We start from the raw sequence: 72,089 nt of genomic DNA, 5'->3' as shown, positions 1-72,089 counted from the left end.
TCTTGAACATCGAGAGTCACTACTCACTTTCACACGTATCATGTGAAATGTAATATTTTTGGTCTCATAGGTCGTATTTGACCTCCAAAGACGATAATATAATCTATCTATCTATCTATCTATCTATCCCTCCTTGTTTGTGTAGTCTCTCTCTCTCTCTCTCAAGTTTCTAACTAATTTTTAACTTTGAAGTTTTTCTTCAACCTAACTAGTAAACCACATAAACAACTTAAACGACGTAACCGGTTTGGCAAGGCTCAAGCCAAGCCAAACCGAGCTCAAACCGTTTAGTGAAGCTCAAGCTTGAGCCGAGACGAGCCGCTAAGATGGTTTAAACTGGTTTAGGCTTGAGTCGAGCCATTGTTGATCCCTAGGTTCAACCCCATAATGACAACTATCTTAGTGAGAGAAAACCCTACTTCATTCTTCGACCTCCAATCAATGTTATTGGTCGAAGAGAACCATGTCCGAACCAAGACCAAGATGTCAGAAGGACAAATGTTCTTCTCGAATTCGGACTGTGGCCGAGGACGAGGTCGAGGCGGTAGAAGAGGTCGAGTCGACCCATCTCACAAAGGGAACTTAAACCTTCGACAACAAGATGGAAGCCATCAAGGAACCTTCAGAAGAAGGGGGAGCTTCCATGCCAAACAAGGTCGGCAAACGAGGCCCGCTACTTGCAACTATTGCGGCAAAATCGGCCACCACGAAGAGGAGTGCCGAAAGAAGAGATGTGAGTCGGCTTCGACAAGCTGACACCTCACAAATTATGCCACCAACTCCGAATATGAAGACTATGGTGGGCTATTCGTAATGAGACATAGAGCGAACTCTATGACGGCCTTCGACTCCACAAGCACCTCCAACTCGGAAGACGTGTGGTTTGTCGACTCTGACACCTCACATCATATGACGTCACACCAAAAGTGGTTTCGTGACCTAAGGACCCGGTTACATAGAGACATCACACATCCCATTTGGCACATCAACAACGACGGACAAAACAATTGCATCAAGAATATCTTGCATGTACGGACAATAACAAAGACTTTGGTCTAGGTCGGCCAAATCATGGAGCAAGGCATGCAAGTTCGTTTCAACAACGAAGGATGCTTCATTGAGAAAGATGGCCAACTCAAAACTAGGGGACGGAGAGGTGATCGAATGTTCATTCTCGATTCAAACGAGGTGAAATCGGCTATGTATGCCAAAGGTCTCAAAACTTAGACGAACATCGAGATGTGGCACAAGAGAATCGGCCACATAAACTCCAACGGCTTCTAGTGATGCAACCAAAGGGAGTCTTCATCGGACTTCCGGCATTTGAGTTGAAACAAGTCCACCGAGTATGTGAAGCATGCCAACTCTACAAACAACATCGACTCCCATTCCCGAAGGAGAGCTACGTAAGCAAAGGCCTCCTCGACATCATCTATTCGGATGTATGGGGACCGGCTCAAATGCCGACGATCGGCGGATGACAATACTACGTCACCTTCATTGATGACTACTCCCGCTACACATGGATCTTCCTAATGAAGAAGAAGAGTGAAGTGCTCTCCCACTTTCAAAGCTCAAGAGACAAGTTGAAAATGAAATCGGTTGGCACATTCGATGTCTACGGTCGGATGGAGGCAAGGAGTAATTCTCCGACGAATTCATCTCCTAGCTCCAAGGTGAAGGCGTCTAGAGAGAATTCTCATGCCAACGCACACCGAAAGAAGGAATCGGCACATACTCGAGGTAGCACTACACAATGATACATGAGAAGCACATGTCGAACTTCTATTGGGCCAAAGCGGCATCCACGGCCGTTTATCTCATGAGTCGGTGCACCACTAATGGAGTGCATGAGCTAACTCCATACGAGCTCCTTGTCGGAAGGAAACCAATCCTGTCACACATCAAAGTGTTTGGACATTGCGAATGTACACATCCGGAACGAACATTGACAGAAGTTCGAAGCAAAGTTGGAGAAATGTATCCTCATAGGATACTCATCCAAGCAAAAGGCATACAAGTGCTATAACCCTTCGACCCGAGCAGTTCGGGTGAGTTGAGATGTAGTTTTCGACGAATCGGCATCATGGTATAAGCTTGATTCGGCTCCATCCGACCCGACCAAGGAAGAGTTGAACGTCAATTGGGAGGATGATATTCAACCAAGTCTATTACCAAAGGACAATCCAAGCTCTACTGGGCTAAGTGGCCCACATGAGCATTCACACAACCAAAGCACATCACGGCCAAGTCCGAAATTGGACAAAGGCAAAGGTAAGATGCCCGAATACTAAATCAACCAACCCGAGGACAGTGATTTGGATGTGTTGGCTCCCTCACTAAATAGTGAGTTTGGTGTACATATCATGCGTACACCCGGAGTAAAGAAGGCACTCACATTGGCAAGTGAAAAACTTCGACGCTCATCCAGAGACAAGAATCCTGTCACTCGGCTCAGCCACAACGAGTATATGGCCCATCATTATGCCTTCGTGATGAAGGTAGCGGCCGAACAAGAGCCCGAGATCTCTACAGAAGTGTCTTGTGACCCACGATGGGTGGAAGCAATCGGCCTTCACCCATTTCACACTACAAGCCTTCGTCACCGACTTGAGGGGGAGGAACTGAAACTGTCGTGGAAAGGTTGAAGAAAGCCAAGAGGCGGACGGAAACCGACGAAGCCGAAAGCCCAACAAGGATGTTGGACGCCTCACACTTGAGCTTAAGGGGGCATGTTGAGATATCAAGCTCAACTTAGTTTAGCCATTTAGTTAACCACGTAACTTAGTAGTTACCTAGATAGAATCTAGTTAGTGTGTTGACCTTAGAGCCTTAAATAGGATTTTGTACTTGAGTGGGATACATTCTAGATACTCCACTCACATGTTCATAGGACTTACATATTTGTACCTATATTATCCTCACACATGTGCACCCCCTTGCACATGAGATGTATATACACCTCATTGAGGATATCGTTGTATTTTGATGCGTATTAATACAGAGAAAGGTTATCTAGCTACACTCTTGTTAATCAACCCCCATTTATTGTTCATAAGTGTAACTTCCACACACATATCACATAATCTTCCATTACGTTATCAACTACTCACATAATTAGATACTAAATAACCCTAGTTAATTACCTAATTTTTAACAAGTGTCTTGGTGGTGCTTGTACTTTGTCAGCTTCATCGACGATTCGACTCGCAAGGTGTGGGCATACCTAGCCAGAACCAAAGATTGAGCCTTATCGATCTTCCAGGAATGGCTTGCCATGGTAGAGAATCAGATCGGTCAAAAGCTGAAATGTCGTCGAACCGACAATGGGGAGAGTTTAAGTCTGAAGAATTCGTCAAATTTTGTTGGCAGCGCAAAATCAAACATGAATACGCAGCACCACATAATTTGGAGCGAAATGGAATTGCCAAACGTATGAATCAGACAATTTAGGAACGAATAGTGTTTATGCTCCAGCACTCCGGATTATTGGATGCCTTTTGGGGAGAGGCCCTACTTATGACAATACACATAATCAATATGTCATCGGGTAGGCCTCTAGGACTTCGAATACCTTAGGAATTATGGACCGGTAGTAAGACGAATTACGATAACCTCAGGATTTTCAGATGTAAGGCATACGCCCTCATACCGAAGAAAATCGCCGAAAACTCGAACCGAGGTCCAGGAAATGCATTTTCCTTGGCTATGGACCAAACGGCGAGATCAGATACTGACGCAGGGACCCCGAGCAAGACAAACCGTCCGAAGTTCCAACGTAGTGTTCAACGAGTCGGCTATGCATAAGATGGCCGAAAGGCCTATCGAAGTCCGAAGGGTAACCTTTTCCGAAGTGCTTGCTCTTCATGACGGCTCATCCCGTAATACGAGGTCGGCTTCGCGGGTAGCTGAATCCTCTAGCACCGAGTGGACTCCAGTTGATTTGGAACAACCGAATATTTCGGCTCCAAACTATCCAACCTAGACACCTGATCAGGCCAGCTCAGTCATACCTAGAAGATCTGAAAGACTATCGCATCCTCCATAGAGGCACTCTCCTGGAATCTTCTTCACAGACGTCGGCGAACCGACGTCATTCGAAGAAGCATCTGCATCAACTAATTTGGTCACATGGCATCTGGCGATGGAGTCAGAGATGAATTCCATTCAGCAAAACAAGACTTGGGACCTGGTTGAACTATCGAAAAATCGGTGTGCCCTTCCATGCAAGTGGGTCTATAAACTAAACTGCGTCTCTTGAAGCTGGGGGAAGTTGAAAATGCCGAATCTCTTGTGCCATAGGTTGATATCTAACTCGAGCTTTTGCCTTTTGGCGAACATATCGGCACCTACGTCATTTGTCTCGAGCATAAACATCCTCCCTTCTCATCGACATGTGTTCACATATGTATCTACTCACACTCACACTCACAGTTATAATCGTATATACAACAACATTAAGTCTCTTCACCCTCGCTCATCACACTAAACTCTCTGTACATCTCGTATGGTAATAGAATGAGGGTTAGATACATAGGGGTGCATGTCCCTCAAGCCATCCACTGTGACACGCATAATTCACTCATACCCTTTTCTATCTGTACACATGCACAGACATGTCAATGTGTTCACATACACATATACTCACACCCACACTTTCACTCGTTCTCGTGCACATTACACATTCACACAACAACACTCTAGTCTTTCACCGTTGATCTAATACCGATCACAGGCAGTGTCAGTCGCAAAGACAACCGTTACTTTCATTTTTTAGTTGTCGAATTCTCCTTACCTCACTCATAACACTTATATATTTCCACGCATCTCATACGGTAACAAGAACCTTGTTTTCCATGCTCGCACAAAGCACATTGAGGTACATTACCATTTCTATGTCAGCGGGTCCTTACCGATGAAGTCGAATAACGATTCATTCAGATTGACTTGCAAGCGGCCGACATCTTTACCAAAACGCTAGGACTGGACAAGTTGCGGTAATTTTCGAAGATGCTTGTTTTGTCGCATCTCGACTTGCCTTGCTTGAGGGGGAGAACAGGAGAGGAGAAAAACAATGGAGAGGAGCCGAATGAGTGAAGGGGAGAGCTGAATGTACGAGTTCGATGAGACAAAATGGGTTGTGTTGTCGACAGCTAAAAAGCTAAGGGCCGAAAGGCCGAAGTCCTTAGTTCTGTTCGACTAAGCCGATTGTGTGTGTCAACTTCCGCATAGTTTACTGTTGAGCGGACAAGCTCAGCCGAATACTGATCGGCTGAATGAGCCAAAGCCGGATCAGAGTCCGGAACGAGGAACATGATCAATGTCTGGATCAGTTTCCAGAACCAAGAGCCCGATCATAATCCGGATCCGATTGAAACTTGTAGGCCGTTAGAAGCCTATGACTCTAGCCTAGTATGTAGGCATATTTTTTAGTAGTCAGTGTCTAATGCTCTGTATGAGCATTAAAGTACTTGTCAATACTTTAGTTAGTCCTGTAAGAACTTGTATAAATAGTGTTGTAAAGCATAGTTGTATGTATAGAGTCTTGTCATAATTTTGAAATTGAGTTTACCGTTCTGCTCTCTTTGTCTCTCCCGCATATTATATTGAAGCTTTCCATTAAACCTTGATATCTATGTTCTGTTGTTATCCGGTTCAACCGATTTTGTCTACGCTTCTGCACATTTCAATTTTATATGGTATCAGAGCGTTGTCATCAAGTGGGAAAGTTTCACATTAAAAGTCTACAATAAGATAAATACATAACTAAAATAAAATAAATCTTGATAATGTTTTATACATAAAATATTATACTTATATGTACAAGCAAATACAAATATATATATATATATATATATTACATTGCATGGACAAGAGAGGACTTGAACCAATAACCCCTACCTTATGACTCTCAAACCTTACCATTTACCCTATACTTATAATATATATATGTATGTATATCTATAACTATGTGTGTTGTTTTATTTGAAGTAGTATTGTATGGTTTAAACTATAAACCATATAATGTACTATGTGTGCACCATATAGCATATTACATTGGCAAGAGAGGACTTGAACCAACAACATCTACCTTACAAGTCTCGAACCTTACCATTTACCAACATCCATGATTTATATCCATTTATATTATTTGAATTGATAATACATAGTCTAAAAAACCATAGTATGAACCATATGTACCATACGCACATTCACATTCGTGAAATTAAAACACCCTCAAAGAATGATAAATACCGTACTTTTGGATTAACTATTTATTATGAGGTAAATAAGCCTAAAACATAGAATAGAAAACATTAAAAACATTAAAAAATGGGGTAAAAACAAAAAAAAAACACAAGAATGTTTGAATACCATTCACATTTGTTTTCCAATGTAGGAAAACGAATGTTATGCTAGACGAACACGAATTTTACGTACTATGGTCTAAACCTTGTGATATACTACATGTGCACCATATAACATACATGTAAGAGACCTCTCTACATGTGTAACATATGGCCCACATGCAAAACCATCCCCTTCCTATAAAAGGAGAAGGGAGTATAGTCACAAGGATAGCGAAGGAATTGAAATCAAAGAACTATATTGTGTGATATATCAAGATAATCAAATAGAATTATATTACATAACAGATATCATAAGATAGAAAGAGCAAGAGAAAAAAAAAGATAAGAGAAGAGCTTGCTTGGCGAATGTTATGCTAGACGAACACGAATTTTACGTACTATGGTCTAAACCTTGTGATATACTACATGTGCACCATATAACACACATGTAAGAGACCTCTCTACATGTGTAACATATGGCCCACATGCAAAACCATCCCCTTCCTATAAAAGGAGAAGGGAGTATAGTCACAAGGATAACGAAGGAATTGAAATCAAAGAACTATATTGTGTGATATATCAAGATAATCAAATAGAATTATATTACATAACAGATATCATAAGATAGAAAGAGCAAGAGAAAAAAAAAGATAAGAGAAGAGCTTGCTTGGCGGTTGCTTGGCGGTTGTGGTGCTCAACTCAAAACGAAAGGGCAGCGGTTCGATTCTTATCTTCATCGAAATATTGAAGTGAAGATTGGTGTGGCTTATTACCAAGAAATAGAAGAGCGATTACCTTGTGAGACATAGTTCGAATTGAATGATACTCACGCCCATTTTGTAACTCTTTCATCAAATAATTATGAATCTCTTTCATTGCTTCAAATACCATTCTATATCCTATCTTGTCATATCTTCTTGATCACTATTTATCTATTTCATCTCTTTCGTCCAAAATCCCAACGATTCCTTCCTCACTTTCACGTTATCTTCTGTCTACGCAATGCTACGCTTCTAGGCAAGTCACGCCACGACAACGTGAGAGTTCAGAACCTCTGCTCCGGATACGTGATTTCCATAGACGAACCCTAACACTCGGTAAAAAACAAGAAGGGAAGAATGGACAGAGGAATTCCATCGACCAAGTCATAGAACGGGTCAGGGAGATGGAGAAAACAAGCTCGTGTCTAACAATGGGGACACTCCAGCGTACATTACCAACAGAAGACGACCTACGTTTTTGGCAAGCTATACAATGTACGACTTGTCTCAATGCCGGGCACTCGACAATAGAATGTACCATGCCGACACAGTGCATGTTATGTCATTCCAGGACGCACACAATGGACCGATGCGAATATAACTTGCTGAACTGGCAAGCCGCACCGATAAGGCAAATCGAACCCCGCAGCAACCGAGAGGAGGAATAAGAACGTTGGCGGCGAGATGAGCGTTACCGGCCAACGCAAGATATCTGGAACAACGACAGAAAGGATTATCACGACCAAGACCGGCAGGATAGCTACCGGGATTACAACGGTGAACGATATGAGCGATACAATCGGGATCACTCCCCCGGTTACAACCAACGGAGGGAGGATCAAGGCAATTATGAAAACCGGACCAAGGCCAAGCACCCAACTGTCCACCAATAGGACCTCAATCGGGTACCGGAGCAAACGTCGAATCCAGCAACACCCGGAAAGTGTACTGCTACTATTGCCGGCAAGAAGGACATTACAGTAATCAATGTCCGGTTAAAAGCTACGAGAAAAGACTAGTCGTAAATATGGTGGTAGCAGAAGTCGCCGACATACAACAAGTCACCATCAGGGCAAAAGGCAAAACAACGGAGTGGGAAACACAGGAGGCAATCCGAAAGCAAGCCACCGAGTGGGTGAAGAAGGCAAATGAGCACAATGTGGCTAAGCTTGAACAACAAAAGGAAAAACCGGAAGAGGCCACCAACACGATTCAGCCAGAAGACCCAACATGGCAAGTGTTACAAGAATGTCAAATTACGCTGCCATTGGGTCGGTTATTACAGCTAGTTCCCCGGTTTATGGAAGGGCTGAAATTAGGAATGACCACATCAATTCCGTTGCCGGCTCCTACATTCTTCTCAAATCCAGAAGAAGGGCTAGCAGAGGTGGACACGAACAATCCGGCAATCACCGCCATCGTCAAAGGATGAGAACTACCAGGGACAATTGTGGATGGAGGATCGGGCGTGAACATGATCAGTCTACAGACTTGTAATACCCTAGGAATCCAGGAATGGGAGCCTTGCCCGTTTTGGGTCCGGATGGCGGATACAAGTTCGATAAGACCTAACGGTTTGATACGGGATCTAGACGTAACTATCAGAGGACACACATTCTGCATTTCGGCGGTGGTTCTCCAGCTCAATGCGCAAGGGGCTTACCCATTGTTGTTGGGCCGCCCATGGCTAAAAACAGCGCATATAAAACAAAACTAGTGGAAAAACATGATTACCTTCCGGCGAGGAAAGACTAAAGTAAGGGTACCTACCCACCCTCAAGCAAGCACCGCCAAGGAGCTGACACCGCTATATGCGGAAGGTGTAAACATGCTCGAGGGGCTTGTAGACGAAGAGGTCGACCAATACTTAGAAGAAAACCCAAAAATTGTACCCCTATTTGAAATCGATGTGGCAGAAGCGGTGTCACCATATATAACGCAATCGGATGATGTCGACGAGGAACCGAACCGGGAAGCTATCAGAGAATTACGGCAAGAATAGGAAGCCCTAGAGAGGGAGATGGCGGTATCCCAACGCGTGAAAGCATCCCAGTTAGAGGAAGTGAACTTAGGAACCGGCGACGACACAAGACCGGTACATATTGCTAAGGAAATGTCACCGGACAACAAGACGGCGATGATCACTTTATTAAAGGAATTCCGGGACGTATTCGCCTGGTCATATGAAGACATGCGGGAGCTGGATCCTCGGTTGTACCAACACTAGATACATCTCAGTAAGGATGCCAAACCGGTAGCACAATGGCGTTACCGAATGAACCCCAACTATGCGGCCAAGGTCAAAGAGGAAATTGACAAGTTGCTACGAGTCGGTTTTATCCGACCTGTGAAAAAAGCTACATGGTTAAGTCCCATAGTCGTCGTGCCAAAAAAGAACGATAAGATCCGGGTGTGCGTCGATTACTGGAAACTTAATGCGGCAACAGTGACCAACGCCTTTCCACTTCCATTTACGGATGGAGTCGTGGACGCAGTAGTTGGTCATGAAGTGTAAGGCTTTCTAGATGGTTTCAGCGACTACAATCAAATAAGGATGCACCCCAACAACCAAGACAAGACGACGTTCATCACCGAATGGGGAGTTTTCATCGCAGTGGTAATGATGTTCGGGCTCAAGACCGCGTCGGCGACCTTCCAACGAATAATCATGGAAATATTTGGCGAGTAAATTCCGGCATTCATGTAGGTATTCCTGGATGACTTCGCCATGTATAGTCGAGAAGGAGAGCATCTCCAACACCTCCAGTTGTGTCTTGAGAAATGCAGGAGTTATCGGTTACACCTGAATCCAGCAAAGTGTGTGTTCGGAGTAACAAGCGGTGCATTGCTGGGCCATCTTGTCAACAAGGACGGGATCGCAGTAGACCCCGATAAGGTCAAAGAAATCTTAGAGGCATCGACACCATCCATGGCCAAGGCTTTGAGTCGGTTTCTAAGACAAATCCAGTGGCATAGTCGGATGCTCCGGTATTTGGCCGATCTTGCTACACCGTTGCATGTCGCGGTTCACCGAACACCGTTTCAATGGACAAATACGGAGGATGAGGCTTACCGGGCATTGAAAGTACTGCTATCACAAGCACCGGTGGTGCAACCACCAGACTGGTCAATAGAATTCCACGTGTTCGTTGATGCGTCCGACATAGCAATCGGCAGCGCACTAATGCAACTGACCGAACCGAAATGGTACCGACCGATTTATTATGCTAGCAAGAAGCTATCCCAAGCAGAACGAAATTATTCAGCAATGGAAAGAGAAGCCTTAGGGATGATTTACAGTGTTACCAAGTTCTAACACTATTTATTGGGAAGGAAATTTTCATTTCATGTCGACCACTCAGCGCTGTTATATTTGGTCTCAAAGGCATCACTCACCGGCAAGCTGGCCCGATGGACATTGTTGCTACAAGAGTTTGAGTTCGAAATATATCACCGGCCGGGAATACAGCATGTTGTTGCCGATTATCTAAGCCGGTTAGACTCCGGTGAGACCGGCGATGGAGTCCCGGATGAGTTTCCGGATGCTGAGTTGTTTAAAGTAATAGCCGATAGCACAGTAGTCGACAAAGACAAGTGGCTAAACAACATGCATCAATTCCTAAGCACGGGACTTCCACCAAAGGAGATGAACCGGGATGAGTAGAAGCGGTTAGTGGTACAAAGCCAACATTTTTGTCTACTACAAGACACCCTGTACCAGAAAGGCACGGATGACATATGGCGGCGAGCAATGCGAAGCAACAAAAAGGACACAATATTACAAGAAGCGCATTGTGCCTTTGCCGGAGGGCACTATGCCGGGGACGCTACGGCAAGATAGATATGGCACAACGGGCTATGGTGGCCGACGACAGTGAAGGACTCGGTTCGATACGCAAAAGTCTGTGATTTATGTCAACAGATGGGCTAACCAACAGAACAGGCAAGGATGCCTCACCAGCCGGTGCTACCCTTCGAACCATTTCAAAAATGGGGGTTGGATTTCGTTGGGCCATTTAAACCTCCGGCAATGAGAACCGGCAACAGATATGTCATAGTCGCCACTGATTATTGCACCAAGTGGGTAGAAGCTAAGGCGTTGCGGGACAATATTGCGGCTTCAATGGCAAAGTTCTTATATGAGAACATCTGGTGCCGGTATGGATGCCCGATCGAGTTAATTAGCGACCAAGGCGGACATTTTCTCGGTCAAGTAGTGGAGAGCTTAACAACATTTTATGCAATGGTACACAAGCGCAATACCCCGTATTATCCACAGGCCAATGGACTAGCCGAATCCACAAACAAAACGCTCCAAAACATCTTGCGGAAGATCGTCAATGAAAACCGGACCGATTGGGACACCAAGCTGCATAGTGCACTATGGGCATACCGGACGACATACAAAACGAGTATCCGGTCAACACCATTCCGGTTAGCATTTGGGCTAGAAGCAGTAATGCTGATCGAATTTCAGGTTCCGAGTTTGCAGATACAGGTTAGAGAGCGACTAAGTGAAAAGGAATCGGAAAAAATCTAGTTAGCTGCATTATGTGAACTCGAGGAGCATTGTATAGCAAGTCTCATGCAGTTGGAACTGGAGCAGCGACGAAGGAAGGCATTTGTTGATCGGCACCGGAAGGGCAATGAGAAGATGTTCAGGATCGGCAAGCCGGTATTGGTGTTCCAGACCCAGATGGGTCAGATGCTGGGAAAGCTACGGTTCTGATGGACCGGATCGTATTGGATAACGCAGGAATTCAACAATTCATACCAGCTCGGAACGCTCGCCGGTGAGATAATGGGCAAATGGGTCAATGGGTTCCGACTCAAACCATATTGTGGACCTATGCCACAGAATCCGTTCGAGCAGACGGAGGCTGATACAACAAAAAGTACCTGATAGTCAGACGGAGCCGGCGTTACCGGATAACAACAAACGGGTGGCTGGCAAACGTGAATATGGGGGAAAACCGGGATACGGACCTGGTTCTTCCGGTTAACTAAAACTCAATTTGAAAAGAGAAAAAGAAAAAAAAGAAAAAGAAAAAGAAAAGTCACTTTGAAAAGGTGTGGTGGGTGGCTAATTAAAGCCCTTTAAAAAAGGTGCACCACGTGTCAACCGACTGCTATATTAGTACAGGACGTGCATGCGCAGGAATCAAGAAAAGGCGCCATGCATGGAGAAAGAAAACCTTCGTCGCGCAAAGTCCCTTTCATTTCATGAACACAGAGATCTCAACGCACACAGGCGATTACGAGTGATCAGGCGAGAGCACGCAGAACACACAAGCGCACTAATCTTACCACAACCTACCGACTCCGACGACGACATGGAATGCATGGTACTCTCAGAAGCAGCTAAGAAATGGCTGAAGCAACACGGTCTAGAGGGATTCTTGAGGATAGTCGAAGCACCGCCGCACGGAGATGCGGAAAATGTCGTTAAGGACATCGACACGGAGGTCATCACCGAGGAAGCCATTCAAGCCCTGACCAGCTTACCGGAAGGGGGAATATACTCGATCGACAACCCTTCACAAGAGCTGTTGACGAGGTATTTCGGTGAATACTCCATAGGCAGCAAGGCGTACCGCACGCAAGGCGATGAAGACCTATTGTTTCGAGAAATTGCTCGGGTACTCCACGAGTATGGTCATGTATACTCCCGACCACCAGCGATGCCCAGGAATAGTGTCAGTTTTATCATAGCTACCTACGAGGGAGTACAGGTGGATTGTGTTGTATGATTTTAGGGTTAGGGTTAATGATAATCATGATTGATTATTGGTGATAATTATGATGATTGGTAATGAAGATAGACATGGTGATGGAGAGTATGATGGTGAGAGAGATCATATAGAGAAGCATAGAGAAGCATTGTGGGGTGGGGGGTGGTGCCTAGAATGGCTCCACCCCCCTCCCAAGGGGGTTCAACGTAAGGGGAGATAAAAGAGAGAGATGACAAGAGAGAGATTGAGAGAGAGATAAATGGTTATTCATGTTTCATTCATTCCCCATAAGGGGTTAAATAGTACAAGAGGGGGTAGATACATAGGGGTGTAAGCCCCCTCGAGCATTCATACTGGACACTCACTCACACTTCCTCGTATCCATCCACATGCACACACGTGTGCATGTGTTCACATACGTATAGACTCACAATTACATTTATGCCCCCTACACATACACAACAACATCATGATAACATTCGACCCTCGCTCATCACACTTGACTCTCTGTACATCTCGTACGGGGTAACAAAATATGGCACGCCCGTGGGATAGTACCTTGTACATCAAATCCCACATGCCTTGATGATGATATTTCTTCGACGGGAACTTCCATCGGTCCTTTCATTGATCGACTCCCTCGATCGGAGTGCTTGACTCAAACATCTTTGTCGGTCAGCAAATCTTCCGCGACACGAACATTCTCGTTCTGTCGACTTACGAACTTCGTCATGGGTCCAAAATCATGTCATGTATATGTATGTTCTTCCTTTGTTTTGAGTGTGTGTGAGTAGTCTTGGGGATTTTCAAAATTTTGGTGGTGCCCTCTTGTTTTTAAAATTTGTTGGTCTACACTCATGTTTCCGAAATTCTTCACATGCCCCTATGTTTTTCTTTTCTTTTTCCCTCTATTTTCAATTTTATTTTAGGTTTTTTTTTTTCCCTTCTTCTGCGCTTTCTTGCATCTTCGTCTCCTCTTTTGGTTCCTTTTCCTCTTTTGTGTTGTTTCCTATTTTCTTCTTCTTCTTCTCGCGTGCTTTCTTCTTCCTTTTGCCGCTTCTTCTTTTTCTTCTCTGTTATGGTACCACTGCTTCTCTTTCTCTTTGTTTCATCGTTTCTCTTCTTTCTTTTCTTTGTGATTTCTTCTTGTTTCTAATTCATCTTTATGTTCCGTTCCTTTCTGTCTTCTTCTTCTTCTACCACCGCCATTGTTGTTGCTTCCTATCCTTCTGCTTGCTACCGCATCATCCGGCTGCTCCGGTCGATGATGTTCGGCCCGTCCGTTGTTTCTGGCTGTCTATCTGTGTCTCCGACTCCATCCGGTCAGTCAGTCAGATCTGGTTGTTATTGTTTGTCCAGCCCTCCAGCCATTGTTCGGTTGTCCGACCTGTCGTTTCAACATCATCGCCGTTCCAGCCATCGGCTATCCGACCATTCTTGTCGCTTTTCGGTGTGGTGTCGCCATTCTGGTTGTTGTCCAACCGCTTCTCGGGCTGCTCCGACTGTTTGTCCAGTTAGTTTGGCCGCTCTGACTGTTATCCGACCAGTTTGACCGCTCTTCGTTTTCCGATCCGGTAGTCCTATTTGGCCCATTTCAATGTGTCTATAGCCGTTGCTCATCCGTCTTTGTTCGGGCCTGTCTGGACACTCCGGCCGCTTCTCCATCTCTGTCCCGTGTCGCCATTCTGGTTGTTATCAACCGTTCTTCCGCTCCTATCCGGCCACACCGGCTTCTCTTTTACAGCTGTGCGGCCACATTGGCCACTTTTGTGCATTCTGGCCACTCATCCGGATGTCTGTCCATTGTCTTTTGGTTGTGCGTCTGGTCCGTCTTCTCGGTCATCTGTCCGGTTCTTTCCTACTCGTTTTCGCTTGAGTCGCTTGAGTCTGTATGCTTCCTTTTCGCCCGTCCATTCGTCTCTATCTGTGCTTGTGCAGTCTAGCTTGTCTGGTTGCCTCGTTTTGTTTTGATATTGTGTAGTCAGTCGTCCATGTCTTTTGGGCGTTGTCAGTTTTTCTGGCCGTCAATGTCTCGTCAACGACAGCGTCTCCTTCTCTGTCTACATTGGCCCTTCTATGTTAACCAACTTTGGGTCTGGTTCCGATTCCGGTTCCGACTCTTTGTTGCTTCGTTTGGAACCATCTCTCGTGCATTCTCAGCACATTTTGCCGGCCTCCGCTCCACACACCACGTCTTCCACTGCAGTCTCCGGGTGGGCTTCTCTTTCCGGTCGTGATGGCGTCGGTTCCCTCTGCGTCGCTGTTTGTCCAACTGTGCATCTTGCACCACGCATTCGAAACACACACATTGTCGCTAACCGCTTTCGGAACCACGCACATTGACACATTGACTTGCACAAAACATACTTTCGCCGAACATTGTCATCGTCATTTGCACGTTTCCGCCATTTCTTGCACTTAGTCGCTATGGCTTGCCCATCCATGTATCATTCTTCGACTCCGTCTTCAAAGGGGGGTCACCTTAGTGGTCGCCAAAAGGTGTTGTATGATTTTAGGGTTAGGGTTAATGATAATCATGATTGATTATTGGTCATAATTATGATGATTGGTAATGAAGATAGACATAGTGATGGAGAGTATGATTGTGAGAGAGATCATATAGAGAAGCATAGAGAAGCATTGTGGAGTGGGGGATGGTGCCTAGAATGGCTCCACCCCCCTCCCAAGGGGGCTCAACGTAAGGGGAGATAAAAGAGAGAGATGACAAGAGAGAGATTGAGAGAGAGAGAAATGGTTATTCATGTTTCATTCATTCCCCATAAGGGGTTAAATAGTACAAGAGGGGGTAGATACATAGGGGTGTAAGCCCCCTCGAGCATTCATACTGGACACTCACTCACACCTCCTCGTATCCATCCACATGCACACACGTGTGCATGTGTTCACATACGTATAGACTCACAATTACATTTATGCCCCCTACACATACACAACAACATCATGATAACATTCGACCCTCGCTCATCACACTTGACTCTCCGTACATCTTGTACGGGGTAACAGATTGGCCAATAATGATCGCCGACGGCCTGAGCGTTGTCATCATCTCAATAAAAGATGGCAAAAAGATGTGGACAACAGTGGCACAATGGCTCGCTTTATTAGCACCGCCGGTGGAGCCCATGAAACAAAGAAAGAGGGGAAGACCGACAAAATCGACCCCCAAAACAGCTTCAAAACGGCAGCAACTCGTGGCTACTCGGGCGAAGGAACGGCCTAATCGGAAGCGGCTGGCAGAGAAGGACGCATCGGTGGACACCTCAAGGAGACCGTTGAAAATCAAGTTGCACCTTTCAGAACAACAAGCAGAATAGCAACTGGAGAAAACGCAGGGCGGGACCCCTTGGCAGCGTTAATCAACAACAAGACCCTAGAGGAAGAACAATAGGAAGACGAGCCGACGGAGGCGTTGTTACGTCGTCGCCAGACAAGTGAAAAGGGCCACGAAGGGGGAACATCAAGGCCAATGGAGGATATTATACTGGAAGCCCTCCCTGAGGAGCCGCAGTCTAGGAAGGCGGCAGAATTGGCTCAACAAGAATCGGGGACGAAGCAAGTGCTACGGTAGGACATCGCGTAACCCGCAGTCCAGGACACGGCAGTACCGGTGGATCAAGAATCGGTCATTGAATTGCCGGCATGGCCGCCGCAGCAACAACAGCCAGAACTGGAGTGGCCGCTTGACGTAACCGTCAATAGTAGGCTCGTGACCAATGAAAACGCCATCCCATGACCAGAACCAACACGACAACAAGGCACCGACAGTCAATGGCTCTGATGGGTAGCAGAACAAGTGATTGGGGTCGTCTGCCAGTTAGAAGTGGAAGAGAAAGCGCATGAAGACTGGTTGCTAGCCACAACCGAGGAATTAGAGAAGGCCCGGTCAAGAATCCGGAGCATGGAGGAAGACATAGAGAGGGCCAGAACAGAAATGGCCAAGTTGGTCATTGAAGGACCACAACAATCGGAACCGGTGGCCCCGGTAACTCTACAGAACGATCAAACCCCGATGAAAGCGGCAGGCCCAGATACTCATAAATCGTTAGCACAGGAGCTCGCCACATTAAGGAAAGACTTACGAGCCAGGGAATGAGAATTGAAAAAAGCGGCGGAGGAGGAACAAAGGAGAACGGCCGACAGCCTCCGCCGAACAAAGGAAAGCTTGAGAAGAGGTCATCAAGCGTATGACCGGCTGAAAGAAGAGAAAGACAAACTCTTGCAAGAAAAAGAGAAACTCCGGAGGATGGTAGAAGTGGAGATTGAGTGCCTCAAAGAAGAGCTCCGGCAACAAAAAGACTGTGAAGACCGCGCTCGTTGGCTTATCAATCAAAAGCTGAAACAGAAAACTGACGACTTCGACCGACTGCACCGAGATTATAAGCATTTGGATGCCGACCATAAGAAATTGACTACCGAAAGTGATCGGCAGCAGGAAAAGTGCAAGGAACTCCGAACAGAGGAAAGCTTGAGAAGAGGTCATCAAGCCTATGACCGGCTGAAAGAAGAGAAAGACAAACTCTTGCAAGAAAAAGAGAAACTCCGGAGGATGGCAGAAGTGGAGATTGAGCACCTCAAAGAAGAGCTTTGGCAACAAAAAGACCATGAGGACCACACTCATTGGTTTATCAATCAAAAGCTCAAACAGAAAACCGACTACACCGAGATTATAAGCATTTGGATGCCGATCATAAGAAATTGACTACCGAAAGTGACCGGCAGTAGGAAAAGTGCTAGGAACTCCGGGAGGAAATTAACCGGTTGATGGCGGCATTGATGGAAGAGCAGTCGAAGGGAGCCGAAGTAGCGAAACAACTGGCGGCAGCAGCGAAAGAGCGACTGGAGTTGCAAGTGTAGCACCATTCGGAAACAGAGCGCCCTACAATGACTCTGAACAGAGTTCAGACGACATATCAGACCCAACTCATGCACTACAGAAGCCAAGAAGTGGCAACCGCAAGCTTGATCAAACAATTGAAGGATGAAAAATAGGCCGCGGAAAACAACTCGAAGATGGGGCTGGGATGGATCCAGGACATCGTACTGGCATGGAGGAATCGAACAAAGAAATTGGGGGAAGAAAGCTCAGTACAGTGGTGGTCGAAGTGGGCTAAGCAAGCAGCAGAGCTACAGTTGCTGCGAGCAGATGCGGAAAACCGGCATAAAGAGGGCGACGAAGTTTACATCCTGGATAAAGAAAGCATTGAAACAATAAAAGATGAACTGTCGGATGATTTCATATCCTTGGCTGATGAGCAGAGGGTGGCGGTACGCTAGTTGGTGGCACAACTAGATGATGACCAGCTGGACAACCAACTCCGTTTCAAAAAGTACGAACGGGAACAACGACGACAAGAAGTGGCCAAGAAAACTATGACGATTAGCATTAGTTACGAAGAGCCATCTTCAGAACAAACGCCGGTTAAAGCCGGGGGAAGCCAACCAGATAGTACTCAGGAGGAGCCGCTAAAGGAAGGTCGTCCGTAGGAACCGGTGCACGCCGGACAGCAGAACCAGGAGATGCCAAAACCGGTAGCGCCGGAAATGGAGACAGAGCCAGTCAGACTGATAGAGCCGCAAGCAACGGACGTCAACCAGTAGCAGCCACAGCTAGAGCCGGAGCGGCAAGAAGAGCAGCCACAGCCGCAGGAACAGGAGGAGGAGGAACAACAACAACAGACGACAGAACAACCCATTCTTCCCTTCTTGTTTTTTACCGAGTGTTATGGTTCGTCTATGGAAATCACGTATCCGGAGCAGAGGTGCCGGGAGTGTGCAATAATCGGTGGTGACTATAACATATCTGTTGCCAGGATGGTGATGGTGCCGAGAGTCTGCGTTGTCGTAGTGTAATTCGCACACTACGTGAAAAATTACATTTTTGCTTTCTCCGGATAGGATATGGAGTACCCAGTGAGAATCGGAAGGAAGAACCGGTGAGGACCGAAACCGGTAAGGAGACCGGCAAGAGCCGGATGAAGAAGGCCGGTGAGAGTCGGTAAGAAACGGACGAAGAGGACCGGTAAGAAGGATCCGGTAAGAACCGGATAAAGAAAACCAGCGAGAACCGGATGAAGCAGAACTGGCAAGAGCCGGATGAAGAAGGCCGGTGAGAGTCTCTCACCAGATGAAGAGACATATTTATAAATAGAAGAAAGTATAAAATTATATATTACATGCATAGGGCAAGAATCAAACCTTGCACCTCCATGTTAATAATGTTAAGCCTTATCATTATACTAGCGTATTATGAATTTTAAAGTTATACTAAACTTTATCCCATGTAAAATTTCTAGACATGCATGGTACAAAAAGTTATTCATGCATAGACACTCGAGTTAAAAGAAAAGATGAGATAGAAAGCTAATCATGCACATGCAGTGTGCATGAAAACTAAAGATAGGAAAAGCATGATGCTTGCATGGGATAAACTTAGACTCTTCCAACACTATATAAGGAAGAGAGAAAGATGTATAGAGGTTGTTGATTATTTTACAAGGGTTGATTAATATAATATAATCGTGGGATCCACGAGTTTCCTAACTATTTTTCTCTCTTAATTTGAGTACTCACTAATACACTATACTCGTGGGATTCACGAGTTTTTCATATCTTTCTTTCTTACAATTTATTTCATATTCTTAATTGCCTTAGAATTTTCTTTCCTCCTAGTCCAAAACCCCAGCGGTTCCCACCCGACTCACGCAACGATCCGGAGCCGTAAGGCACGACAGCGTCAAGCGCCATCGTGCGGCTGGTCCTTCCAAGGTCATGCCGAACTCTGCAATCTTCGAGTCTTCTGCTTTGACGGCGGTCAAGCGTTGCAACACATGGTTTGCTTCCCATGTTTGCAAAAATGCATAGACATGAGCTTCTACGTCCGGATCATCCCGGTACTTGGGATATTGGAACGGCATGTCGTCGTCTAGTGTCGAAGGTCTCCCCTCCTCTTCTTTCGTTGTCGGAGGTCTTTCCTCCTATTCTTTCGATGTCTCACGTGGCGATGTCGGAAGTTGATCCGCCACTTGTCGATCTGGGGCTTCCAGTTCCGTTAACTCTGGTTCTAGTGTCGGCAAGGTATCCGACTGCTCGTCCTCCGGTCTGCTGGGGTATCGTGGCTGCTATGGTAATTCGAATGGGCGCTGCATTCGCCGTCTGAATCCGATTCGAAGGCTGAGAACGGTTCCTAATCGCCTCCCCCTGTCGCTAGTGCCTGCAGAATGGATTCCGTGTCCCGAAGACTGCTCAAGCTGCTTCCTTCATCCGGTTGGGAATTCTGCTGCCCGCGTAGTGACTCCGCGGCCACTCGCCGGATTACTTTGGAAAATGACCGATCCGCATGGAGCTCTTCTGCCACCTGTTCGAAATCCTCTCGCTTTCGCAATCGTTCGACAAGTCTTCTTGCTCGTTCCGTAACCGGGTCGTTTGTTGGTCTAGTCATCCATGCCCGTCGTTGTTCGTTGCGTTTGTGCAGGAATCATGGTCGCCAAAAACTGTGTTATCGCTAGGGTTGGACAATGGCCTAACACAGGGTGTCCCTTTGAGACACTTCACCAAAGGGGTGTTGCGGTGAGATAAAGTTAGGCCGACTATTAATGGAACCCTAATTGGTTACTAAGCAGCAAGATCATTAGTCACAATACACGCGTAGGATAAATTATAATTAGCACAAAATGGTAATTAACAATGATTAAGATACAGAACAACAACACTCTATTAATTATCCGCTCCTGATTACAATCTAACCGGGCCCTTTTATAGGTCTCCGGCTTTAGGTACAAACCAATGCCAACCGGCAATCGGCTACAAACCGGTCCGAATCCGGATCGACATACCGATTCCGGGTTCGTCCGTTCACTTCTCAAAACAATAATTCTATATTATAACTAATTAGCTCCCGATTATTAATTATCCCCCTTTTCCCATTCTGGACTTCCCTTGCTGGCCGGCTAACAACCGGATAGTCAGACTTCCCTCTGAATCAGTGGACCGAATCCGAACTGGTCGAGCCGTAGAGGTCAACCGGATGACGAATTGTCGAGCAGCGAAGACTCGACCGTGCTCTCCCTGCACAAGGAACTGAGGATACGGTTCACACGCAAAGAGAAAGGGAAGAAGAAGATGTTGGAGTATGGCATGGACAAGGCCGAGTCATAGCGGAGCAAATCCGACTCGGGAAAGCAAGAAGATGGACCTTCGTAGAAGAGGTCAGAGTCAGTCAAGAGGGCCAGCAAATCAGTAGAGCAGAAATTGCGATGATCCACCCGCCAAAGACACCCAATAGTTCGGTATGGGTATAACGAGTATATGACGCATCATTATGCATATATGGCAAAGGTGGCAACAATGCATGAGCTTGAGAATTACCTAGATGCGGCCAAGGATCTGAACATGCAGAAGGCCATGGAGATGAAATGGAAATGTCTGGTGTGAATGATGTCAATATGATAGCAAATGTTTGTAAATTAGTGGACATGGAATTAAGAGATAGAATTCGTGAAGTACAAACATTGCATAGTTTGGATTGGAATGCATTCAAAGAAGCACTTGTGTCTGAATATTCACGTGGAGATTTCTCTCGAGTTACTATGCAGTCATTCTGTGAGTGGATCTTAAAAGAAGATAAAGGATTATTTGTGGCTGACACAAAAAAAGAGTTTGATTGATTGTATGGACACTTAAAGCCAGAAGAAAGAAATTCTTTGTCTTGGCAAAAGGTTGCTTTATTTTAGCAGGCAGTTAATAAGAGATATAGAAAAGAGTTGGAACTTATGCTTGAGGTACCAAATACCAAGGATGGTATAACTGCGGATTGCAATGAGGTAACAAATGCTTGTAATAAGTTTATGAAGAGAATGCAAAGGAATGGCACAATGCTACAAATACTTAAGCTGAGGGGGAGTGTTGAGATGACAAGCTCAACTAGGACAGTAATGAGTGATTGTCAATCATTAAATCGGGCTCGAATTGAGTGCTCATGAATGATGACCCGAATTGACAGTCCTACTTTATGAGATGAGCCGTATTGTCAGCCCTTTCCTTTATGAAAGGAAACTGACCCTTATATAAAAGTGATTGATTGTTTTGCTTATGAGAATATAGTCTTCTGGTTTGGTGTTATATATATCTCTGTATTACTGTCTTCATCTCCATCTCTGTTTCTGATTCTATCTCTATGTTTCCAATACTGTGGTTTGTTTGTTCGGCTAAGCCGACTGTGTGTCAACTTCCACATAGTTTACTGTTGAGCGGACAAGCTCAACCAAATACGGATCGGCAGAATAAGCCAGAACCGGATCGGAGTCCGGAACGAAGAACATGATCAATGTCTGGATCAGTATCCGGAACCAGGATCCAAATCATAATATGGATTCGATTGAAACCTATAGGCTGTTAGAAGCCTACGACTCTTGCCTAGTACGTAGGCATATTTTTTGGTAGTCAGTGTCTGATGCTCTATACGAGCATTAAAGTACTTGTCAATACTTTAGTCAGTCCTTTAAGAACTTGTATAAATAGTGTTGTAAAGCATAGTTGTATGTATAGAGTCTTTTCGTAATTTTGAAATTGAGTTTACTGTTCTTCTACCCTCTCTGTCTCTATCGCATACTGTATTCAAGCTTTCCATTAAACGTTGATATCTATGTTCTGCTTGATGATTTAGTTCAAAGTATGAAAGATCTAACAATTAAAGTGGCAAAGCTTGAGAATGGTCAGACTTCGAGGTCAAGGGAACCATTTCGACCTCGATGCATGTGGTGCGATATTCTTAAACATCGATTACGTGATTGTGAAGAATGTTGTTGGTCTTATATGCGTCTTGGCCCTCTTAAAATACGTTTCAATACATAAATTATGCATAGCTTTGTTTTCTTCTTCTTTGTGTGTGTGTGTGTGTGTGTGTGTGTGTATGTGAATAGAGTAGAGAGGAGGAGGTAGCCACCGGTAGGGGCAGGCAAATACAGAAATACAAATTTTACCCTAATATATATATATATATATATATATAAGAAGGAGGACTCACTCACTCAGTCGGTCGACACTGTCGCAGGTGAATCGATCGATCGATCATGGCATCTCCTCGCTCTCTCCTCTTTTGCCTCCTCCCCTCCAACACACGTGGCCTCCTCTCTCGCTCGCTTAATTCTGCTGCTGCTGGACAATCCTGCAGAGTTTTTGTTGGAGGTCATTCTCATTACCCTAACTAGTTGTATGCTATATACACAATCAATCGATTCCTTTGTCAATGGATGCATATACTTATAGCCTAGATGTAAAGATATCTGCTTTCTCGCTTTCTCTCTTCTTCATATTGGTTGTCTGTGTAAATCCCCGAGAGTTTAAGAAGTTTACTATCGTCTTCAATTAGCACCCGATTGCCTTAATACTGCTCTGTTTCTGCCCGTCTATCCATGGCTTGATTGCAGGTCTGTCAGGCCAAGTAGACGAGGAGCTATTGAAAGATGCATTTGCCTCGTTTGGACAAGTCATTGATGGTATGTGTCTTATTCTCCCCACGGATGACAATGTTTGGCGTTTGGTAATGGCACGTTGGTAGTATGTTTCTTTTAGAAATGAGTTTTTTAGATGGAGACATGGAATGTGCATGGTTTGCTGATGTTGTTGCCGTAATCATGCGGAACTAAGCAGCTAGGATCATTATGGATCGTGAGACAGGGAGATCCAAAGGCTTTGGTTTTGTGAGTTTCGCGTCCAACAAGGATGCTGACGCCGCCATCAAAGTCATGGATGGCAGGGTAATATTTCCTCGTGTACAGACTGATGCAATGAATATCCTCCAACCTTATGTAATACCTCTCCCCTGTTTGTTGAGCAGGATTTAAATGGGAAAATTCTACGGGTCAATTTTGCAGTTGACAATAGACCAAGTGGATATGGAAGCTATGGTGGATGAAGCTATGGTGGAGCAGTTGTTGACAGTTGCGATACTCTAATCCAATGAGGTTTATTGAAGACCCTTCCAATTTAAACAAGGATTATGCAAGAATAGATCCTGAAATTTTGGTCAGACCATATTGTTACTTTGGGAGTTTTGTTGGCGTTTTGAGGATTTAAGTTGCCGTTTCAAATAGTTTCAGATAATCTGTCTTATCGTTGTTGTAACTGCATATCTTTGTGTGAATATAAATGTAGCATATGGCGTCTCTTGTTTTGTTGGTGGTTGGGGGTGGTTGATTTATAGCAATTTAGAGTGGAGGATAACAATCTCTAGAGACAGTTGCTTAATGATGTATTCTCAAGCGATTGAAGTTACAAGAGTGCAGAACATAACATGTATTGTTTGCCTTCTTGTTTACACAAAATTTGGTTCTTTATACAATTTTAGCTGACCTTGCAGATGATCTTTTTTCGTTGTATCTTTTGGTATTTCTTCAAAATCTCATATCAGAACCTCTAATCTAAGGGGATGACTTTGGAAGAACGTTTTTGTGATGAGTTGGTTGAATCATGATCTATTTTGATACAATATATTTGTCAACATGTTAGATCTACTCATCATGCTGTTGGTAAACGATTATGCATCTCACTACCAAAAATAAATGTAAAGAGATAATTCAAATCTCAGTAGATGTGTCTGAACGAGGCATAAATGAAAGCAGCATTAAAAACTTTTTGATCCTGAGTATGTTCTCCAGCATTGTTATTGCTTACCTTGTACACAGTTTATGCTGTTCAAGTCCAGTAATTCATCACTCTGCACTCAGTTGATATAATACTATTGTTGCAAAAGTCCAGTAGTTCTCTCTATCATATTACATTTTAGTCATCATGAGATAAGCCTTGGCAATGCCACGCTAATGTTCTTTGGTACTTAAAGCAGCAATTGTTTTTTTTTTATGTATATCTTCTTCTCCATCATCACATGATATAGGTATTAGACTTGATCTACCTCAACTGAGTTTTCTAGACATAAATGGTTCATGCAGGAATCTTAATACTGTAATTGGGACAGCTTGTTATTCATATTGATATGAACTCAATAATCTATGAACTTGTGTCCTTGTATATAATGTATGAACTTGTATCCTTGTATATGTAATTGTCCTATCATTCTCATAATAACGATTCACCCTGTGTCAGTGGGTGACATCATCTTGATATTCACCCTGTGACAATGGGTGACAGCTTGATATTCATATTGAAACGAAGTCAATGAGTTGTGTAATCTTGCTAGCATTCTTATTATTACAATTCACCATGTGTTAGTGGGTGCCATCAGCTTGTTTTGTATACTTGACTCAACCAAGGTCATAAAAAGAAAAATCTTAAGCTATCAGAAATTGATCCAAACAACGTCCAAATTGATGAAAAAACATGTGCTACACAAATCAAAGCATTTGCAATTCTCTTTTTGTTATGATCATTACAATTACATAAAATAAAAGAATACATTATTAAAATAAATCTTGGAAGCACAAACGTTTCATCTCACAAATGTTTGGAGACCAGGAGGTCATGGGTTCAACCCCTACATTCCACAATGGCATCTCGTGAACTAAGAGATATGTATGAAGTATATAATAATAGAGAGGTGAGTGAAATTGGGTTTCAAACCCAAGACATAGTGGCTTGTAGGGTAACAACTTACCAATGGGGTAAGCTAAGAGAGAGAGATGTTGGAGAAGGACAAACACTATTTTTGATGTATCGTCTTGCCACGATGTTCGTTTCCTTTAAAATCGTATTTTATTTGTTGTATTTTTGAGATTGTGAGGGACAAGGATATAAAGACTCTAGAGGATGAAGGGCAATGGTCAATAGTTTTTGGAAAGATGAAGAAGTTTAATAAGAATGTTGGGCATAATGTATCTATGGAGAAGGTCACATTGATTCAACAAACAAATCGCATGCGGAATAAACCATGGGCTTGTCAAGAGGACTATCCAAAGAAATTATCTTTTGATAATAAAGGTAAATTATATGTTCCTTGGAATAAACGGAAATCAGTGCCTCATTCACATGAGGAGCCACTAGGGTCTGGAGTTTTGTATTCCCATAGTAATTTTGTATGCAATCGTAGGGGATTTATTTCAAGATATGGCAGAAACATTAGCAGTGAAGGAGAAGGAGAATTCTCGAATAAAAGGAAAAAATAAAGTATGAAGATCACCACATGGAATGTGAGGGGATTGTGTCCTAGATTTAGAATGCATGAGGCTTGGAGGATTGTGTTAAGTGAGCAATGAGATGTTTTATGTGCAATAGAGAATAAAGATCATCGTAATGTTGGATTAATTAGTTATGCTAAGGGTTATAATTATGTTATGCTGGCAATGTTCATGGGGATTATTCTAGGATTGTCATGTTCATAAGAAATAAATTTCACCCAAAAGTAATTGTTTCAGATTAATTTGGAAGATTTATCACAGTAGAGATATGTTCTGAAGGGCAAGTTCTTTGGTTACTATAGTTGGTGTGTACGCATCGATGTTTCACAAGAACGAAAGTTGTTATGGAGATTTGTAAACTCAGTGCTTGATAATGGTAGACCGGGTTTATTGATGGGAGATTTTAATATTTGTTGTGAGACAGATCAATCAACATCTATCCACTCTATTGTGGATGGACTAGAGGCTCAAGAATGGGGAGATTTTGAGACTGAAGTCATGTTAAGGGATGTATGGAAATGGATGGGAGATGGAACCTGGTTATACCTTTCAATCGGCTCAATATAAGGATACTTGGAGTAGCTTGGATCAAATGTATGTAATGCATACCGAAGGATTTTTACCAGACATTTTGGATATTTCAGTATCTTATGGGTCAATTATATCAGATCATTTCCTATTAAATTTTGAATTCACTCACCACTCAATTAGAGCTTTTCATGAGTTTTTAGGAAAACCGTCGTCGATTTTTAATTCATCAGTTTTGGATCATGGGGTCTTCCATGCCTATATGTGTGAATTGATTGATGCATTTGCCTATCATGTTCAATTTAATGGGTATGAAGCATGGGAAGTATTTGTTGCAAATGGTCAGAGATTAACTAGGTATTATGGAATTCACCATGCTTTTAAAAGGAGAAAGAAATTAAGTCTCCTAGTTAATTTGCTTGATAAATGCAACTCATTGTTAACTTATTGGCCAACGGATGTAGAGTTAACGGGATATCAAGAGGTATTAATTTTTGTGATGCATGATCTTACGACAACAAATTATCAACATGTTAGACTACATCGTCTAAGACAAGAAGTGGAGGATGTTAATTGTCAATCACATAAAAATTTTCAAGACCTTCATGAATCACATGCAAAACATAATGTGGTAAGGTTAGAGGAAAATGGTATCATGTGTTCCGATCCTCAAGAAATTGTGAAGAAACGCATAGAATATTACACACAATTGTTGGATGTACATGTGTGTATTGATGATAATGTTAAAAGTGATAGAGGTGTATTTTTTAATAGAGAGAAAAATCATGTATCGCATGATGTGGCACAATCATTAGATGCGAATATTTCAGAGGATGAGGCGGAACATGTCATGTCACATCTTGCTAATGATAAGGGTCTTGGGTGGGATGGATTGACATGTCATGAACTCTTTAAGAAATATGTAATTAGGTTAAAGGGGCCTTTTATAGTTTTATTTTAGAAGGTGTGGACATTAGGAGAAATGCCTCATTCTTTGAAGATTGGTTTGATAAAGCTTTTGCCGAAGGTGCCATCTCCATCTTCCTTTGCTCAATGGAGGCCTATTTCATTGATGGGGGGGAATGTACAAGATTTCTGCAAAAGTGATGGCCAATAGGTTGCATAAGGTTTTACCTTCTATTATTCATAATGCTCAATATGGGTTCTTAGCAAAAAGAGACATTTTACATAATATTTTTAACGTTCAAATGACAATTGACTATGCAAAGGAATTTAAACAAGAATTAGTGTTGCTACAATTGGATATCGAGAAAGCCTATGATAATGTGGATTGGTCATTTATAAATCAGTTGATGTCTCATATGGGTTTTAGTGACCGTATGTCTCAATTGATATACATGTTAGGGGAGGGTTCGGTTTCACATGTGATGTTTAATGGAGGATTAACACAACCAATTTCTATTTGGAGGTTAGTTAGACACGGATGCCCAGTAAGTCCTTTACTATTCACTATTGTGACACATCCTATTCTTGTTAAGTTACACAATATGGCTATGGAGGATGAATTGCTTAGACTAAGGTTGTCATCAGGGAATCCATGTATTGTTGAAGCTCTCGCAGATGACCATATTATGTTTTTGGCACCTAATGAAGAAAATATTAATAAGACGAGATGTGTTTTCAAATGCTTTAGGATTGAGAATTAATATGCATAAATCTGTCCTCATTTCATGTACATAACAAGATGTGTTAGGGTTGGGGTGGTCAAGAAGGATAGTACATCGTGGTATGATTTGTTGTCACCTTGGATATCGAATTGGGGTGGAAGTTTCTCATGTGAAACTTATTGAGTGGGTATCCAAAAGGTTGGAGGATAAATTTATGTATTGGAGGTCTCAATTTTGGCTTTTTCATGTATGACTTAAGGTGGTCCAATCGATTATGGTCTCTGTGGTATCTTATTATCTTCCTTTGCTCCCATGGTCAAAGAAAGCTTTTGAAATGTTGTCACATTCAATGCGAATGTTGTTATGGAAAAGAAAAGGGAAAAGTGCCTTGTCGTGTTGGCATGGGATCATGTTTGTACTCCGAAGCGTCTTGGTGGGGCATCAATATTGAATTTATATGAGCATATGGTGGCTCGTCGATTTACTTTCATTCGATTTATGTTTGAAGGTGTACAACCTTGGACAGAAATGGTGGCATACTTTATAGAGAAGAATAGATTTAAGCTTGGAAACATGAAGGTTGAAGTGAATTGGTGGAATGTAATAATTCTGACAGGGATGTCAAATGTGCAAGGTCTTATGATAGTTAATCATTTGTTGACATCTTGGGAAAGTATGTTGGATTTTGTGGAATGCCATCCTCCACAAGAAAGGGGATGTGCCAATTCATTACAAATGGAGGTTTTGGCGACATCAAGGTTGTTGAGGTGGGAAGGCAAACAAATTCTTAACCTTCAATTTAATCGGATTGCTAGATTGGGTTTTATAACAACTAAGGATGCTATGTTGGTGTGGCTTTTCGAACAATAAGATCAAAATTTCGTATTCCAAAAGGTTATACCTTTATATTGGGATGAGTTGCAACAAAAACTATCTTCCTATGAGCCAATTCCTAATTTAGATGGGCGATATGAAGAGATTGATTGGAGGTTTGTTGGAAATAAGAGATTGACTATGGCAAGTTGATTGACAAACATATGTGGTTACACAAAAGGGTTATAAAGATATGGGGTTTTCATAAGCCCATTACAGGTTGGTGTTCTCGATTGATGCTACGAGCCAAGGTATTTATTTGGAGAGTTATGGTTGGAGCTTTACCATTGGGTGATGCATTAAAAAAAAGAAACATTATTAAAGGATCACGCTTCTTTTGTTCGGTGGAATTGGAACATAGTAGGCATCGATTTATTTAATGCCCGATGGCAAGGGTGGTTTGGAGTTGTATCAGTTTAGTGTGGATGTCTCTAACTAAAGTAATTCTATCTTCCTTCAGTTGGGTTTTTGCACATATGGAGAACAATGAGCCAATGCCTCATTTTTAAATTATTTTTGAGTTCTTGATGTATCGGGCTATGGTTTAATTGGAATATGTGGAATGCCTTCATTTTTATTCGCAAGTTGGGATGAGAAAGTATGTTCTAAAGTTAAAAGGACTTCTTTTGTGGTAGTTCACTCGTTGGTCGTTATCTCAGGGCCTCACGCCCAAGTTTAATCATAGGTTCTACAGACTGTACAAGGTGGTCAAACAACTCAACAACGTATCCTACAAATTACAACTCCCGGAGGCATCCAAGTTGCATGATGTTTTTCATGTTAGCTTGCTAAAATGTTTCCACCCAAATGAAACATGGGGTCATGAGCCAACTAGTAGATGTCAACCTAAAGCACTTTTGAAGACACGGGTCCATAGAGGGAGAAGACATTATTTCATCAAGTGGAGAGGGAAACTGCCTATTTGAAGTGTCATAGGTAATTGAAGAAGTGTTGCTACAAGCAGGGTTTGAATGGCTACTTGAGCCACTACGACAACCAGGGCCCCAAACTTAGAAACCTCTATGCAATAGTTTCGAGGTCGAAACTCTCTCGACTAGCGGGAGAGTGTTACGACCGTTACAATTACATAAAATAAAAGAATAGATTATTAAAATAAATCTTGGAAGCACAAATGTTTCATCTCACGAACGTTTGGGCTTCCAATAAAACTCTATTTAAGGAAGTTATGATCCTCAAGGGGGGTTTCCCGGTAGGGAAATTTAGTGTCATTAGTTGTTAGTAATTACTATTTATGTTTTCCACTTCCATTGAATGTAGTGTTTCCTCTCATTTTGTGCTATTGGTGTAAAACTTTGTCATTTTATTTATATTAATAAGTTTCAAATGTTTTCATTTGTTTAGTCAACAAATCAAAGTAATTGCAATTCCTTTTTTTATTTTGGATCATCAATTAATTTCAATGACTTAAGTACACAAGTTTCATTTAGAAAATGAATAAAATTTACCGCTGTGCAGGGAAAGATCTTGGAATGCAGGTTTATCATCTTTCGTGCCCTAAAAAATGTGTGGAATAAATATATAAATCATCACCTTGATAAATAGGTACTTCAACAACCCAGGTCACCCAGGACCCTAGACCTTACGCTGTACCTCAATTTCCCATTCTCACCGACCGTATACAAAGAGGAAGGAGGGATCATTCTAAAAGTAGTATAATTGGAAGAGTTGTGGTGAAGAATCCCTCATCTATGGTCCATCTTACTTTTTTTATTCCGACATAACCTTGCAAATTTTATTGGAAGTTCTTTGTCCATAACCATAGTGTGATGCCCTTCTCCATACTGTAAATATATCTTCTAGCTTCATGCCATCTTTTCAATCTTCATCGGCCTCTTAAGTTTTAGTTGCATACCTTCTTACAGACAAGTATATCATTTTGGCACTTATTAATGCTAAATCTAATGAAAAGATTTTCCATAAGGGCGTGACCTAGGGCATTTCGAAAAATGTTTGTTTGGTTGAAAAATCTGCAAACGTTGTTGTAGTTGTGAAATGTCTATAGGACCATTGCCCATTCTACTTTGTGCAGCATGAATTTTGTGCTCCATGTGACATTTGCAGACTTTCCACAAACGCATGGTAAAGTCTCAGGGGAGGAAAACGACGTACAGATCAGAAAAAGAGTGTGACATACAAATTCACTCGTCACAACCGTTATACACATAGTATCTTTTTGCCATTTTACTTCATCAACTTAAATGATCATTAGTCATAATCAGCATATATATTGGCCATCAATACCAGGTATGCCATGGTTCTGTTCATCCAACTTCACTGCACTCTCAAATGCGTGCCCCACCTCTGACATGAACCCATGTAATGACATTTGATCTGAATCTTGATCATGGAGCCATCAGACATTCTCTAATCATGATACCATGCGACTACATCTTTCCACCTAGACCATGTAGCAGAACGAACCAAAAAAGTTGTATCATTTGGTTCAATGCCTTCCTTCCACATGTGCTCGAAATCAGGGGAAGAGAGTGCTGTACAAATAAGGTTGGTACAACTACTATACACATAGGATGTATGGATGATTGATATCTTTTGACTATTTACTTCCTCAACTTTAATGATCATAGTCATCATTAGCATATATATTGGACATCAATACCAGCACACCATGGTGCTGTTCATCCAATCTCACTGCACTCTCAAAGGCATGCCTAGCAAGTGCAACATTGCCCCACTTCCGACATGAACCCAGAATTGTTTCCCATGTTACGACATTCGGTTGAATCGGCATCTGTTGAAGCATTCCTGAAGCCTCATCCAGCTGCCCTGCTCGACCCACAAGGTCAACCATACAGTTCAGATGCTTGATCGTGGGAGCCATTGCATGCTCTCTAATCATGCTTTCATATAACTCTACACCTTTCCACACCAGGCCTGCATGATTGCATGTAGTGAAAAGAACCAAAAAAGTCGTTTCATTTGGTTCAATGCCCTCCTTGCACATCTGCTCAAAGTGGTAAAAGACAAGTTCACTCTTTCCTTGAGATGCATAGCCTGCTATCAGAGCTGTCCATGTTACTACATCTCGCAGTGCCAGCTCTTCAAAAATTTCTCTCATTTCCAAAAGCAGACCACACTTGCCATACATATCAACTACTGTGCTTCCAATCAAAGGGTTCCTCTCATGCTCCTCTTTGATCATCTCAGCATGCAGTTCTTGTCCCTTGTCCACTAATCCTAGGGTTCCACACGCTTTCAAGCTACAAATAAATGTCACCTCATCTGGCGTCACACCAGAGAGCTGCATTTGCTCTAGGCATGCCAGTGCATCCTCACCCAACCCCTGCTCGGCATACCCTGCAATCAATGTTGTCCACAGCACAGCATTCTGAACTGGCAGTTCCAGCAACACTTCATGAGCCTCTTCCGTCAAACCACATTTTGCATACAAGTCCATGAGCGTGCTCCCTGATAATTCGTCACATTCAAACCCGTCTTTGACCAATTCAGCATGTATCTCGCGTCCTCTGTCTATGGCCCTCAAAGCTGCACAAGCTTTCAAGGAGTACAAGTATGTGATGGCATTTGGTTCCACACCCCCGGCTTTCATCCATTCCAAACATCGCAATGCGTCCTTGGGAAGCCCATGCTCGGCATACCCAGCAATCAATGCAGTCCACGAAATCACATCTCTCACAGGCAGACGATCAAGCACTTTGTGAGCTTCTCCCAAGGACCCGTATTTTGCATACATGTCCACCAGGCTATTTCCGATGAAATCATCATCTTCTAATCCATGGTAAACAACCTCAGAATGGACTTGGCGGCCCCTTACGAGGCACTTCAACTTAGTGCAGGCCTTGAGCACAGCCAGGATGGTAAAGCGATTAGGATGTAAGAAGTGTATGTGCTGCTGCATCATCTGCCAGAACAAGTGGAGAGCATGGTGGAAGTGGCCGGCATGAACATAACCCTGGATGAGGTAGGTCCAGGAGCAGACGTTGGGATACACAAGCTTGTCAAAGGCATTCTGGGCCTCCAGCAGGCTCCCACATTCAATGAATGCAGGGACGAGGTGATTCCCGATGGCCCGATCGCTTTCCAGCCCATTCTCACGAATCAGCTTCTGGACAGCCCGTGCAGTTCCTAGATTCCGCTCTCTCTTGCAGGCCTGCAAACTGGACACCACATCCTCCACAAAAAGCTTCTTTGCCATCTACACAGTCCCCCTCACCCATCTTCTGCTTCTTCTTCTTCTGCCTCACATCATCACACAAACAAAGAGGACACAACTACTGCAGCACACTGCACATGGTGAATGTATGTATTGGAGAGGCAAGTGTTGGGAATATGAGACTGAATCACGATGATGATCCATCTTGTTGGCTGGCAAGGCAAGAAGGGCCGGTTAGAGTCCAGAATGTAAAAGGGATATTTAATTAATCGGGTTGTTCGACTTGTTTCGGATGTACAAGGAGTTGTCCGAGTTCGTCATTCGAAATCTGCATGATCTTCGAATGCCAAGCACGCGGTGCTTGCTTAAGACCGTAGATCGGCTTCTTGAGCCGGCACACGACTTTTGGATGAGTACGCGATTCAAAGCCGGGTGGCTGAACCATGTACACCGCCTCTTCCAATTCGCCTTGAAGAAAGGCATTCTTGACGTTCATCTGGTGGAGGTGCCACCCTTTCGCTGTTGCGAGTGCGATCACAATCCGCACAGTTATCATCTTTGACACTAGGGCAAAGCTCTCTTCGTAGTCGACTCCATGTGTTTGTGTGTATCCTTTCGCTACGAGTCGTGCTTTGAAACGATTTATGGAGTTGTCGGCATTGTGTTTCACTTTGTAAATCCATCTCTAGCCAATCTCTGTCTTGTGCGGAGATTGAGAAACGAGATCCCATGTCTCGTTTTTGCATAAGGCTTGCATTTCTTCATTCATCGTGTTGACCCATCGCAGGTCCTTGGCGGCTTCGGAAAAGGTTTCCGGCTCCTGTACAGTAGCAACCTTCATCATAAAGGCGTAATGGTACGCCATGTACTCATCGTCACCATATCAGCTTACAGGGTTCTTTACACGGGTGGACCGACAGAGTTTTTCGTTTGTAGCCGCAATTGCTTTCTTCACTCCATTTATCTGAATGTCGAGGCCTTCGAACTCACTGTGAGTTGACTCATTGTCCATCAGGTCTTCATATTCAGGCATTTTCACCTTCCCTTTGTCCAGCTTCAGACTCAGCCGAGATGTGCTTTGATCGTTCAGAATCTCTTGTGCCCCACTAAGCCTTGTCATAATCGGGCTTTCTTCGAACATGCACGTGAGCCGATCTTTGTCTTCTATCTCCATTTTGGTAGGTTTTGGGTCGAGCAGAATCAGAGTCGAAGTTGTCTCTAGTGCGTACTAGGATGCGGATTCGTTGAAAACGACGTCTTGACTTAGTCAAGCTTTTAGAGTCGAGGGCTTATAGCACATGTAACCCTTTTGCTCTAGTGAGTATCCTACGAGGATACATTTCTTCGACTTCGGGTCGAGCTTTTGTCGTGTCTCGTCGGGAATATGCACATAGGCGATCGAGCCGATAATACGCACATATGATAACTCTGGCTTCATTCTGAAAAACATCTCATATGGGGTTACGTCGTGTACCCCTGAGTTTGTACACCTATTCATGAGGTATATGGTTGTGTTAGCCGCTTTTGCCCAGTACAATTTCAGCTGGTTCTTTTCGTTCATCATCGCCCGTGCAACCTCTACTATGTGTCTATTTTTCTGCTCGGCTATGCTGTTTTGCTAAGGTGTGTGCTAGCATGAGAATTCTCGTCGAATTCCTTCCTTTTAGAGATACGTCGTAAATTCGTCCGAGAAGTGTACAAGGTTTGAATCTTGCCCTATGCATGTAATATATATTTTTATATTTTCTTCTATTTTTTCATATTTATTGAATCTAGTACTGTATACATTTTTCACATAGTGTACGAAATACACTAAGACAACGACAAGTTTCACGGTCCGTAAATTGTAGCTCTTGCAAGAGCTCAACAATATCCGACGGAGAGATATGACGGTCACGGACTACACCACAAAGATCAAGGAGATATGTGACGCATTGGGGTCCATCAATGTCATGATGGACGAGGACGAAATGGTCTAGATTTGTCTTGGTGGTCTAGCATAGAGGTACGAGACAATCTAGACCGCAATATGTACACAGGAGAAGCCACCGTCATTCTTTGACTTGCAATCAATGCTTCTAGTCGAAGAAAACCACGCGGTTGTGTCAAGGAACATGCAATGCAACAACCAGATGTTGTACATAGAGGCGGATCGGCCCCGTGGTTGTGGCGAACGAGGTGGATCGGCATGCAATGGTGGTAGCCGACAAGAGCAGGAAAGAAGGCACAGAGGTGGTGCTCACAGCAGTTCTGGACCCTCCACAAGTATGGGGAGTCAAGGCAGTGCAGGAAACTAGCAAGCAATGGCCGAAACGGAATGTTGGTACTGTGGCCGGAAAGGTCACCGGGAGAGCAAGTGTTGGAAGAAGCGTGCCAATTCAGACAAATCCAGATTGTGGAAAGCCGAACACAGAAATTGGCAATGATTGCACTATGCTGAAGGATCAGAAGGATCCAAAACCGGAAAGGCCCCAGCCTTCGTGATGAAGCACAAGGCAAATCCGATGAAGAATAACACCTCGAAACCGAACGAGGTGTGGTACGTCGACCCCGGAGCGTCGAATCATATGACGAGCCAAGAAGAGTGGTTTTCATACTTGGAGAAACCGGAACAACCTTGTGCATCCCATCGAACATGTCGGCGAAGTTCTCCTGAGTCATGTACGACAGAATGGAAGACTTAAGAACGTATTGCACCTCCCAACTATCACGAAGAACTTGGTGTCAGTCGGACAGATCATCGACCAAGGGATGCACGTCCAGTTCACCCACCTTGGGTGCTTCATCGAAGAAGAGGGTCAAATCATCGCGCAAGGGTGCTGGGAAGGGAGGATGTTTATCCTCGACACAAACGACGTCAACACTACATTGTTCGCTAAGGGACAAAAAGTCAAATCAGACATCGACTTGTGGCACAAGAAGATCGGCCACGTCAGCTATCAAAGGCTTCAAGAACTGCAAACAAAACAAGTAGTGTTTGGTTAACATAGAGGTGTGGGCCAATCCAGACAACGATATGCACCCTGGAGAAGCTCCTGTCCTTATTCGACTTGCAATCGATGCTGATGGTCGAAGAAAACCACACCAGTGGGTCGAGGACCATAAATCGAACAGCCGGATGCGGTACACAGAGGTGGATCGGCCCCATGGGTGGGGCGGACGAGGTGGATCGACACACAATGGAGGTGGCCGACAATAGCAGGAAAGAAGGCATAGAGTTGGTGACGACAATAGTTATGGACCCTCCACAAGCGGGGGGGAGTCAAGGGAACGCCGGAAACCGACAAGCAAAGGCCGACACAGAATGCTCGTATTGTGGCAAGAAGGGCCACAAGGAGAGTGAGTGTTGGAAGAAGCGTGCTGATTCGGAAAAATCCAGATCCGGCAAAGCCGAACAAGGTAGTTGGCAAAAATCGAACTATGTTGAAGAATTGGAAGGATCCGGGACCGAAAAAATCGGAAAAGGGCCTTCCTTTGTGATGAAACACAAGGCAAACTCGGTGAAGAAGATCACCTCACAATCGGAGGAGGTGTGGTACGTTGACTCCCGAGCATCAAATCACATGACGAGCCATGAAGAATGGTTCTTGTATGTGAAAAAACCAGAGTAACCAGGAGTGGTCAAAACCGGAGATGACCCTCCACACCCCATCGAACATGTCAGCGAAGGCCCCCTCAGCCATGTCGGACAAAAGGGGAAGCTCATGAATGTGTTACATGTCCCGACAATAACAAAGAACATAGTGCCAGTCGGGTAGATCGTTGACTGGGGAAGGTAAGTTCGATTCACCCATCTTGGGTTCTTCATCGAGGAAGAAGGCCCAATCATCGTGCAAGGGCGCCGAGACGGGAGTGTTATGTACACATAACATAGGTGAGGGTAGGTCACTAATATTTACATAAGTGAAGGGTATGTTCACTAATGTTAGAAAGCGGACTAATGTGATTGGGTAGAAGGAATGATAGGTGCATGCACTATCATGATTTGGACAACCAATGAATGGAGAGCCTTTTAGAAAGGCACATCTATTCAAGGGGCTAGGCTTTCATCTCGATGATCGTGTTTATCTCTTCCAAGGTATTAGTCATCCTAATATCCGGCGGTATGGGATGTCGGTGATAGGTTGGCTATGTCTAGATCATAGCTCGAAGGTGGTTGGGTGGAACGGGTCCTTCTATCCAATCTATTTTCCTTCTTTTACTTTATTTTGGTCTATTGATTAGTAGTAGACTCTTAATAGTGGTATCAAAGCATTTACTAACATTTATTTTTTGTTGTTTTGATGTTTTTTGTGTGTGAGCGATGGCAATCTAACAAGGCTCGTCATGCTCTTCACAGGATCAAAACAATATTCTTAACTTGGTATTCTTCTTTCTCGATCTCTCTTTTCTTTTCTATGATGCTTTCTTCTTGGTCATATGAAAGTGGTATTACATTTTGTTGAGAATCAAGCTCAACTTGGTCTAGTGTGTGAACTCACCTTGAGAGTGAAGAGACACTCCAATGGTCAAGAGTCACCATTATGTCACCACTTTGTATTCTAGCATTTAGTATGAGTCATAGAATCCTATTCTATGACACATAACTTATGAGCTTTCACATTCCCCATGCTCCATGAGGCTTGTAGTTAATGAAGAGAGAGGGTGACTACATAAAGCACCCTCCTCCCACCTTGTATAACGTTGAGTCTTTCTCCTTTGTCAATATACTTTTACCTTGCGTATTCTCTGTGTTTCACTCACTCACTCTCTCTCTCTCTCTCTCATACACACACAGTTCACACCTATTCCGCTTCACAAGAATCCATCTCTTGATTCTTTACATGCTATCAGAGCGATTTGGTAGCTCGATCTAGCCCATTCGCCTCATTGTGATCGTGTGTTGTGCTCTACGTCGACGACCAAGAACCGGCTCATAGCTATCGTAGCTTCGCTACATAGCTCGCACTCGAAGAGAGAAGAAGAAGAAGAAGAATCGACATAATGAATACTCAAATGGGGAGCGCTCTCCCAACTGAGAAGTTGGATCGAAACAACTTCGCATCTTGGGAGTACAAGATGCACCAATACCTTGTCGGACAAGGCTATTGGAGCTACATCAAAGGAGCACATGAAGACCGACCCGCCGAAGCGGCTCCCGGATACGCGACATGGGAGCATGCCGCAAGCCGCGTGATGTATTGCTTGGCGACATGTGTTCACGATCACATGCTCGGCTACATTCGCGAAGCCAAGACGCCGAAGGAAGCGTGGGAAAATCTACGAAAGATTTTCACCGCCAACACGACCGTGAGGAAGCTTCAACTCCGCCAAGAGTTGAACAACAAAGGGACATGTCCATCACGACATACACCTTGAAGATCAAGGAGCTTTGCGACTCGCTCGGCTCAATAAGCGTAAGTATAGATGATGATGAGATGGTGCAAATATGCCTCGGTGGCCTCGCACCACGGTTCGGCGTGATGCGAACCGCCATTCTAGCACGGGAGAAATCTCCCTCCTTCTTCGAGCTCCAATCAATGCTATTGGTCGAAGAAAACCACGTGCGTACAAGGAGCAATGAGTCGGAAGGCCACATGCTCTATACGCACTCTAATGGAGGAAGAGGATGCGGACGAGCGAGAGGCCGATTCGGCCAAGGACAAGGCGGACGAGGTCCGACCTACGACAACAACTCCCAATTTCAGTCGCAAAACAGAGGCCAACGAGGAAACTTCGCAAGAAGGGGGAGCTTCCACTCCGGCCCGAGCCGTCAAAACGTAACCGAATGCGGATATTGCGGAAAGCTCAGCCATCACGAAGAAGAGTGCCGAAAGAAGATGCGTGAATCGGCTTCCACAATCCGACAACTCACGAATTACGCGCACAATTCCGACTACGAAGAGTATAGCGGAATGTACGGGCATAACTCCGACTACGAAGATCGTGGCGGAATGTTCATGATGAAACATAGAGCAAACTCTATGTCGGCCGCTACCTCAACTAGTGCCTCCAGTCCGGAAGACGTATGGTTCGTCGATTCTAGTGCCTCAAACCATATGACATCGCATCAAGAATGGTTTCTCGAACTTCAAGAGCCGGATCGACCCGGCTATGTCGAAACCGGAGACGACACTACGCACCCGATTCGGCACATTGGCAATGTTCCGTTCGGAAAAGAAGGTAAGCAAAATTACATTAAAAATGTCTTGCATGTACCGACCATTACAAAGAATTTGGTCTCCGTCGGCCAAATTGTAGAGCCAGGGATGCAAGTTCAATTTAATCAAGGTGGTTGCTTCATCGAAAAAGAGGGCCGACTCATCGCACGCGGACGAAGAGAGGGCCGGCTGTTCATTCTCGATTCACGCGAGATGAAATCCGCCATGTTCGCGAAAAACACGAAAGCCGACTCCGACATAGAGCTATGGCATAAGCGAATCGGCCACATCAATCTCAACAAACTCAAAGCAATGAAATCGAAAGGAGTCGTCATCAAACTCCCGACATTCAAAGAGATGGAGATTGAAGGTGTATGCGAAGCGTGCCAATTCGGCAAGCAACACTGACACCCATTTCCGAAGGAGCGGAATGTGAGCAAAGGCGTACTCGACGTAATTCATTCCGATGTATGGGGTCCGGCTCAAACGGCGACATTCGGTGGATGCCGATATTACGTACTCTTTATCGACGACTTTTCTAGGCACACTTGGATCTACCTGATGCGGCAAAAGAGCGAAGTGTTCGGACACTTCCAAAATTTCAAGAATGAAGTCGAGAAAGCCACGGGTCGATATGTACGATGCCTTCGATCGGATGGCGGCAAGGAGTACTTCTCGGACGATTTCACGACGTATCTCCGAAAGGAAGGAATTCGGCGAGAATTCACTTGCCGACACACTCCGCAACAAAATTGAGTAGCCAAGCGCAAAAATCGGCACATCCTCGAAGTAGCGCGGGCCATGATGAACAAGAAGCATATGCCCAAGTCATATTGGGCCGAAGCGGCAAATACGGCCGTCTACCTAATGAACCGGTGCACAACATCCGGCGTGCACGAGGTCACTCCGCACGAAAGATTCTTCGGAAAGAATCCGAACCTATCACATGTTCGGATATTCGGCTCCATTGCGTACGTGCACATCCCCGACGAGAAGCGTCAAAAGCTTGACCCGAAGTCGGAGAAATGTATCCTCATAGGATACTCACTGGAGCAAAAGGGGTACAAGTGCTACAACCCCTCAACTCGAAAATCTCGGGTAAGTCGAGAAGTCGTCTTTGACGAGTCCGCATCCTGGTACGCACCAGAGACAACTTCAACTCCGACCCCGCTCGACCCGAAATCCACCGAACAAGAGATAGAGGATGAAGATCACCTTACGTGCATGTTTGAAGAAAGTCCGATCACGACCCGACTGAGCGGAACACAAGAGCCTTTGAGCGATCAAAGCACATCACGGCCTAGCCCGAAGATGGACAAAGGCAAGGCGAAAATGGCGGAATATGAAGACGATCGCGTCGACGACGGTGAATCGACTCACTCACTCGACAGTGAGTTCGGCGGTTTTCGGCAACTGGTTCCTCCATCTATTCCGAATCTGAATCTGATTCGGGATCTTGTCCGGTTCTAGTGTCTTCTTCTTCTTCTTCTTCGGTCGGTTCGGTTTCTTGTCCGAATCTGGCCAGTTCATCGAGTGTCATCCGGTTACCGGCTAACATCCGGTTTCCAACTGGGTAAGTCCTTGTATCCTCAAGCTGGTTTCTGTCGATCAATCCGGATTCCATCATCTTCTTCTCCAACTCCCAATCGGCAATGGTCTTGTCTTCCATGAAGACTATGTCCCGACTTTGAAAAACTTTTCTGTCAACTAGATCCCACACTTGGTATCGAACTCGTCATCACCATATCCAAGGAATATGCATGGCTAGGATTTTGGATCCAATTTCGTTCTCTTGTCCTTTGCTACATGCACGTAAGAGAGACACCTAAACACCTTCAGATGCCAGTAGGACACATCTTTTCCGGTCCATACTCTCTGCGGTGTCTCCGTCCAAGGGTGCTGAGGGTGATCTGTTTATCACGTAAGTCGTTGTCATCAGCACCTTAGCCCAAAACTTCTTGGGTAACTTTGCATATGCAAGCATGCTCCAGACTCTCTCCATCACGGTTCGGTTCATCCGTTTGGCCAACCTGTTTAGTTCCGGTGTCTTCGGCACAGTAAATTTGAGCCAGATTCCCTTCGACTAGCAGTTCTCCTCGAACCGCCCCCAGTATTTGCCTCCGTTATCTGCCCGAACTGCCTTTAGCTTCCTATCAGTTTCCCTTTCCACTCTCACGTGGAGCTCCTTGAAGATGGACAACACCTTCGTCTTCAACGATCAGACCCATAGCTTCCGGTTGTGGTCGTCTATGAACGTCATGAAGTAGTGCGATTTGGCATGTCACTTCATGTCCACTTGACACACATCGGTATGCACCGGCTCCAGTGGTGCATTCCGTCTCATTAGTGGCCTTGTTCGGAAGGAGGTTCAGTTTTGCTTGCCGGCCAAGCAGTCTGTGCACTTCTCAAGTTGCACGTCTTTCACCTCCGGAATGAGGTTATCTTCAGCAAGTCTTCTCATCCCCTTCTGGCTCATATGACACAGTCTCTTGTGCCACAACTCACCAACAGTGTCGGATGCTATGTTCACTTCTTCCCGGAATTTCCGGGCATGCATCAGATATAGTGTGTTGATCTTCCAGGCTCTAGCCCATATTAGGCTTCCTTTGCTGAATTTCATGACTCCGTTCCGGATGCTACCTGTGTAGCCTTCATCATCTAACCGACCAACTGATATCAAGTTCAACCGAACCTCTTGAAAGTGTCAAACATCCTTCAACAGCAACTTGCACCCTGTTGATGTCGCCAACCACACATCTCCTATGCCGACGATTCGGCAGGTACCTTCCTTCCCCATCCGGACACAACCGAGATCTCCGGTTGTGTAGGATGAGAAGTATTTCCGGTTCGGTGTCATGTGGAACGATGCTCTGGAATTGACAACCCATGTTGTCTCGTCACCGACAAGGTTTAAGTCATTCTCCATGGTGATGAGCAACAATTCTTCTTCACTTGTTGCGATCGCCAACATTCCTTTCCGATCCGGACCTCTCCAGTCCGAACTCTTCTTTAAATCGGTGGTGTCGACCCCTTTCTCTTTCTAGAAATGCCGAGAGTTCTTCTAGAAGTGCCCCAGCTTCCCACAGTAGAAGCACGTGGGCCTCTCCCCTTTGACTTCGACCTCGTCCTCGATTTGTCCCGGTTTTGGGGACTTCAATTTCGGCCTCTTCCCCGATTACAGTCATCTTCCATAACCCAGGCCTTCGGGTCGGTTCCGGATTCCCGATCCTTCCGGGTAGCTTCTTTAACTAGCAAGCTTGATTTGACCCTTGTTAGGGACAACTGCTTTCCTTCCGGCTCGGTGTTGCCCAAAGTGACAACTAGCATCTCCAACAATCCAGGAGGGAATTGAGTAGGAGCAATGCAAGTACCTCGTTGGCCAAAGGTTCTTCAAGCGAAGTTGTTTGATTTATGAGCCCCTGGAATGCATTCATGTGCTCCGCCATGTTGGATCAGTCCTGGTACCAGAGTCTCACTAACTTCTGGAATACTGAAACCCGATTTACAGCGTTTTTGCTCTCCAACATGGTGCCGATTTTCTCCTAGAGCACATGAGCCTTACTTTCTTCATTGAAATTGTTGTACAGTCTCATGTCGATGAAGCATCGTATGTATCCCGTCGTCTTTATGTGCATCACCTCCCACACTATGGCATCGATCTTGTCCAATTTCTTGTCCCCGAACTATACCGGCAGCCAGAGACTTTTTACCACGAGCATGTCCCTCATCTTCGACTTCCACACTAGGTAGTTGGAGCCGGCGAGCTTGAACATGGTTCCGAATGAGTCTTCCATTTTCTTGTTCACTCTGATACCAGTTTGTGCGGAATAGCACTCGGCCTCAACTGAGACTCAAACACTTTATGAAAGAACAAAGAAAAAACAGAAATGGAGGTTCATCAACTTACACAAAAGAAGCGAAACATGATGTTTACGTGGAAAACCCTAACTGGGGAAAACCATGGGAGCCCACAGACTCCAACTATCACTATATGAGAAAGGAGGTACAACAGAAGACTTAGACCAACGACCTCGAGTTCTGTATCTTCGCCAATCGACGACTTCTCTTCACGCTCTCTCTATACAACTATAATACAACTAACAATAACACCAACATTATTATTTGACAAAGTGATTGCCCAAAGTCATATTTATACTTATATGACTTTAAGACTATTTACAAATATAGCCTTTCAAGGCACACCAAAAACATATTTGCAGATATGTCCCTGAATCCGGTTCACACGGATCCATCCGGATACCTTCGGGTCCGGTCCGGTTGTTGCATTTGGTCCGGTTCCTTCCTCCAGCTCGTCCGATCCGGCTTTTCCGGATGGGACCGAATTCCCAACACTAATATCATAAGAATATTCTATATTACTTTACATTCTAGAATGTCCTAGAATATTATAGAGTGTTCTATAAGCTAGAACCTTCTAGAATACTCTATAGGGACTTATAAATAAGGATCTATCAATCATCCAAAAACCAAATTGGTTCAACGCCATCCTATAGCTCCCTATTGCCTACTGTTTGTACTCCATCTTATAGTGCAATACAATATTTTCCTTTCAATTCTCTCTTTTGTGTCTTAACACTATCCCTTTCTCTCTCTCTCTCTCTCTCTCTTTGTCTTGACACTTCCTAACTTATCCTAGTATCCACAATAGGCCATCTAAGACAGACTACAATCAAGATAATAAAAGAGAAGATCCCAGATGTGCTTGTTGACACAACATAGAAACGAACAAGGAGCACGTCTCATAATCACGGTTACGTTGGATTCCAATTGGATGAAGACAATGTGTTGGTTGCTAGTGATGATGAGGATGAGACCTTACAAAGCTCTTCTAGTTTATCGGATGGGTCTGAAGGGGATGGCATTGCTTTAGGAAGTGATTGTTCTGATACATGAACTGTAAAAAATTTATTTTACATCGAACTGTCGATTCACGAATATGCATAAATATAGATAGTAGTCCTTTTGTAAATTTTGTACATTCTTTTGTAAATTTCATGTGTCAAGTATTTAGGCATTTTTGGAAAGCCCAAAACTTCTTGAAAGACCTTTAGGCAATGCGCTTTCCATACATACCACAAGGTGAAGCTTGCGATCAGAATCCAAATTTCCGGTAACGTAGGGGATGCGAACTGCAAGCCTCTCTCAAAATGAATCTTGGTGATTTTGCCTCTCGTGCATACGTAGCACCAACTATCCGCATTGAAGGCGTTTGTACACCTATCAACAGAGTGATCAATCCATGCCGCAACACTCCACGATGCTGCTCCTTCCGCTTCACAAGCTGCAAGGAGGCGAGTCACTCTATCCCATACCTTTTGAGCTTGAGGGCAATCCCACAAACAATTTGTAGTTTCTACCTTCATCCATGTTTTACCAATTTTTATTAGTATTTTTTCCTACCCCTCCCTGTTTTCTCTCCATAACAGTCTTCTCCTTTTTTATTCCCCTCGCTCTTTTAACTTTTTGGTTTCCCCATGTATTTCTTCTCTCTCTCTCTCTCTCTCTCTCTCTCTCTTCCTCTATCTTTCTTACTTTTATATCCTCTTTTCTCTCTCTCTCTCTCTCTTACCTCTACCCCTCCCTTTACTTTTTAATTACCACCCTACCCCTACCCCTACCCCTCCCTAGCTCACACCAAGTGTATCAAACGATTTGGGTGCACTCAAATCGTTCGTGGTGATCTTTTCACTTCACCCCCACTTTGTCAATTTACCCCTCCCTTACCTTCCTAAATTACTTTTCCTAAATTACCCTCCTACTCTTCCCCCTCACTTTTTCAAAATTACCTTTCTACCCCTCCTTGCACTTTTTCCTATTACCACCCTAGCCCTCCCCTAAACCCCCCCTCATTTCTTAAAAACTAAACACCCTACCCCCACTCTTCCTCTATCTAAATCTAAATTCCCTTTTTTTTCTCTCTCACACTTAAGTTATCACTTCTCCCTCTCTTAGTTTTTCCTTCCCTCTCTCAAAATCTTTTCCTATCCTATTTTATCCACCTTTCTATTTTTGTTTTTCAACCCTCACCCATGTTTTAATTTTTCTTACCCTACCCCTCCCCATCCTCTTCCTAAATCTATAGCCTTCCCCTTTTTCTTTTCCTCTTTCCCCACATTTGTCTCTCTCCCTTACCTCTCTCCTCTTTCCTTTCTCTCTCTTACTTTGTCTAGTTTACACACACATCTATCTCCTCTCTCTACCCTTTTTCTGTCTCTTACTTTTCTCTTGCTTTCCCACCCTTGATCCTCGTAGATCTACTCACTCCCCTTATGTCTACTCATTCCCCCCCTTCTCTCTTAACTCCCCTTTTAATATTTCCTCTCTTTTTACATTTCATATCCTAAATCTCTTTTTTTTTCTTATCCCTCTTTTATATTATAACCTCTTTTTCCTTATATCAAAACCTCCCTCTTGTCACATTAAAGCCCATAATATCCTTTTCCTTCTTCCCCAAATCTTCCCCTTTTCAAATCATATCCATTAGCACACACCCCCACTCCCTATTGTCATTTCTCTAAAGCCTCTCCTAAAACTCCTTATATAAACCTATCCACCCCTAATGGTCATTTTAGCATTGATGAGCCCCGTAGGGGGAGAAACTAGTTTGCTCATGACCATATCTCCATGTAATTTCTTTTCCAATCTCAATGATAATTAGTAATAGCTTTGCTCTTAATCACTCACCCACTCACTCTCTCGCTCTCTCTTAACATGGTAGTAACATTTGTTTTAGTCTTTTTAATTAATACTTAATGACTAGCCCTCGCTCCCTTTCACACTATATTTTTAGATTTTTTAGTTATATTTAAGTTTTAATCCCTATAGTAATTTAAGTTATCAAGATTTAATCTCTCTCTCTCTCTCAAACGCAAGGTAGATTTTGAAGCCCTAAATCGAGTGAAAGGTACATTCTCTCTCCATCCCTCTTTGTCTCTCTCTTCCCGTAGGGTTTGTCCCTACAATGGCAAACACTCGTAAAGCCGCCACAAAGTTCGGGGGTATGATTGATAATGAGCCGAGATCACCAACAAATCTAGATTCCAATGCAATGGACAAAATGCTTATGAGTCACTTGATTTCTCTTCAATAAACCATAAACAAGCAAGGTGAAGGATTAGGACGTTAATGAAAGAGAATGCTAAGCTCCAAATTGTTGTCATTGAGAATGAAAGCCTTAAGCAAGTGGGTGCAAAACTTCAAGAAGAGATTCAAGAATGTAAAAGAGCTTCTTTCGAAACAAATGAGCACCTTAACAAGATTGATTTAAAGGAAGCATTAAAAGAAGAAAAATTGGACACAATGAGGCGGGATGTAAGTGAGATGAAAAATATATGTACAACGAAGTCATGGGACGATGTATGTGGTGGGGATGTGGTATCAAACTCATTTAATATGCATGTGATACATTAAGAGAAAAATATAGATGTCTGAGAATTGAAAGAACGTGAACGATGATCAAAGAACATTGTCGTCCGTGGGATTAAAGAAGAGAGTATGGAAACACCAGCATCCCTTGGAAAGGCCATTGGTAAATTTTTTAGCATGCATTATGGGATGTCATGTGAATGTATATGGGGCACACAAAGTTGGGAAACATGGTGTTACTCGCTCTGGAGAGAGGCCTATTGTATGCACAATGACAGATGATACAAAACGGTAGATCATACTCGAAAATAGCTGGGTATACCTCAAAGGTACACAATGCTTTGTGAGTGAAGATCATACTATCTCACAACAAAATGCTTGTCGTAAAGCATATGAAGAAATATTGAAAAATAAGGTTAAGGATGTGCCTAAAGATGGAAATGTAGGCAAATAGGGACACGTGACCTATGAGACTAACCCACGCCTTTTATGACTATGCTTTTGGAATTGCAATGGATACCCATGGAATGCGGGATTTGGCATAGAGGATTTCACCCATGACTTGGATATCACACTTCTTGTTGAAACATGGGAGCATGATACTCAAAGGATTCAAGGTTTAGGCAACTATAATGTACACTCTTTGATATGGAAGAAAAATCCAAGACAAAGAAGAGGACAAGGAGGGGTCACATGTTTGATTAAGAAGGAAAGAGAGAAATATGTGTCAATCATAAAAAATGATGAACATAAATGCTACATATGGCTCTAAATAGAAACACCTAATGATTTGCCCACTTTTGTAGTTGGATGTTACATTCCTCATCAAGATTCTAACTTTTCTGCTTGTTTGGATAAAAATCAACCTTTTGCCAATCAAGAAGATGATATTGCTTATTTCAAATCCAAAGGGGAAGTTATTGTCTTTGGTGACATGAATGCTCGTACAAGAAGTTTCCAACTTAATTCACAAGAATCTTTCATGCCACATATCTCAAGGATGCAAGAGGATATGAAAATGTATAGCCGTTGTTCTAGCGATGAAAAAGATCCAGACCAATTTGGGAAGTTACTCCTACAAATGTGCAATAGTACCGGATTGCTTATTGCAAATGATATTTCCTTATGGCCCAACACTAATGGTTTTACATGTAGAAAACACAACAGAAATAGTGTGATTGACTATGTGCTATTTTCCGAAGGTATTTTGGATCGTATACATAAATTCTCACTTGGTGAATGGACATCGGAATCCGATCATAGGCCTTTATGTATTGATCGCAAATGTATGCATAGGTTTGATTGTGAGAAGGCTATTGAAGATAATAAACAACCGCACTTGAGCATGAACCTTAAGCGAGCACCCATGTATTCCAAGATGGTTGAGGATATGTTACAAATGACAAAGATACAACATGGTGCCACACTAGAATGCAAATTGGAAGCTTTCAAGAAAGTCACTCTCTCCTATACAAACAAATGTTTTTTGACCAACCGCACATCTTGGAAATGCACCAAGAAACTTAGGAAAAAACTGGTTTGATAAAGAATGTCGAGAAGCTCGACAGTGCCTTATGGTTTTGGATGTAGTTAAGGATAAAGAGAATTACCCAAATCATTTGCATGAGTATAAAGGCTTATTTAAAGAAAGAGAAGAATATGGGAAGTTACTCAACAATTTATCCCAACGCAAGAGAAAGCACATGCATGTGCTAAATTTTGGGGAAATCTAAAGGGGAAACATGTTGAGAGTTATGGTGACTTAACTCTTCACGAGTTGTCTATGCATTATAAGAATTTATATGAGTTATCTCTTGCCGGAAAGATGATGTGTTATCGTTCCCTTTCACATATGCCTCCCTTCTTTACAGTTGAAGATATATGCATAGGACTTAAGAAATTGACCTCTCGAAAGGCAAGCGATCTTCAATGTATAAAGGCTGAAATGCTCAAATGGACGGGAAAGGAAGCACATGTATGGATAAGCGATATGTTTAATGATGCATTGCAACATGGTATGCCATACGATTGGACTACAAATTGGATTAAACCTTTACATAAAGGTGGAGATGTAAATAATGTAAACAACTATCGAACCATCATGGTTGGCTCATTAATGGCAAAACTATTTGGATGTATAATGGAATAAAAGATAAGTGTATGGGCTGAAAAAAAATGGTAAGAGAGCTTATGGACAAGTTGGCTTTCGAAAACACCATAGCACCATTGATCACCTTGTCACCCTTCGAGTATTAATATAGGAAAGTCGCCTTAGAGGTAAAGGTTTATATTGCTGCTTTGTAGACTTCAAGAAAGCTTTTGATATGGTACCTCATGAGCATCTTTGGAGGTGAATAGAAGAACTTGAGGTGCCAAGTGAATATATGCTTGCAATTTCTTGAATTTATGAGAAGGTTATATGTTGTGTGCGCATGAGAGATAAACTTTAAGATTTTTTCAAAAGCACTATTGATGTTAAGAAAGGATGCCCACTCTCACCAACACTATTTGGTCTATGCATTGATGAATCGGAAGATATGGTTACCAAGTTTGCAAAGGAAGAATGTGTTAAAGAAGTTGCTATTGGGAATGTTGTGATTATGCTTTTGCTATATGTAGATGATGTAGTGCTTTTTGCAAATACTTTAGGAGATGCACAAAAGCTTATGAAGGCATTTGAAAAATTTTGCATGCATACTAAATTAAGTGTCAATAGCTCTAAAGCAAAGATTATGCTTGCGAAGAGCCAAAAAAGAGATTTAAACCATGCATTATGTACAACTACGAGCCACTTGAATGCGTGGAAAGCTTCAAATATCTTAGCCTTGACGGTCCTTCAAATCATAGATGGAATGAATGTGCTACACGCCGATTATAGCCGGGTAAGCGAGCATACTATGCATTTGAGAACACATGCAATCTTGGAGATATTAAGTGTTGGGTCCTCAAGAAATATCTTTTCAAGACTTTGGTGACACCAATTCTTCTCTATGAGGTGGAAGTATGGGGCAGTAGCATCCCTAAATCTATGTGGAAAGAGTTTGAAAATATCCAAAAACATTTTCTTACAAAGTTTCTACAAGTTAAGAAACAAACGTCCTACACCCTCCTCCTCCTTGAGACGAGATCACTACCCATTGAGATTAAGGCCATGGAAAGGGTTGTTGAATACATGCTTAAGGTTCAAAAAAGTCCCTCACATCAACTTCCTAGAATTGCGTGGGAAGCAAGCAAAAAGATCCAAAAGACGTGCCATAAAAATAAAATTTTGTGTTCCGGTTTGATGCAAGATATAGAAAAATGGTTTGGTAGATGGGATGCGAGACACTTGCTTCATGATGTATCATTAGATTCCTCTGTAAATGAGGCCTTTTTGCAACGCCAATGTATCATGACATGGGACAAATGTGGAGGCTCACGCTTCACACATTATACTACACATATTGCACCTAACTACAAAACCATATTCTTTGCGGAACGGGGAAATCGTACATATCAATACATGTTAGAGCCCATACCGTTATCTGCCATTCGAACCATTGCTTCTATGCGACTTAGCTCACATGCATTGCGATGTGAGACAGGGCGTTGGGGAACAAGTGATGAGTGTGGTTGGCCATGCACACTTTGCCCTAAACAAGTTCGCGAGTCTGAGTATCACACTTTGATACAATGCTCTGCCTTTGATCATATTCGACCATGCCTTCCACATCTCTTCGACCGAGCCCAATTTAAGCATGAATTCCTCTCACAACCACAATGTGCACTCTCGATTGAAACATTCATTGGTAAAGTTCTTGAACATCGAGAGTCACTACTCACTTTCACACGTATCACGTGAAATGTAATATTTTTGGTCTCATAGGTCATATTTGATCTCCGAAGACGATAATATAATATAATCTCTCTCTCTCTCTCTCTTATGCGCTCTAAGCCATGCACCGATGACACACCATTCACACTCCTTGTCGACGATCGTATGATCAACATAACTCATTATCGAAGTAGTCACGACACCCCGGACAATTTGACGGAAGATGGTTCAGAGCGCACACAGACACTGGAAGCAGACACAACATTACCCACACCGCCAGACCACAAAACAAACCAAGTAAAACAATCAGAGGAAATGGCTAAACGCGCATCAACACCATCATCGGATCAGCAATCCAAGAAAATGAGCAATCACGTACGAACGCCACCATTGAACCAGAAGTCAGAAAAAGAAGAGGACCAGACACTGACACCACCCCAAGTACTACGCTTCACCGACGACACCATGCCATACCCATACCCGAAGTACCAAGATGAACCGGATGCAGAAGTGCACGTCTATGCTTTTCTATAGACATGGGAAGCGAACCATGTCTCGCATTGGTTGACAGAAGCAGAGGTCGAGCAATCCAAGATAGCGAAATTCAGGATGACATTGAAGGGACCAGCAGCAAAGTGGCACCAAAAGAACCTTGCCGGGAGCTTCGCCACATTCGAAGCTTTGAAGGATAAATTCTTGCGGTTGTTTCACTGAAAGGTGGAGCTAAGAGAGCTAGTCGGCCAAGTCTATACGGTCTACCAGGAATCCAATGAGACAGTCTCGCAATTTGTGATCCGTTTCTAGACATTGCACAGCGAACTGACAAGGGCACCCTTGAAAGACAAGGCGAAAGCGGTCTTCCAGACCGCACTCCGGGAACCGCTACGAACAATGCTGATAGTATTTGACTTACGGACAAGCACCATGGATGAAGTCATCGACCGGGTGCTAGAAATGGATAGGGCCCAGAATAGCAATCATATGGTGATGGGAGCTCTACAAGAGCGCTACCCAAAGAAGAGAACTTACGATTTCGTTAGGCAGTCCAATGTACAACGTGCCTCAATCCCGGTCACTCAACGTTAGAATGCATGATGCAGACACAATGCATGTTGTGCCACTCCCAGTCTCATACCATGGATCAGTGCGAGTACAACCTGCTCAATCGGCAATTGGCACCGGTTTGACACATGGAGCCTTGGAGTGAACAACAACCAGAAGAGGGACGGTTCCGGTGGGAGGAACGATATTGACTGGAACAAAGGGACCGGTACGATGTTAGAAGAAGAGAGGACTACGACGATGACCGCAACTACCAACGAGGAGGAGAGTACAATCGGGAGCATTACGATCATGACTAGTCCCTGGATTATAATCGTAAAAGAGATGACCGAAGATACCCGGAACTGCGGGAGTACCCAGATCAGGATAGACGGTACCCGGAACGTCAAGGGAACCAGAACCACCGCTGCGAAAACGTAAGGGAAAGAATCGCCGAGAAGAAGGTTCGGAACCGGCCAGAGAATATCGAAGGGAGATGAATACAAAAATGACCGTTCCAGTTCCACAACCAGAGCAACGGAGGCTGGAGAATACCAACCAGATGAATTCCGGTAGTAAGCTAGGAATGATGGAGAAAGGAGAATCAAGTAATAACCAGAGGGTTTACTGCTACTACTACCGGAAGGAAGGACATTATAGTAGTCAGTGCCCGGGTTTAGGGCAACAAAAAGCAGTCGACGGTGAATATGGTAACCGTAGAGGTGACCCACGTTCAGCAAGTCACCACAAGAGCTAAAGGGAAAACTAGCGAGTGGGAAAATCGGGAGGTCATTCGAAAGCAAGCTACTTAATAGATACAGACGACAAATGAACAGAACACGTTTGAGCTACGACGGCGCCGCAAACCTCCAAAAGCAACAATAGAGACCACGCACGATGACTCGACCTGGCAAGCGTTACAAGAATGTCATATTATGCTACCACTAGGCCGCTTATTCCAGTTAGTCCCTTGATTTAAGGAAGGACTCAAATCGGTGATAACGCCACAAAACTCACAGCCGACACTGGCCTTCTTTCCAACCTAGAGGAAGGAGGAATGTCATATCATGCTACCACTAGTTCGCTTATTACAGTTAGTCCCTTGATTTACGGAAGGACTCAAATCGGTGATAACGCCACAAAACTTGGAGCCGACACTGGTATTCTTTCCAACCTAGACGAAGGAGGGGCAATAGTGGACACCAGCAGTTCGGCAATAACGACTATCATTAAAGGAAAAGAAATAACCAGAACAATTGTGGATGGAGGTTCCCGGAACCGTGCCCATTCTGGCTTCGTATGGTGGATACCAGTTCGGTTCGGCCAACCAGACTCATCCGGAACTTGGAGATTACAATCCTTGGGCATGTTTTCGTGATATCTGTGGTTGTCCTGCAACTCAATGCGCTGTCGAGTTGTTACGTGCATGTGTGTGAAAGGGGCGGGACCACGGGGGTCTCGGACGAGGGAGAAAGGGAGTTCAGGAAATCGACTCCGGACACGTACCAGAGGCTAGACACCATCAGAGATGCAAAAGTGCACAACCAAATAGATATATATATTACAAGAGAAGATTACAACCCCCGCTCCGAGCCGGACCAAGGTAGGTTACAACCGCAGTCGGCTGCCAAGCCGCCGGTCTGGGAGCTTACCGCTGTCGCGCCGAGTGGGGTCTTGCACAGGAGGCCTAGCAGAAGCAAACCTATAAAAGGGGAAAGACGCAACCGTGGTCATGAGCCGGCTACGCACAGAAGAAGAGGAGTTAACCTAACAGCTTTTCCGCCATAGCTCTCGCCCGACTTCTTGAGAAGGAGAAGAAGAAGAAAGGAAAAATAAAGAAAGAAAGTAGCTAACCCTAGAAAAGAAAGCACAAAATGGTATACCCTTTACGACTCAAAATGGGCAACCCCCTCACAAAGGGCGCCTGCTTCCTTTTATAGAACAAGGAGAGGGAGTGTAACAATGTGAGATAAATCCCTTATTACATGGGATCCTCTGTCCCAACTTAACTCCTATTATTCACACGTTTTTACAAGGGTAAGTGCACATGGTGCACTCCGCCGATTCTTCTGATATCCCCCCCCCCCCCGGGTTTCTCACTATGGCCCGGAATCTTCACGACATCCGCCCCCACCAAACCGCATGTCCACCGGTACGTGCCGAGTCTGGAGAAAGGTGAAAGATTCGGGCCGGTGATAAACCGGTCCTCCGTGACAGACGTCCCGACTTGCCGCGTCGGCCGTTGCCAGTTTGAGTTGTCGGCTCTGGTTCATCCTTCGCGCTTGCCTCTCCGTAGGCTCGTTCGACCCGTCAATAGGTCGTCCGCTGCAACCCCGTAGTATGCGTGCTTCCCCGTGGGCTCGTCTTTCGCCCACATGCATGCTTCTCATTCCTTTGGTTACGTGGTGTCCTCCGTCCGAGGAACACCCGTGATGGCCCGCTTAGCTTCCGTGGATCTTTGCGTCGTCTCAGTTTCCGTTCCTTGTCGTCCGTCGCCTTCGTCCCCTCGCCGCCACCTTCCATTACCCTCGGTCTCACGTTGCCACGTTGGCCAAACAATCGAGATCTTCGGGTAGGTGTGAAGGATCCTCCTCAGCCTCCGTTTGTTGGGTCATCGACACTTGTAACAAGCGCATCCGATCTTTGTCTTTCCGACTCTGCTGGTTGGGCCCATATCCGGTTCGTGGCCGTCTCGCCGGCCTCATACCTCCTTTTGCTCTACTTCCCGTCGTTCGATCTATTGGTCACGTTCACCTGCCGCCACCAATCTCTCCTATAGGACTCACGCCGGTGTCGGGACGACCGCCGGATCGGTGTGAGGATCTCCGTAGACCGCCCTTTCTGCCTTCGGTTGCCCGCCTTGCCGTCGCCAACATTTGCCACTCTAGGTCTCACGCGGGCTCTTGGGCCGACCGCTGGAGTGTCTAGAACCGGTGTGTGTAAGGTCGCAGCCTGCTCTGCCTTCGTCGTCCTCTTCTGTTGGTCAAGTTCACCTGCCACCACCGATCTCTCCAATAGGACTCACGCCGACACTCAGGCCGACCACCAGATCGGTGTGAGGATCTCCATAGACCGCCCTTTCTGCCATCAGTTGCCTTCGTCCCCTCGCCGCCACCGTTCACCACTCTAGGTCTCATGCCGGCTCTTGGGCCGACCGTCGGAGTCTCTAGAACCGGTGTGAAGGATCCTCCTCGGGCTCTTCGTATCTCAGACCCTTATTCTGGTTCGTCTCTCTCCATATGTCGAGAGGGTGGCTCTCTCCACACCCTTCCCCCTGGTACCAATGTACCGTGTTCTCGGCCTCTTTGTAGGCCTGCTCTCTTCCTCCCTTCTGGATCGGTTATTCGGAAGTCCACTCCGCCTGGTTCTCGTCTGGGTTCGTCCGCCATTCTCTGGATTGTTGGGTCCCATTCTCCTGCCGCCACCATCAGTATCTTGGTCTTACGTCAAATCTGATGCTGACCGCCGCAATCTCTAGATCCGGTGTGAGGTGACCCATAGGACCGGTCCTTGTTCTCTGCATCCGTCCCTTGTACTTCTCCTGAACTCATCGTCGCTCTCCTTGTTGCGTTCCTACCTCCATCTTCCATCTCTTTCGGTCTCATGTTGCCATGCCGGCTGAACTGCCGAAGTTTCCGGTCAAGATGTGGGGACACCGATTTCGTAACGACTCCCGCCGACTCATCCGGGGCCACCGACCCTTTTAGTGGTGCCAATGGATAGCATCCGTTCTATGATCGATCAAGCCCGCCTAGGCTTGATTCTCCAATGTCCAGAGTTTCGGCTCCGATGTCGATCCTGCTGAACTCGTTCCATAGCCCCGATCATCTTTTTCCCGATTCCCGACCTTCGACCGGTCGGTCTTTCTCCCCATGTAAAAGAGGACGGCTTGTTCCGCACCCTCTCCCGTATCGGCACCCTCATGCCGATTCTTGCCCCGGTCGGACAACCCATGACAAGATCGGGCTCCAACCGAATCGGAGTGTCGCGTTGTTCGGTTCCCGGTCGGGTCGTTTCTTGGTCTCTTTGTCGACCTTCTCGCAAGCCATTTCCCCTCCATCTTCACTGGCATCGTGCCAGGAATCCTTGACACCATCATCCATCTCCTCGGTCTCACATGGGCGTAAGGGCCTGAATGCTGAGTTCTCCGGAATAGGTCCTGAGGGCTCTTGTTCGTTCCTTCCCCGTATTGTCTTGCCGGTGATTCTTGGTCTCTCGTCGCCACCTTCCTCCTCTTGGGACTCACGTGGGCACTCGGGCCCGACTGCCATTGTCTCGGGAGCAAGTGTGGGAGGACGCGTAGAATCGCCTGTCCTATTTATGCCCTTGTCCGTAGCCACCAGCTCCTTGTGGTCGGTGGTCGCCCAGTTACCGATCGCGCAAGCCCTGCCTGGGCTTGCTTCTCCAATGTCCGGAGTTCCAGGCTGACGTGCCCGAAACCGCCGGTCCCGACGCTCCGATTCTGCGATCGGTATCTCGGCCTTGTCCTCGACCGTTCTTTCTCCACAAGTCAAAAGGGCGTTATGTTCGGCACCCTCTCCCGTGGTACCATCGTACCGATCTTCTGCCCCCTTGTGGAACAAGTTCGTCTCCTCGGCCTCGGCTCGCGGCCTCAATCTTTCCTCTTCCCCGAGCATCCCCTCGAGAGTTGCGTACGCCTCCGCAATCCTGGCCCCGAAACCGAGCCTTGCTGACTCTCATTGCCGTTCGGCCTCTTCCCACTGTGATGGCGCGTCGTCGTGCGCCTTCCTCCTAGCCTTCTCGGCCCGCTCGTCATCTAGCCATTGGCATACCCTTCCGACCTCTGACCAGTCCTCTGTAAGGCCATTCGCTCTGTCCTCGTCTTCGAGCTCAATCCCGATGGCCTCCCGTTCCACTCGGTCGATCGACCTGACGAACAACAAGAGTTTGTCCGCCCCCACCAAACTTGTTCCCGCTCCGGGAGCCGAGCAAGCCGCCGCTCGAACTCTCAGAACGCCTTCATTGCGCCCCGGTGGGTCTTCGCCAATGCAACCCACTGGTCGAAGTCGCGTCGTCCTCGGCTCTTCCGCCGTCCTCCATGTGCTTGCATGAGCGCCTCTTCGAAGGCCTCCCACGAACTATGAGCTTCTCGAAGGTCCTTCACTTCCGCGTGCATATGGACGACGACGACCTGACAGAAGAAATCCAGAGTGCTATGCAGAAGCCACATCCGACAAGCATATTGAGAAGTGGCTAAATGTGATGCAAGAAGAGATGGATTCCTTGCACGAGAATTATACCTATGACCTTGTAGAGCTGCCAAAAGCTAAGAGAGCACTCAAGAATAAATGGGTCTACAAGGTGAAGACTAGAGAAGTCAACAGTGCGCCTAGGTATAAAGCTCGCATTGTGGTGAAGGGTTTCCAACAGAAAAAGGGTGTCGAATTTGACGAAATATTCGCTCCGTTCATGAAGATGACATCCATCCGAATTGTTCTGAGCATTGTTGTTGCGAGCATGAATTTGGAGATCGAACTATTGGATGTCAAGACGACATTCTTGCACGGGGAGCTAGATGAAGAGATCTACATGCAGCAACCTGAAGGCTTTGAGCAGAAGGGAAAGAGAACCTAGTGTGTCAACTGAAGAAAAGCTTGTATGGTGTGAAACAAGCTCCACGCCAATGGTACAAGAAGTTTGAATCCTTCATGACGTAACATCGGTTCCAGAAAACACAGGTTGATCACTGTGCGCTCGTCAAAAGGTACGAAGAAGGTGATTTCTTGATTCTCTTATTATATCTAGATGACATGTTGATAGTCGGTCAAGATACAAGGAAGATCGGAATCTTGAAGAAAGCTCTAGGCAAATTGTTTGCCATGAAAGATCTTGGACCGGTTAAACAAATCTTTCTTCCACATTTTGTAATGTGTATTTCTGAGTTGATCTTTCTTCCACATTTGAGATCCAACTCTTAACACAAAAGACTAGACAAGATTGATGCATCAACATGGGAGGTGACGCACATGAAGAGGACAACCTACGTTAGATGCATCATCGACATGAGTCTGTATAACAACTTCAATGAGGAGAAGAAAGCTCACGAGCTCTGGGAGAAGATAGGCATAATGTTTGAGAACAAGAATGTCGTAAATCGAGTCTCAGTATTTCTGAAGTTAGTGAGACTCAGATATCAAGATGGCTCCAGCATGGCTCCAGCATGAATGCCTTCTAGGGGCTTATAAATCAGACTACCTCATTGGAAGTACCTCTAGCCAACGAGCTGCTCGTGTTGTTGTTGCTCAATTCCCCCCCCCCCCCCCCCCCCCCCGGATAGTTGGGAGACGTTAGTTGTCACTTTGGATGAGAAACGCATATGCCTAGCGAGAGTTAAATCAAGCTTTCTAGATGAAGAAGCTCGTTGGAAGTGATCTCCAACTCAAACACCCTAGTTACCGAAACCGACACGCAACGGGGAAGAGGCCGAAATCAGAGTCCCCTAAATCAGGACAAATCGGGGACGAGGTTGAAGTCAAGGGGGAGACCCACCTGTTTCTACTGTGGGAAACCAGGGCATTTCGAAAAGAATTTCCGATACTTCCAGAAAGTCAAAGGGGAAGCCGATGGTTCCGAACCGAAGAATATTTCGGATTGGAAAGGAACATTGTCGTGACTTTTCGTGCCACGATGAGAAAATAACCTCTACCAAATCATGTGAATTGATGCAAATATTTGTAAATGGTTGTTTGGCTAAGCGATAGCTAATAACTTGATAAGAACATTCGCCATAGGATGATAACAGCTAGTTGAATCTACGATAAAAACATAGTATCAAGTAGAATATTTTAAAACGAAATACCTATTACCAACACACTTGTTATTATCAGTATTAGGTATTTTAGCTATAAAAGCTAGTAAAGCTATAAAAACTATTTAACTATTATAGCTATAAAAACTATTAGAACTATAAGAGCTATTATAACTATTATAGCTATAATAGCTATAATAACTATAGCTATTAGAGCTAAAAAGCTATTAAAGCTATTAAAACTATTAAAGCTATTATCCGCAAATGTAGGTGCTACTTATGAATGGGTGACACTTGGCACTCATGCATACACTTTCCTCGTGCATGGGTAACACTTGGCACCCATGTACACCCACTTTTCTCATGCATGGGTGACACTTGCCACGCATGCACCCACCCTCCTCATGTATAAAAAGGGTAACACTTGGCACTCATGTACCCACTTTTCTCATGCATGGGTGAGACTTGCCACTCATGCACCCACCCTCCTCATGTATAAAAAGGGTAACACTTTCCTCATGCATGGGTAACACTTGGCACTCATGTACCCACTTTTCTCATGCATAGGTGACACTTGTCGCTCATGCACCCACCCTCCTCATGTATAAAAAGGGGGTGAATAAACTCATCAATGGGGAATAATAGTGGATGTCAAATACTATTGTAATCGTATAGGGAAGAGAGATTATTGTAATCATCTTGATATATCAATACAAATTCGATTTTCGTTTCTCCTCTATCTTTGACAAGAAGCTCGGTGCTTACTTCCCAAATTTGCGATTTTCTTTTCATTTGCTCTCGTACGCCAAGATCAACACCACGATGGTGAACCCGATGTAAACCAAGGAAGTTAAGAGAGATGGAGAACCAACAAGCAGTCCCAGAGCCACAGATCAACCAAGAAGTCATTGTGGAGCCACAAATCAATGTGGTGCTGCAAATGATTGAAAGAATGATGCAAAGCCAAGAACGTGCAACTACTCTTCAATGAATCGATCATTCTATTGACAAGCTTGTTGAGAAAATAGGTCTCTTTGAAGGTAAAAATATATCTAAGTTCTTACAAGTATATGTTACTGAGATGGGAAATAAAAGGTTAACGCAACTTGATGTTCAAATGAATTTTGTGAGGATGGTTGAACACCCTTTAAAAAATACAGTCTTTGAACTCGCAACAAGTTCTAATGATTAAGTTGCATTTGAGCAAGCTTTATTAAATGAATACATGCTTGGTGATGCAATCCGAGCATCAAGGAGGAGTTTCCTGGATTGGGTGGACAAAGAGGACAAGAAGATTTCAGTGATGGACTTGTTGAAAGAATTTGAAGCTCGTTATAACCAACTAACATTGACCAGAAGGACTCTTTTGGAACTGGAGAAGGTCATATTATTCTTGAAGGCATCAGACTGATCCTATCGAGAAAAATTAGTTGCATTCCTTGGAGACTAGACAACATCCACTAGTGTAGTGTTTGATTGGAATCGAGTACATGAAGCATGTAACAGAATCAACAAAAGAGCCCAATGGTGTGAAGATCTTTTGATTGTTGGGGGTATGAAAGCTGAAGTGAAGAAAACCATCAAGGAGGATACTGGGAGTCCGTCAACTATTTCCAAGGTATCCGAAACAATGATGGACGATCTTATCAAAGGTATAAAAGATCTTTCATTACATGTTGCAAAGCTACAAGAAGAACAATCCTCACAGCAACAAAAAGATTATGAAAGAAGATGCATATGGTGTGATAGCGTTGTCGTGCCTTTCGGCACCGGATCGTTGCATGAGTCAGGTGGGAACCACTAGGGTTTTGGACTAAGAGGAGTTGAGTTTTAAGGCTAATAAGAATATAAATAGATTATAAGAAAGAGAGATAGAAATTTGTGAATCCCACGAATATAGTTTTTTAGTTTTATTAATATTTAACCCTAATTATACTTTGGAATCGATAGGAATAGATTGGAAAAGAAAGATATAGAAAACTTGTGAATCCCACAAGCATAGTTTATTTTATTAATCATTATTTTTTAACCCTAATGATTTTTCATCCATAATTTTCTCCCCTTTATTACATTGTGCTCCACATCCTTATATAATGATGAGAGAGTCTTAGCAATCCATGTTTTTTCTCTAACTATAGACTATATGCTTTCTCTAACATGCTTTTTCTAACCTCATGCGTTTTTTATTGACTATAGTGTTTATGCACGCAAAATGTACGTGTAGCTTTTTTTCTATAATGCGTTTTTCTTCTAACTAAAGCTTTTTCCTAGAAAATATGCGTGAAATAACCTTTATGTGTGGGATATCTACTTTTTTGACACTCATGGTGTGTTAGTGTAATGGTAAGCCTTTAAATTATTAACATGGAGGTACAAGGTTTGAATCTTGCCCTATGCATGTAACATGTATTCTCATATTTTCTTCGTTTTCTTCATATTTATTAAATCGGGTACTTTGTACGTTTTTCACGCAGTGTACAAAATACACTACAACACTCGCCCCCTCCGAACCTGCATATCCTCCGGTATGTGCCGAAGTTGCCGATACTTGTTACTTTCCTTCATCCCTAACATCCTTCGTTTCTCTGGCTATGTCGACTTTGTCTCTCCATTTTGAGCACATCCATTCTTTCCACCCGAACCATTGTTGCCATCCGATCCACCATATTCTTCGTTCACTCTTTGCATTGCCATGACCGGTTGACATGTCTCCTTGTACTCTTCTTGAGCTTAACCCTTCATGTCTCGTGCATGTGCCACCTTCGTTCCGGCTATCTCCTTGGTCAAGACACTCCGCACTTCATCCACCTTCATCATACAATCTCGTATTAGAGTTGACAATCTTCATATTAGAGCCTGTAAAGAATATGCGCAATAATGCTCGGCCACAACCAAGTCTTCGATCACTTAGTTGAGAATCACAATCACAGAAATGGGAATGTAGAGATAGATACACGTATACACAAAAACTGAAAAGAGAGTGCACAGTATGTTTTCGTGGAAAACCCTAAATGGGAAAAACCACGAGAGTCCACAAACTCCAACTATCACTATGTAAGGAGAATACAACAGAAGAACACAGAGGCCATGACGGTAGTTACAATAGAGACACACTATTTACAAATGTAGCCACAATGGGCTAACAAAGACATATTTACATATATGTCCCTTCATCCGGTGAGAGGTTCTCACCGGGTCTTCCTTGTCGGGTACTCATCATCCGGTTCTCACCGGTTCTTCCGTTGCCGGGTACTCATATCCCATCCGAAGGGACCAAAATCCTAACAAACTCCCCCTTCACTCCGGCATGGGATGCTTCGTCAATCCGATCCTCTTCTTGCATGCATCTAGCTTGTCGGGTGTCAGCACTTTGGTTAGCATATCCGACTCGTTCTCCTCCGTGTGGAACTTCATCAACACGAACTCTTGATCTTCAACTTGCTCCCGGATCCAGTGTTACCTGCACTAGATGTGCTTTGTCCTGGAATGATAGGCAACGTTCTCTGCAAGGTGGATGACACTTTGACTGTCGCAGTAGAGCTGGTATTCCTCTTGCCGAATCCCTAGCTCTCCGATGAGGTCCTTCATCCACAGTATTTCCTTGCCGACTTCCATAGCTGCCATGTACTCCGCCTCTGTGGTTGACAACGCAACCGTCTTCTGCAGCCTCGACTACCACGAAACAGCTACCCCTACATATGTCATAATATATCCCGACGTTGACCAGCTGGTATCCGCTTCAGCCGACATATCCGAATCAGTGAAACTGTCAAGTTGGGGTTTACTGGAGCCGAATCGGAGACACATACTTGAGGTGCCTTGCAAGTATCAGAGTGTCCATTTACCGCATTCCAGTGCTCCTTGCCGGGATTGCTCATAAACCGACTCACCACTCCGACTACGTATCCAATATCCGATTGGGTACACACCATTGCGTACATTAAGCTCCCGACGGCAGAGGCATATGGTATCTTCATCATATCCTCCTTCTCTGCCTTCATCTTCGGGCTTTGCTTACTGAATAACCTGCAGTTTTCCGAGAGTGTTGATCTGACCAGTTTCGCATCTGACATGTTGAACCGTTGAAGCACATTTGTCACGTACTTCTCCTGTGACAGCCACAATTGCTTCTTTGACCAGTCCCGAATGATATGCATCCCCAGTATCTGTCTTGTCAGACCCAAGTCTTTCATTGAGAAGATCCGGTTCAGATCCTTCTTCAGCGTTTGTATCTTGACTTGGTCTCGTCCGACGATCAACATGTTGTCCACGTACAAGAGGAGTATCAGGAAGTCTCCACCTTCAAACTTCATCACAAACACGTAGTGATCGGCCTGCGTCTTGTGGTATCCTTGATCCGTCATGAAGGAGTCAAACTTCTGGAACCATTGCCGAGGAGCCTGCTTCAAACCGTAGAGGCTCTTCTTCAACCGGCAACCCAAGTGCTCCTTCCCTTTCTTCACAAATCCCTTCGGTTGCTGCATGTAGATCTCCTCTTCGAGGTCGCTGTGGAGGAACGTTGTCTTCACGTCTAACTGCTCTACCTTGAGGTCCATGCTTGCCGCTATGCTCAGCACCATCCGGATGGAAGTCATCTTTACTATCGGGTCCAATATCTCGTCGAAGTCCATGCCCTTCTTCTGTTGGAACCCCTTCACCACGATCCTTGCTTTGTATCTTGGGGGGTTGCCGGCATCTCTTAGTTTCAGCTTGTACACCCACTTGTTTCGGAGTGCCCTCTTTCCTTTCGGCAACTCCACCAATTCATATATGTGGTTCTCATGTAGGGAATCCATCTCGTCCTGCATGGCACTCAACCACTTGCGGTTGTGGGTGTCTCTCTTAGCTTCTTCAAAGCTTTCCTGCTCCCCCTGATCGTTTAGCAGTACATGCTCTGGATCTGGAAATCTCCGGGGGGGCCTTTTCTCTCTGAGAGGATATCTGTGTCTTTGGTTTCTAGTAACCAGCTCCTATGTTTATTCTTCATTTGAGTCCAATTTGATATATTGGCCAGTTCCAGTTCCTGCTTCCTCTTCTTCTTCTGCCAGTTCGGTGTCCTCTCCATAACCGGCCGGTTCTTCGAGTGTTTACCAGCTCATTGACGGTTGGGTTTGCATCTCATTGAATCGGTCCTTTCCGTTCGACTCACAGTCAGCAAGAGTCTTTTCCTCCATGAAGATAATATCTCGACTCCGGAACACCTTCTTGTCAACGGGGTCCCACACTCGGTAACCGAACTCATCATCGTTGTATTCCAAGAATATGCAAGGCCAACACTTTGGATCCAACTTTGCTCTCCAGTCCTTTGCAACATGCACGTAAACGAGACAACTGAACACCTTCAGATGCCGGTAAGACACTTCCTTACCAGTCCACACTCTCTGCGGCGTGTCTCGTCCAAGGGCACTAAGGGTGGTCTATTTATCATGCTAAGCATACTCCGGACCCTCTCCATTATGGTCTGGTTCATCCTCTCAGGAAGCCCATTTAGTTCTGGCGTCTTTGGCACAGTAAATTCGAGCCGGATTCCCTTCGAGAGGCAGTACTCCTCAAACTGCCCCCGGTATTCGCCTCCGTTATCTGCTCGAACCGCCTTCAGCTTCCGGCCGGTTTCTCTTTCCACTCTTGCATTGAGCTCCTTGAAGACGAATAACACTTGATCCTTCGTCTTCAATGGTGTGGCCCACAGCTTCCAGCTGTGGTCGTCTATGAACGTCACGAAGTACTGTGATCCGGCATGTGACTTCGTGTCCACTTGACACACATCGGTATGCACCAGTTCCAGTGGTGCATTACGTCTCATCGGTGGCCTTGAGCAAAAGGAGGTCCGGTTTTGCTTACCGTCCAGGCAGTCGGTGCACTTCTCAAGATGCACGTCTTTCACCGGAATGAGGTTGTCATCGGCAACCCTCTTCATCCCCTTCTCGCTCTTGTGACACAGTCTCTTGTGCCACAGCTCACCGGCAATGTTGGATGCAACGTTCACTTCTTCCCGGCATAACTGGGCATTCATTAGGTTCAGAGTGTTAACATTTCGGGCCCGAGCCACTATTAGGCTCCCTTTGTTGAACTTCATGTCTCCGTTCCGGATGCTAACCTTGTAGCCTTCATTGTCTAGCCGACCGGCTGATATTAGGTTCAGTCGAACCTCCGAAACATGTCAGACATCCTTTAGCAACATCTTGCATCCAGTTGGTGTTGTCAACCACACGTCTCCTATGCCGATAATTCGGCATGTACCTTCATTCCCCATCCGGACACAACCGTGCTCACCGGTTGTGTAGGATGAGAAGCATTTCCGGTCCGGGGTCAGGTGGAACGACGCTCCGGAATCGACAACCCACGTTGTCTCGTCGCCGGCAAGGTTTAACTCACTCTCCTCAGTGATGAGCATCAACTCTTCTTCACTTGCCGCGATTGCCGTCATTCCCTTCCAGTCCGGTCCCCTCCGGTCTTTACCATTCCAGTCCGGTGACCGCTTCGAATCGGTACTGTCGGTTTCCTTGCCTTTCCGGAAATGCCGACAGTTCTTTTGGAAGTGTCCCGTCTTGTCGCAATAGAAGCAAGTAGGCCTCCCCCTTGACTTTGACCGTGTCCCTGACTTTTCCCGGTTCTAGGGACTACGGTTCCTTTGTCTTTCGCGTTCTGATTCGATAAGGAGCACTTTGGGGTCAGAGATCACCTCTTTGTCTTTCCGACGCGCCTCCTCATCTAGCAAGCTCGACTTGACTCTTGCTAGGGATAGTTGTTTTCCTTCCAGCCCGGCGTTGCCCAAAGTGACAACTAACGTCTCCCAGCTATCCGGGAGGGAACCGAGCAGGAGTAATGCTAGTACCTCATTGGCGAGAGGTACTTCCAACGATGTTGCCTAGTGAATCAGCCCCTGGAAGGCATTCATGTGCTCCGCCATGTTGGAGCCATCTTGGTACCGGAGCTGCACTAGCTTCCAGAATACCGAAACCCAATTAACGGCATTCTTGTTCTAGAACATAATGCCGATCTTCTCCCATAGCTCACGAGCCTTACTCTCCTCATTAAAGTTGTTGTACAGGCTCATGTCGATGAAGCACCGTATGTACGTTGTTGTCTTCATGTGCATCACCTCCCATATCGTGGCATCAATCTTGTCCGGTCTCTTGTCCCCGAACTGAACCAGCAACCAAAGATCTTTAACCACGAGCATGTCCCTCATCTTCGACTTCCACACTAAGTAGTTGGAGCCGATGAGCTTGAACATGCCGCCAAATGGATCTTCCATTTTCTGTGTCATTTTGCTCTAATACCAGATTGTAAAGAATATGCGGAATAATGCTCGGCCACAACCGAGTCTTCGATCACTTAGTTGAGAATTACAATCACAGAAATGGGAATGTAGAGATAGATACGCGTATACACAAAAACTGAAAAGAGAGTACACAATATGTTCTCTCTCTCTCTCTCTGTTACACTATGTACAGTAGTTACACCAATAACTCTATATATCATCATACTCTGTTTGCCTAGGTCATATTTATACTAATATGACTTTCAGGCTATTTACAAATGTAGCCACAATGGGCTAACAGAGACATATTTACATATATGTCCCTTCATCCGGTGAGAGGTTCTCACCGGGCCTACGTCATCCGGTTCTCACCGGGTCTTCCTTGTCAGGTACTCATCAGCCGGTTCTCACCAAGTCTTCCGTTGTCAGGTACTCATCATCTGGTTCTCACCGGGTCTTCCATTGCCGAGTACTCATATCCCATCCGGAGGGACCAAAATCCTAACAAAGCCCTCCTTCTTTGTCGAGATCTCATCCTCGGTAACACCCTTCAAATCCGCTTGGCCCTTGTCGTTTGTGGTAGTGTGCCTGCTTGACTCGTCCATCCGCCATTGACTCGTCCATAGCCACCTCCGATTCGATGTCATCTTTGGTGGCGACCTCCTCAATCACGTCTACCTCGCACTCTTTATCTCCCTCGATCATGCAAGCATCTGTTAGGCCATTGTCCGGCTCTAAGAGTTAACACAGTTTTTGGCGACCACGATTCCTGTTTTTGCAACGATCGACGGCACGAATGGATGACTAGATCAACGCACGACCTGGTTACAGATCGAACTCGACGCCTTGCTGAAAGGCAAAGGAGACGTGAGGCTTTCCAGCAAGCGGCGCAGGAAATTAGAGCGGATCGCTCATTTTCCAACATAATCCGGAGAGTAGCGGAGGAATCCCTCTGGTTACAGCAAACATCGCACCCGGACGACGGCAGCAGCCTAAGTAGCCTCCGGGAAACCGAATCCCTTCTCCAGGCGTTGGCAAGTAGAAAAGGCGAAGCAGAAGCCTTTTCAGCGTATGAATCGGATTCCAAAGGGGAATACAGCGTGCACACGAACTACCGTAGCAGCAACGAAACCCCGGGCGGACCGGAGGACGAAGGATCAGACACCTTATCGACACCGGAACCGGAAGTGCTAAGGTTGGAACCTCCGGAACCAGAAGCAGAGGAAGAGCGACCTCCGAAACCGGAAGTCGAGGAGGAGAGGCCTCCGCCACCAAAAAAAGAGGAAAGACCACCGACGCCGGAGACAAATCAGGAAAGACCACCGACGCTGGAGAAAAACCAGGAACGACCACCAACACCACTAGCCCGTGCACCGATACTGGACGACGACATGCCGTTCCAGTACTCCAAGTATAGAGATGATTCGGACGCGGAAGCTCATGTTCACGCCTTTGAACATGTTGGGAGACAGGTCCCTCCGGATGGGAAGGGAGAAGAACGGTATGAGGAGTACCCGACTACGGAGAGCCGGATGATACAGACCCGGTGTGAACCGGATGAGGAGTACTCGGCTACGGAGAGCCGGATGGTGCAGGCCCGGTATGAACCGGATGAGGAGTACCTGGCTACGGAGAGCCGGATGGTGCAGGCCCGGTATGAACCAGATGAGGAGTACTCGGCTACGGAGAGCCGGATGGTGCAGGCCCAGTATGAACCGGAGGAAGAGACATATTCGTAAATATGTTTCTGAGAGCCCATTGTGGCTATATTTGTAAATAGCCGAAAAGTCATATTAGTATAAATATGACTTAGGGCAAACTAATATTATGTGGTCGTTATTCTTCCTTGCTGGTGGAAGAAGAAGAGAGAGCGCGTAACTGTACAGAGAGAGAGAGAGAGAGAACGAGGTTGTTGCCTCTGTTGTAACCGCCGCCTGTGGCGAAGAGCATGAGTCCGAGGTCGTTGCCTCCGAGAACTCACTATTTTGTACATTCATACATAGTGATAGTTTGCAGCCTGTGGGCTGCCGTGGTTTTTCCTCCAGTTTGGGGTTTTCCATGTTAACCTCCTGTGTAGTGTGTGTGTATCTTCCTCTCCTTTGTATCGTGTTGTATTTCCCGTTTTTCTGTGTATGAAAAGAATCTCGGTTGTGGCCGAGCATTGCGCATAAGGAACGTTAGGTTCCCATCAAGTGGTATCAGAGTGAAATCGACACAGAAAATGGACGAATCATTTGGCGGCATGTTCAAGCTCACCGGCTCCAACTATTCAGTATGAAAGTCGAAGATGAGGGACATGCTCGTTGTTAAAGACCTCTGGCTGCCGGTTCAGTTCGGGGACAAGAGACCGGACAAAATCGACGCCGCGATATGGGAGGTGATGCACATGAAAACAACGACGTACATACGGTGCTTCATCGACATGAGCCTGTACAACAACTTCAATGAAGAGAGCAAGGCTCATGACCTCTGGGAGAAGATCGGCATAATGTTCCAAAACAAAAATGTTGTTAACCAGGTTTCGGTATTCCGGAAGCTAGTAAGACTCCAGTACCAAGATGGTTCCAGCATGGCAGAGCATATGAATGCCTTCCAGGGGCTGATACACCAGGCAACGTCGTTGGAAGTACCTCTTGCCGATGAGGTACTAGAGCTACTCCTGCTCGGTTCCCTCCCGGATAGTTGGGAGACGTTGGTTGTCACTTTGGGCAACGCCGGGATGGAAGGAAAACGGTTATCCCTAGCAAGAGTAAAGTCGAGCTTGCTAGATGAGGAGGCGCGTCGGAAAGACAAAGATACGAGCTCCGACTCCAAAGCGCTTCTTACCGAATCAGAACGCGGAAGACATAGAAACCGTAGTCCCTAGAACCGGGAGAAGTCGGGGACACGGTCAAAGTCAAGGGGGAGGCCTACTTGCTTCTATTGCGGCAAGCCGGGACACTTCCAAAAGAACTGTCGGCATTTCCGTAAAGACAAGGAAACCGACGGTACCGATTCGAAGCAAACCCCGGACCGGAACGGTAAAGACCGAAACGGTAAAGACCGGAGGGGGGCGGACTGGAAGGGAACGACGGCAATCGCGGCAAATGAAGAGGAGTTGATGCTCATCACCGAGGAGAGTGAGATAAACCTTGCCAGCGACGAGATGACCTGGGTGGTAGACTCCGGAGCGTCGTTCCACCTTACCCTGGACCGGAAATGCTTCGCATCCTACTCAGCCGGTGACCACGGCTGTGTCCGGATGGGGAATGAAGGAACATGTTGAATTGTCGGTATAGGAGACGTGTGGCTGACAACACCAACCGGATGCAAGTTGCTGCTGAAGGATGTCCGACACGTTCCGGAGGTTCGTCTGAACCTGATATCAGCCGGTCGGCTAGATGATGAAGGCTACACGGGTAGCATCCGAAACGGTGTCATGAAGTTTAGCAAAGGGAGCCTGATTGTGGCTCGGGCCCGGAAGGTAAACACACTGTACCTGATGAATGCCCGGTTATGTCCGGAAGAAGTGAACGTGGCATCCGACACTGCCGGTGAGTTGTGGCACAAGAGACTGTGTCATATGAGCGAGAAGGGGATGAAGAGGCTTGCAGAAGACAACCTCATTCCAGTGAAGAACGTGCACTTAGAGAAGTGCACTGATTGTCTGGCTGGTAAGTAGAACCGGACCTCCTTCCGACCAAGGCCACCGATGAGACGTAATGCACCACTGGAGTTTGCGCATACGGATGTGTGTCAAGTAGACACGAAGTCACATGCCGGAGCGCAGTACTTCGTGACGTTCATAGATGACCACAGCCGGAAGCAGTGGGCCACACCGTTGAAGACGAAGGATCAGGTGTTATCCGTCTTCAAAGAGCTCCACGCGAGAGTGGAAAGAGAAACCGGCCGGAAGCTGAAGGCGGTTCGAGCAGATAACGTAGGAGAGTACCAAGGGCAGTTCGCGGAGTACTGCCGCTCGAAGGGAATCCGGCTCGAATTTACCGTGCCGAAGACGCCGGAACTAAACGGACTGGCTGAGAGGATGAACCGGACCATAATGGAGAGGGTCCGGAGTATGCTAGCGCATGCAAAACTACCCAAGAAGTTTTGGGCTGAGGCACTGTCGACGGCGACATACGTGATAAACAGATCACCCTCAGTACCCTTGGACGGAGACACGCCACAGAGAGTGTGGACCGGTAAGGAAGTGTCCTACCGGCATCTAAAGGTGTTCGGGTGTCTCGTGTACGTGTATGTAGCTAAGGACCGGAGAGGAAAGCATGCATATTCCTCGGTTACGGTGACGATGAGTTCGGCTACCGAGTGTGGGACCCGGTCGACAAGAAGGTATTCCGGAGTCGAGATATTATCTTCATGGAGGACAAGACGCTCGCCGACTGGGAGTCGGAGAAGAAGATAATGAACTCCGAGTCGACCGGTAAGGATAGACTCTACGATGAGCAGACCCAACCGGCAGGAGACCGGTTAGCACTCGAGGAACCAGCCGGTTACGGTGAGGATACCGAACCGGCAGATGAAGAGGTAGAGGAAGGTGAGACCGGAACCGGCCAAGACTCTGAATCGGATTCGGATGAAGAGCAAATGGAGGAGCCGGTTACCCAAGCCCGAAGACATAGATATCCTCTCAGAGAGAGAAGGGCGCCCCGGAGATTTCCGGATGCAGAGCATGTCCTGCTGACCGATGAGGGGGAGCCGGAAAGCTTCGAAGAAGCGAAGGAAGACACCCACAGCCGAAAATGGTTAAGTGCCATGCAGGATGAGATGGATTCCCTGCATGAGAACCATACATACGAATTGGTGGAGATGCCGAAAGGAAAGCGGGCACTCCGAAACAAGTGGGTGTACAAGTTGAAACCAGGAGATGCCGGCAACCCCCCGAGATACAAAGCTAGGATCGTGGTGAAGGGGTTCCAGCAGAAGAAGGGTGTGGACTTCGACGAGATATTTGCCCCGGTAGTAAAGATGACCTCCATCCAGACAGTGCTGAGTATAGCAGCAAGCATGGACCTCGAGGTAGAGCAGCTGGACGTGAAGACGACATTCCTTCACGGCGACCTCGAAGAGGAGATCTACATGCAGCAACCGGAAGGGTTTGTGGAGAAAGGGAAGGAGCACCTGGTATGCCGGTTGAAGAAGAGCCTGTACGGACTGAAGCAGGCTCCCCGGCAATGGTACCGGAAGTTCAACTCCTTCATGACCGACCAAGGGTACCACAAGACGCAGGCCGATCACTGCGTGTTTGTGAAGAAGTTCGAAGGAGGAGACTTCCTAATACTCCTCCTGTACGTGGATGACATGTTGATCGTCGGACGAGACCAAGTAAAAATACGGATGCTGAAGAAGGCTCTCAACCGGACCTTCTCAATGAAAGACTTGGGTCCGGCAAGACAGATGTTGGGGATGCACATCATTCGGGACCGGTCAGTGAAGCAATTATGGCTGTCACAGGAGAAGTACGTGACAAAGGTGATTCACCGGTTCAACATGTCAGAAGCGAAACCGGTCGGATCGACACTTCCAGCAAACTGCAGGCTATCCGGCAAGCAAAGCCCGAAGACGAAAGCAGAGAAGGCGGATATGATGAAGATTCCATATGCCTCTGCCGTCGGGAGCTTGATGTACGCTATGGCGTGTACCCGACCGGATATAGGATACGCAGTCGGAGTGGTGAGCCGGTTCATGAGTAATCCCGGCAAGGAGCACTGGAACGCAGTCAAATGGATACTCTGGTACTTGAAGGGCACTTCAAATATGTGTCTCCGATTCGGCTCCGGAAAACCTCAACTGGACGGTTTTAACGATTCGGACATGTCGGCTGATGTGAATACCAACCGGTCTACATCCGAGTATGTAATGACATATGCAGGGGGAGCTGTTTCGTGGCAGTCGAGGATGCAGAAGACGGTTGCATTGTCAACCACAGAGGCGGAGTACATGGCGGCTGTGGAAGCCGGCAAGGAAATATTATGGATGAAGGACTTCATCGGAGAGCTCGGTATCCGGCAAGAGGAATACCGACTCTATTGCGACAGTCAAAGTGCCATCCACCTTGCTAAGAATGCGGCCTACCATTCCCAGACGAAGCATATCCAGCGGAGGTATCACTGGATCCGGGAAAGAGTAGATGACCAGGAGTTCGCACTGACGAAGATCCACACGGCCGAGAACGGGTCAGATATGCTGACCAAAGTGCGGACACCCGACAAGCTCGATGCATGCCGGAAGAGAATCGAACTGGTAAGACACCCCATGCCGGAGTGAAGGGGGAGTTTGTTGGGAGACAGGTCCCTCCGGATGGGAAGGGAGAAGAACAATGCCTCGGCCGGAACGGTATGAGGAGTACCCGGCTACGGAGAGCCGGATGATACAGACCCGGTGTGAACCGGATGAGGAGTACTCAGCTACGGAGAGCCGGATGGTGCAGGCCCGGTATGAACCGGATGAGGAGTACTCGGCTACGGAGAGCCAGATGGTGCAGGCCCGATATGAACCGGATGAG

General features: G+C 45.3%; 2 protein-coding genes across 3 annotated transcripts; one reads left to right on the top strand and one right to left on the bottom strand.

Moving 5' to 3' along the window:
* Positions 1-22,882: 22,882 nt before the first annotated feature.
* On the top strand, positions 22,883-24,202 carry LOC147854546 (glycine-rich RNA-binding protein 2, mitochondrial-like). Of its 2 annotated transcripts, none has more exons than XM_087330878.1 (4): positions 22,883-23,046; positions 23,289-23,357; positions 23,512-23,618; positions 23,736-24,202. In XM_087330878.1, the coding sequence occupies exons 1-4, from the start codon at positions 22,932-22,934 to the stop codon at positions 23,814-23,816; spliced, it is 372 nt and encodes a 123-aa protein (XP_087187004.1). In that variant the 5' UTR covers positions 22,883-22,931; the 3' UTR covers positions 23,817-24,202. The 2 variants fall into 2 exon arrangements, with proteins under 2 accessions (XP_087187004.1, XP_087187005.1); XM_087330879.1 differs by having other exon boundaries at positions 23,699-24,202.
* Positions 24,203-30,696: 6,494 nt separating this feature from the next.
* Positions 30,697-33,248, bottom strand: LOC147854545 (putative pentatricopeptide repeat-containing protein At3g01580). The gene has a single exon (XM_087331661.1). The coding sequence runs from the start codon at positions 33,213-33,215 to the stop codon at positions 31,614-31,616; it is 1,602 nt and encodes a 533-aa protein (XP_087187787.1). The 5' UTR covers positions 33,216-33,248; the 3' UTR covers positions 30,697-31,613.
* Positions 33,249-72,089: the final 38,841 nt, after the last annotated feature.

This window comes from Azolla caroliniana, unplaced genomic scaffold, assembly GCF_043228905.1.
Source record: "Azolla caroliniana isolate FFs.n. ecotype wild unplaced genomic scaffold, voAzoCaro1.0.p SCAF_15, whole genome shotgun sequence".
NCBI lineage: Eukaryota > Viridiplantae > Streptophyta > Polypodiopsida > Salviniales > Salviniaceae > Azolla > Azolla caroliniana.
The sequence above is the reverse complement of the archived record's forward strand: the minus strand, read 5'-3'. Positions and strand labels throughout refer to the sequence as shown.

Bases quoted from the DNA above. Each gene is read 5' to 3' on its own strand.
- LOC147854546 (XM_087330878.1), top strand. From the start codon at position 22,932: ATGGCATCTCCTCGCTCTCTCCTCTTTTGCCTCCTCCCCTCCAACACA. The intron at 23,047-23,288 runs GTCATTCTCATT...GCTTGATTGCAG, and splicing joins CTGCAGAGTTTTTGTTGGAG to GTCTGTCAGGCCAAGTAGAC. The intron at 23,619-23,735 runs GTAATATTTCCT...TCAATTTTGCAG, and splicing joins TCAAAGTCATGGATGGCAGG to TTGACAATAGACCAAGTGGA.
- LOC147854545 (XM_087331661.1), bottom strand. From the start codon at position 33,215: ATGGCAAAGAAGCTTTTTGTGGAGGATGTGGTGTCCAGTTTGCAGGCC.